This window comes from Bombus terrestris, chromosome 13 (assembly GCF_910591885.1).
Source record: "Bombus terrestris chromosome 13, iyBomTerr1.2, whole genome shotgun sequence".
NCBI lineage: Eukaryota > Metazoa > Arthropoda > Insecta > Hymenoptera > Apidae > Bombus > Bombus terrestris.
The window spans coordinates 3,574,834-3,646,922 of NC_063281.1; positions in this window are offsets into that span (position 1 = coordinate 3,574,834).

Genomic DNA, 72,089 nt, shown 5'->3' on the forward strand with positions numbered 1-72,089 from the left:
TACTATTCCGTACTATCGTATAACGTTATATACTATTACTATATAACGTATAACGATATATACTATTACGTATTAACGTATAACGTTACATAATATTACGTATTAACGTATAACGTTATATACTATTACTATATAACGTATAACGTTATATACTATTACTATATAACGTTTAACGATATATACTATTCCGTACTATCGTATAACGTTATATACTATTACTATATAACGTATAACGTTATATACTATTACTATATAACGTATAACGATATATACTATTCCGTACTATCGTATAACGTTATATACTATTACTGTATAACGCATAACGTTATATACTATTACTATATAACGTATAACGTTATATACTATTACTATATAACGCATAACGTTATATAATATTACTATATAACGTATAACGTTATATACTATTACTATATAACGCATAACGTTATATACTATTACTATATAACGTATAACGTTATATACTATTACTATATAACGTATAACGATATATACTATTACTATATAACGTATATCGTTATATACTATTACTATATAACGTATAACGTTATATACTATTACTATATAACGTATAACGTTATATACTATTACGTAATAACGTATAACGCTATATAGTATTACGTATTAACGTATAACGTTATATAGTATTACCATATCACGTACAACGTTGTACATTATTACGTACTAACGTATAACGTTATATAATATTACTATATAACGTATAACGTTATATACTATTACTATATAACGCATAACGTTATATACTATTACTATATAACGTATAACGATATATACTATTACGTATTAACGTATAACGTTATATACTATTACTATATAACGTATAACGATATATACTATTACGTATTAACGTATAACGTTACATAATATTACGTATTAACGTATAACGTTATATACTATTACTATATAACGTATAACGTTATATACTATTACTATATAACGTATAACGTTATATACTATTACTATATAACGCATAACGTTATATACTATTACTATACAACGTATAACGTTATATACTATTACTATATAACGCATAACGTTATATACTATTACTATATAAAGTATAACGTTCTATACTGTTACTACATAACGCATAACGTTATATAATATTACTATATAACGTATAACGTTATATACCATTACTATATAACGTATAACGTTATATACTATTACTATATAACGTATAACGTTATATACTATTACTATATAACGCATAACGTTATATAATATTACTATACAACGCATAACGTTATATAATATTACTATATAACGTATAACGTTATATACTATTACTATATAACGTATAACGTTATATACTATTACTATATAACGTATAACGTTATATACTATTACTATATAACGTATAACGTTATATAGTATTACCATATCACGTATAACGTTATATACTATTACTATATAACGTATAACGTTATATACTTATACTATATAACGTATGACGTTATATACTATTACTATATAACGTATAACGTTATATACTATTACTATAAAACGCATAACGTTATATACTATTACTATATAACGTATAACGTTATATACTATTACTATACAACGTATAACGTTATATACTATTACTCTATAACGTATAACGTTATATACTATTACTATATAACGTATAACGTTATATACTATTACTATATAACGTATAGCGTTATATACTATTACTATATAACGTATAACGTTCTATACTGTTACTATATAACGCATAACGTTATATAATATTACTACATAACGTATAACGTTATATACTTATACTATATTACGGATGACGTTATATACTATTACTATATAACGCATAACGTTATATACTATTACTACATAACGTATAACGTTATATACTTATACTATATAACGTATAACGTTATATACTATTACTATATAACGCATAACGTTATATAATATTACTATATAAAGCATAACGTTATATACTATTACTATATAAAGTATAACGTTCTATACTGTTACTATATAACGCATAACGTTATATAATATTACTATATAACGTATAACGTTATATACCATTACTATATAACGTATAACGTTATATACTATTACTATATAACGTATAACGTTATATACTATTACTATATAACGCATAACGTTATATAATATTACTATACAACGCATAACGTTATATAATATTACTATATAACGTATAACGTTATATACTATTACTATATAACGTATAACGTTATATACTATTACTATATAACGTATAACGTTATATACTATTACTATATAACGTATAACGTTATATAGTATTACCATATCACGTATAACGTTATATACTATTACTATATAACGTATAACGTTATATACTTATACTATATAACGTATGACGTTATATACTATTACTATATAACGTATAACGTTATATACTATTACTATATAACGCATAACGTTATATACTATTACTATATAACGTATAACGTTATATACTGTTACTATATAACGCATAACGTTATATAATATTACTATATAACGTATAACGTTATATACCATTACTATATAACGTATAACGTTATATACTATTACTATATAACGTATAACGTTATATACTATTACTATATAACGCATAACGTTATATAATATTACTATATAACGTATAACGTTATATACTATTACTATATAACGCATAACGTTATATACTATTACTATATAACGTATAACGATATATACTATTACGTATTAACGTATAGCGTTATATACTATTATTATATAACGTATAACGTTATATACTATTACTATATAACGTATAACGTTATATACTATTACTATATAACGTATAACGTTATATACTATTACTATATAACGTATAACGATATATACTATTCCGTACTATCGTATAACGTTATATACTATTACTGTATAACGCATAACGTTATATACTATTACTATATAACGTATAACGTTATATACTATTACTATATAACGCATAACGTTATATAATATTACTATATAACGTATAACGTTATATACTATTACTATATAACGCATAACGTTATATACTATTACTATATAACGTATAACGTTATATACTATTACTATATAACGTATAACGTTATATACTATTACTATATAACGTATATCGTTATATACTATTACTATATAACGTATAACGTTATATACTATTACTATATAACGTATAACGTTATATACTATTACGTAATAACGTATAACGCTATATAGTATTACGTATTAACGTATAACGTTATATAGTATTACCATATCACGTTCAACGTTGTACATTATTACGTACTAACGTATAACGTTATATAATATTACTATATAACGTATAACGTTATATACTATTACTATATAACGCATAACGTTATATACTATTACTATATAACGTATAACGATATATACTATTACGTATTAACGTATAACGTTATATACTATTACTATATAACGTATAACGATATATACTATTACGTATTAACGTATAACGTTACATAATATTACGTATTAACGTATAACGTTATATACTATTACTATATAACGTATAACGTTATATACTATTACTATATAACGTATAACGTTATATACTATTACTATATAACGCATAACGTTATATACTATTACTATACAACGTATAACGTTATATACTATTACTATATAACGCATAACGTTATATACTATTACTACATAACGTATAACGTTATATACTTATACTATATAACGTATAACGTTATATACTATTACTATATAACGCATAACGTTATATAATATTACTATATAAAGCATAACGTTATATACTATTACTATATAAAGTATAACGTTCTATACTGTTACTACATAACGCATAACGTTATATAATATTACTATATAACGTATAACGTTATATACCATTACTATATAACGTATAACGTTATATACTATTACTATATAACGTATAACGTTATATACTATTACTATATAACGTATAACGTTATATACTATTACTATATAACGCATAACGTTATATAATATTACTATACAACGCATAACGTTATATAATATTACTATATAACGTATAACGTTATATACTATTACTATATAACGTATAACGTTATATACTATTACTATATAACGTATAACGTTATATACTATTACTATATAACGTATAACGTTACATAGTATTACCATATCACGTATAACGTTATATACTATTACTATATAACGTATAACGTTATATACTTATACTATATAACGTATGACGTTATATACTATTACTATATAACGTATAACGTTATATACTATTACTATATAACGCATAACGTTATATACTATTACTATATAACGTATAACGTTATATACTATTACTATACAACGTATAACGTTATATACTATTACTCTATAACGTATAACGTTATATACTATTACTATATAACGTATAACGTTATATACTATTACTATATAACGTATAACGTTATATACTTATACTATATAACGTATAACGTTATATACTATTACTATATAACGTATAACGTTATATACTATTACTATATAACGTATAACGTTATATACTATTACTATATAACGTATAACGATATATATTATTACGAACTAACGTATAACGTTATATAGTAATAGTATATAACGTATAGCGTTATATAGTATTAGTATATAACGTATAACGTTCTATACTGTTACTATATAACGCATAACGTTATATAATATTACTATATAACGTATAACGTTATATACTATTACTATATAACGTATAACGTTATATACTATTACTATATAACGTATAACGTTATATACTATTACTATATAACGTATAACGTTATATACTATTACTATATAACGTATAACGATATATACTATTCCGTACTATCGTATAACGTTATATACTATTACTATATAACGCATAACGTTATATACTATTACTATATAACGTATAACGTTATATACTATTACTCTATAACGTATAACGTTATATACTATTACTATATAACGTATAACGTTATATACTATTACTATATAACGTATAACGTTATATACTATTACTATATAACGTATAACGATATATACTATTACGTATTAACGTATAACGTTATATACTATTACGTATTAACGTATAACGTCATATACTATTACTATATAACGTATAACGTTATATACTATTACTATATAACGTATAACGTTATATACTATTACTATATAACGTATAACGTTATATACTATTACTATATAACGTATAACGATATATACTATTCCGTACTATCGTATAACGTTATATACTATTACTATATAACGTATAACGATATATACTATTACGTATTAACGTATAACGTTACATAATATTACGTATTAACGTATAACGTTATATACTATTACTATATAACGTACAACGTTATATACTATTACTATATAACGTATAACGATATATACTATTCCGTACTATCGTATAACGTTATATACTATTACTGTATAACGCATAACGTTATATACTATTACTATATAACGTATAACGTTATATACTATTACTATATAACGCATAACGTTATATAATATTACTATATAACGTATAACGTTATATACTATTACTATATAACGCATAACGTTATATACTATTACTATATAACGTATAACGTTATATACTATTACTATATAACGTATAACGTTATATACTATTACTATATAACGTATATCGTTATATACTATTACTATAAAACGTATAACGTTATATACTATTACTATATAACGTATAACGTTATATACTATTACGTAATAACGTATAACGCTATATAGTATTACGTATTAACGTATAACGTTATATAGTATTACCATATCACGTTCAACGTTGTACATTATTACGTACTAACGTATAACGTTATATAATATTACTATATAACGTATAACGTTATATACTATTACTATATAACGCATAACGTTATATACTATTACTATATAACGTATAACGATATATACTATTACGTATTAACGTATAACGTTATATACTATTACTATATAACGTATAACGATATATACTATTACGTATTAACGTATAACGTTACATAATATTACGTATTAACGTATAACGTTATATACTATTACTATATAACGTATAACGTTATATACTATTACTATATAACGTATAACGTTATATACTATTACTATATAACGCATAACGTTATATACTATTACTATACAACGTATAACGTTATATACTATTACTATATAACGCATAACGTTATATACTATTACTACATAACGTATAACGTTATATACTTATACTATATAACGTATAACGTTATATACTATTACTATATAACGCATAACGTTATATAATATTACTATATAAAGCATAACGTTATATACTATTACTATATAAAGTATAACGTTCTATACTGTTACTACATAACGCATAACGTTATATAATATTACTATATAACGTATAACGTTATATACCATTACTATATAACGTATAACGTTATATACTATTACTATATAACGTATAACGTTATATACTATTACTATATAACGCATAACGTTATATAATATTACTATACAACGCATAACGTTATATAATATTACTATATAACGTATAACGTTATATACTATTACTATATAACGTATAACGTTATATACTATTACTATATAACGTATAACGTTATATACTATTACTATATAACGTATAACGTTATATAGTATTACCATATCACGTATAACGTTATATACTATTACTATATAACGTATAACGTTATATACTTATACTATATAACGTATGACGTTATATACTATTACTATATAACGTATAACGTTATATACTATTACTATATAACGCATAACGTTATATACTATTACTATATAACGTATAACGTTATATACTATTACTATACAACGTATAACGTTATATACTATTACTCTATAACGTATAACGTTATATACTATTACTATATAACGTATAACGTTATATACTATTACTATATAACGTATAACGTTATATACTTATACTATATAACGTATAACGTTATATACTATTACTATATAACGTATAGCGTTATATACTATTACTATATAACGTATAACGTTATATACTATTACTATATAACGTATAACGATATATATTATTACGAACTAACGTATAACGTTATATACTATTACTATATAACGTATAGCGTTATATACTATTACTATATAACGTATAACGTTCTATACTGTTACTATATAACGCATAACGTTATATAATATTACTATATAACGTATAACGTTATATACTATTACTATATAACGTATAACGTTATATACTATTACTATATAACGTATAACGTTATATACTATTACTATATAACGTATAACGTTATATACTATTACTATATAACGTATAACGATATATACTATTCCGTACTATCGTATAACGTTATATACTATTACTATATAACGCATAACGTTATATACTATTACTATATAACGTATAACGTTATATACTATTACTATATAACGTATAACGATATATACTATTACGTATTAACGTATAACGTTATATACTATTACGTATTAACGTATAACGTCATATACTATTACTATATAACGTATAACGTTATATACTATTACTATATAACGTATAACGTTATATACTATTACTATATAACGTATAACGTTATATACTATTACTATATAACGTATAACGATATATACTATTCCGTACTATCGTATAACGTTATATACTATTACTATATAACGTATAACGATATATACTATTACGTATTAACGTATAACGTTACATAATATTACGTATTAACGTATAACGTTATATACTATTACTATATAACGTACAACGTTATATACTATTACTATATAACGTATAACGATATATACTATTCCGTACTATCGTATAACGTTATATACTATTACTATATAAAGTATAACGTTCTATACTGTTACTATATAACGCATAACGTTATATAATATTACTATATAACGTATAACGTTATATACTATTACTATATAACGTATAACGTTATATACTATTACTATATAACGCATAACGTTATATAATATTACTATACAACGCATAACGTTATATAATATTACTATATAACGTATAACGTTATATACTATTACTATATAACGTATAACGTTATATACTATTACTATATTACGTATACCGTTATATACTATTACTATATAACGTATAACGTTATATAGTATTACCATATCACGTATAACGTTATATACTATTACTATATAACGTATAGCGTTATATACTATTACTATATAACGTATAACGTTCTATACTGTTACTATATAACGCATAACGTTATATAATATTACTACATAACGTATAACGTTATATACTTATACTATATTACGGATGACGTTATATACTATTACTATATAACGCATAACGTTATATACTATTACTACATAACGTATAACGTTATATACTTATACTATATAACGTATAACGTTATATACTATTACTATATAACGCATAACGTTATATAATATTACTATATAAAGCATAACGTTATATACTATTACTATATAAAGTATAACGTTCTATACTGTTACTATATAACGCATAACGTTATATAATATTACTATATAACGTATAACGTTATATACCATTACTATATAACGTATAACGTTATATACTATTACTATATAACGTATAACGTTATATACTATTACTATATAACGCATAACGTTATATAATATTACTATACAACGCATAACGTTATATAATATTACTATATAACGTATAACGTTATATACTATTACTATATAACGTATAACGTTATATACTATTACTATATAACGTATAACGTTATATACTATTACTATATAACGTATAACGTTATATAGTATTACCATATCACGTATAACGTTATATACTATTACTATATAACGTATAACGTTATATACTTATACTATATAACGTATGACGTTATATACTATTACTATATAACGTATAACGTTATATACTATTACTATATAACGCATAACGTTATATACTATTACTATATAACGTATAACGTTATATACTGTTACTATATAACGCATAACGTTATATAATATTACTATATAACGTATAACGTTATATACCATTACTATATAACGTATAACGTTATATACTATTACTATATAACGTATAACGTTATATACTATTACTATATAACGCATAACGTTATATAATATTACTATATAACGTATAACGTTATATACTATTACTATATAACGCATAACGTTATATACTATTACTATATAACGTATAACGATATATACTATTACGTATTAACGTATAGCGTTATATACTATTATTATATAACGTATAACGTTATATACTATTACTATATAACGTATAACGTTATATACTATTACTATATAACGTATAACGTTATATACTATTACTATATAACGTATAACGTTATATACTATTACTATATAACGTATAACGTTATATACTATTACTATATAACGCATAACGTTATATAATATTACTATACAACGCATAACGTTATATAATATTACTATATAACGTATAACGTTATATACTATTACTATATAACGTATAACGTTATATACTATTACTATATAACGTATAACGTTATATACTATTACTATATAACGTATAACGTTATATAGTATTACCATATCACGTATAACGTTATATACTATTACTATATAACGTATAACGTTATATACTTATACTATATAACGTATGACGTTATATACTATTACTATATAACGTATAACGTTATATACTATTACTATATAACGCATAACGTTATATACTATTACTATATAACGTATAACGTTATATACTATTACTATACAACGTATAACGTTATATACTATTACTCTATAACGTATAACGTTATATACTATTACTATATAACGTATAACGTTATATACTATTACTATATAACGTATAACGTTATATACTTATACTATATAACGTATAACGTTATATACTATTACTATATAACGTATAACGTTATATACTATTACTATATAACGTATAACGTTATATACTATTACTATATAACGTATAACGATATATATTATTACGAACTAACGTATAACGTTATATACTATTACTATATAACGTATAGCGTTATATACTATTACTATATAACGTATAACGTTCTATACTGTTACTATATAACGCATAACGTTATATAATATTACTATATAACGTATAACGTTATATACTATTACTATATAACGTATAACGTTATATACTATTACTATATAACGTATAACGTTATATACTATTACTATATAACGTATAACGTTATATACTATTACTATATAACGTATAACGATATATACTATTCCGTACTATCGTATAACGTTATATACTATTACTATATAACGCATAACGTTATATACTATTACTATATAACGTATAACGTTATATACTATTACTCTATAACGTATAACGTTATATACTATTACTATATAACGTATAACGTTATATACTATTACTATATAACGTATAACGTTATATACTATTACTATATAACGTATAACGATATATACTATTACGTATTAACGTATAACGTTATATACTATTACGTATTAACGTATAACGTCATATACTATTACTATATAACGTATAACGTTATATACTATTACTATATAACGTATAACGTTATATACTATTACTATATAACGTATAACGTTATATACTATTACTATATAACGTATAACGATATATACTATTCCGTACTATCGTATAACGTTATATACTATTACTATATAACGTATAACGATATATACTATTACGTATTAACGTATAACGTTACATAATATTACGTATTAACGTATAACGTTATATACTATTACTATATAACGTACAACGTTATATACTATTACTATATAACGTATAACGATATATACTATTCCGTACTATCGTATAACGTTATATACTATTACTGTATAACGCATAACGTTATATACTATTACTATATAACGTATAACGTTATATACTATTACTATATAACGCATAACGTTATATAATATTACTATATAACGTATAACGTTATATACTATTACTATATAACGCATAACGTTATATACTATTACTATATAACGTATAACGTTATATACTATTACTATATAACGTATAACGTTATATACTATTACTATATAACGTATATCGTTATATACTATTACTATATAACGTATAACGTTATATACTATTACTATATAACGTATAACGTTATATACTATTACGTAATAACGTATAACGCTATATAGTATTACGTATTAACGTATAACGTTATATAGTATTACCATATCACGTTCAACGTTGTACATTATTACGTACTAACGTATAACGTTATATAATATTACTATATAACGTATAACGTTATATACTATTACTATATAACGCATAACGTTATATACTATTACTATATAACGTATAACGATATATACTATTACGTATTAACGTATAACGTTATATACTATTACTATATAACGTATAACGACATATACTATTACGTATTAACGTATAACGTTACATAATATTACGTATTAACGTATAACGTTATATACTATTACTATATAACGTATAACGTTATATACTATTACTATATAACGTATAACGTTATATACTATTACTATATAACGCATAACGTTATATACTATTACTATACAACGTATAACGTTATATACTATTACTATATAACGCATAACGTTATATACTATTACTACATAACGTATAACGTTATATACTTATACTATATAACGTATAACGTTATATACTATTACTATATAACGCATAACGTTATATAATATTACTATATAAAGCATAACGTTATATACTATTACTATATAAAGTATAACGTTCTATACTGTTACTACATAACGCATAACGTTATATAATATTACTATATAACGTATAACGTTATATACCATTACTATATAACGTATAACGTTATATACTATTACTATATAACGTATAACGTTATATACTATTACTATATAACGCATAACGTTATATAATATTACTATACAACGCATAACGTTATATAATATTACTATATAACGTATAACGTTATATACTATTACTATATAACGTATAACGTTATATACTATTACTATATAACGTATAACGTTATATACTATTACTATATAACGTATAACGTTATATAGTATTACCATATCACGTATAACGTTATATACTATTACTATATAACGTATAACGTTATATACTTATACTATATAACGTATGACGTTATATACTATTACTATATAACGTATAACGTTATATACTATTACTATATAACGCATAACGTTATATACTATTACTATATAACGTATAACGTTATATACTATTACTATACAACGTATAACGTTATATACTATTACTCTATAACGTATAACGTTATATACTATTACTATATAACGTATAACGTTATATACTATTACTATATAACGTATAACGTTATATACTTATACTATATAACGTATAACGTTATATACTATTACTATATAACGTATAACGTTATATACTATTACTATATAACGTATAACGTTATATACTATTACTATATAACGTATAACGATATATATTATTACGAACTAACGTATAACGTTATATACTATTACTATATAACGTATAGCGTTATATACTATTACTATATAACGTATAACGTTCTATACTGTTACTATATAACGCATAACGTTATATAATATTACTATATAACGTATAACGTTATATACTATTACTATATAACGTATAACGTTATATACTATTACTATATAACGTATAACGTTATATACTATTACTATATAACGTATAACGTTATATACTATTACTATATAACGTATAACGATATATACTATTCCGTACTATCGTATAACGTTATATACTATTACTATATAACGCATAACGTTATATACTATTACTATATAACGTATAACGTTATATACTATTACTCTATAACGTATAACGTTATATACTATTACTATATAACGTATAACGTTATATACTATTACTACATAACGTATAACGTTATATACTATTACTATATAACGTATAACGATATATACTATTACGTATTAACGTATAACGTTATATACTATTACGTATTAACGTATAACGTCATATACTATTACTATATAACGTATAACGTTATATACTATTACTATATAACGTATAACGTTATATACTATTACTATATAACGTATAACGTTATATACTATTACTATATAACGTATAACGATATATACTATTCCGTACTATCGTATAACGTTATATACTATTACTATATAACGTATAACGATATATACTATTACGTATTAACGTATAACGTTACATAATATTACGTATTAACGTATAACGTTATATACTATTACTATATAACGTACAACGTTATATACTATTACTATATAACGTATAACGATATATACTATTCCGTACTATCGTATAACGTTATATACTATTACTATATAAAGTATAACGTTCTATACTGTTACTATATAACGCATAACGTTATATAATATTACTATATAACGTATAACGTTATATACTATTACTATATAACGTATAACGTTATATACTATTACTATATAACGCATAACGTTATATAATATTACTATACAACGCATAACGTTATATAATATTACTATATAACGTATAACGTTATATACTATTACTATATAACGTATAACGTTATATACTATTACTATATTACGTATAACGTTATATACTATTACTATATAACGTATAACGTTATATAGTATTACCATATCACGTATAACGTTATATACTATTACTATATAACGTATAACGTTATATACTTATACTATATAACGTATGACGTTATATACTATTACTATATAACGTATAACGTTATATACTATTACCATATAACGCATAACGTTATATACTATTACTATATAACGTATAACGTTATATACTATTACTATATAACGTATAACGTTATATACTATTACTATATAACGTTATACGTTATATAGTATTACCATATCACGTATAACGTCATATACTATTACTATATAACGTATAACGTTATATACTATTACTATATAACGTATAACGTTATATACTATTACTATATAACGTATAACGTTATATACTATTACTATATAACGTATAACGATATATACTATTCCGTACTATCGTATAACGTTATATACTATTACTATATAACGTATAACGATATATACTATTACGTATTAACGTATAACGTTATATACTATTACGTATTAACGTATAACGTCATATACTATTACTATATAACGTATAACGTTATATACTATTACTATATAACGTATAACGTTATATACTATTACTATATAACGCATAACGTTATATAATATTACTATACAACGCATAACGTTATATAATATTACTATATAACGTATAACGTTATATACTATTACTATATAACGTATAACGTTATATACTATTACTATATAACGTATAACGTTATATACTATTACTATATAACGTATAACGTTATATAGTATTACCATATCACGTATAACGTTATATACTATTACTATATAACGTATAACGTTATATACTATTACTATATAACGTATAACGTTATATACTATTACTATATAACGCATAACGTTATATAATATTACTATACAACGCATAACGTTATATAATATTACTATATAACGTATAACGTTATATACTATTACTATATAACGTATAACGTTATATACTATTACTATATAACGTATAACGTTATATACTATTACTATATAACGTATAACGTTATATAGTATTACCATATCACGTATAACGTTATATACTATTACTATATAACGTATAACGTTATATACTTATACTATATAACGTATGACGTTATATACTATTACTATATAACGTATAACGTTATATACTATTACTATATAACGCATAACGTTATATACTATTACTATATAACGTATAACGTTATATACTGTTACTATATAACGCATAACGTTATATAATATTACTATATAACGTATAACGTTATATACCATTACTATATAACGTATAACGTTATATACTATTACTATATAACGTATAACGTTATATACTATTACTATATAACGCATAACGTTATATAATATTACTATATAACGTATAACGTTATATACTATTACTATATAACGCATAACGTTATATACTATTACTATATAACGTATAACGATATATACTATTACGTATTAACGTATAGCGTTATATACTATTATTATATAACGTATAACGTTATATACTATTACTATATAACGTATAACGTTATATACTATTACTATATAACGTATAACGTTATATACTATTACTATATAACGTATAACGATATATACTATTCCGTACTATCGTATAACGTTATATACTATTACTGTATAACGCATAACGTTATATACTATTACTATATAACGTATAACGTTATATACTATTACTATATAACGCATAACGTTATATAATATTACTATATAACGTATAACGTTATATACTATTACTATATAACGCATAACGTTATATACTATTACTATATAACGTATAACGTTATATACTATTACTATATAACGTATAACGTTATATACTATTACTATATAACGTTATGCGTTATATAGTAATAGTATATAACGTATAACGTTATATACTATTACTATATAACGTATAACGTTATATACTATTACGTAATAACGTATAACGCTATATAGTATTACGTATTAACGTATAACGTTATATAGTATTACCATATCACGTACAACGTTGTACATTATTACGTAATAACGTATAACGTTATATAATATTACTATATAACGTATAACGTTATATACTATTACTATATAACGCATAACGTTATATACTATTACTATATAACGTATAACGATATATACTATTACGTATTAACGTATAACGTTATATACTATTACTATATAACGTATAACGATATATACTATTACGTATTAACGTATAACGTTACATAATATTACGTATTAACGTATAACGTTATATACTATTACTATATAACGTATAACGTTATATACTATTACTATATAACGTATAACGTTATATACTATTACTATATAACGCATAACGTTATATACTATTACTATACAACGTATAACGTTATATACTATTACTATATAACGCATAACGTTATATACTATTACTACATAACGTATAACGTTATATACTTATACTATATAACGTATAACGTTATATACTATTACTATATAACGCATAACGTTATATAATATTACTATATAAAGCATAACGTTATATACTATTACTATATAAAGTATAACGTTCTATACTGTTACTACATAACGCATAACGTTATATAATATTACTATATAACGTATAACGTTATATACCATTACTATATAACGTATAACGTTATATACTATTACTATATAACGTATAACGTTATATACTATTACTATATAACGCATAACGTTATATAATATTACTATACAACGCATAACGTTATATAATATTACTATATAACGTATAACGTTATATACTATTACTATATAACGTATAACGTTATATACTATTACTATATAACGTATAACGTTATATACTATTACTATATAACGTATAACGATATATACTATTCCGTACTATCGTATAACGTTATATACTATTACTATATAACGCATAACGTTATATACTATTACTATATAACGTATAACGTTATATACTATTACTCTATAACGTATAACGTTATATACTATTACTATATAACGTATAACGTTATATACTATTACTATATAACGTATAACGTTATATACTATTACTATATAACGTATAACGATATATACTATTACGTATTAACGTATAACGTTATATACTATTACGTATTAACGTATAACGTCATATACTATTACTATATAACGTATAACGTTATATACTATTACTATATAACGTATAACGTTATATACTATTACTATATAACGTATAACGTTATATACTATTACTATATAACGTATAACGATATATACTATTCCGTACTATCGTATAACGTTATATACTATTACTATATAACGTATAACGATATATACTATTACGTATTAACGTATAACGTTACATAATATTACGTATTAACGTATAGCGTTATATACTATTACTATATAACGTACAACGTTATATACTATTACTATATAACGTATAACGATATATACTATTCCGTACTATCGTATAACGTTATATACTATTACTGTATAACGCATAACGTTATATACTATTACTATATAACGTATAACGTTATATACTATTACTATATAACGCATAACGTTATATAATATTACTATATAACGTATAACGTTATATACTATTACTATATAACGCATAACGTTATATACTATTACTATATAACGTATAACGTTATATACTATTACTATATAACGTATAACGTTATATACTATTACTATATAACGTATATCGTTATATACTATTACTATATAACGTATAACGTTATATACTATTACTATATAACGTATAACGTTATATACTATTACGTAATAACGTATAACGCTATATAGTATTACGTATTAACGTATAACGTTATATAGTATTACCATATCACGTTCAACGTTGTACATTATTACGTACTAACGTATAACGTTATATAATATTACTATATAACGTATAACGTTATATACTATTACTATATAACGCATAACGTTATATACTATTACTATATAACGTATAACGATATATACTATTACGTATTAACGTATAACGTTATATACTATTACTATATAACGTATAACGATATATACTATTACGTATTAACGTATAACGTTACATAATATTACGTATTAACGTATAACGTTATATACTATTACTATATAACGTATAACGTTATATACTATTACTATATAACGTATAACGTTATATACTATTACTATATAACGCATAACGTTATATACTATTACTATACAACGTATAACGTTATATACTATTACTATATAACGCATAACGTTATATACTATTACTACATAACGTATAACGTTATATACTTATACTATATAACGTATAACGTTATATACTATTACTATATAACGCATAACGTTATATAATATTACTATATAAAGCATAACGTTATATACTATTACTATATAAAGTATAACGTTCTATACTGTTACTACATAACGCATAACGTTATATAATATTACTATATAACGTATAACGTTATATACCATTACTATATAACGTATAACGTTATATACTATTACTATATAACGTATAACGTTATATACTATTACTATATAACGCATAACGTTATATAATATTACTATACAACGCATAACGTTATATAATATTACTATATAACGTATAACGTTATATACTATTACTATATAACGTATAACGTTATATACTATTACTATATAACGTATAACGTTATATACTATTACTATATAACGTATAACGTTATATAGTATTACCATATCACGTATAACGTTATATACTATTACTATATAACGTATAACGTTATATACTTATACTATATAACGTATGACGTTATATACTATTACTATATAACGTATAACGTTATATACTATTACTATATAACGCATAACGTTATATACTATTACTATATAACGTATAACGTTATATACTATTACTATACAACGTATAACGTTATATACTATTACTCTATAACGTATAACGTTATATACTATTACTATATAACGTATAACGTTATATACTATTACTATATAACGTATAACGTTATATACTTATACTATATAACGTATAACGTTATATACTATTACTATATAACGTATAACGTTATATACTATTACTATATAACGTATAACGTTATATACTATTACTATATAACGTATAACGATATATATTATTACGAACTAACGTATAACGTTATATACTATTACTATATAACGTATAGCGTTATATACTATTACTATATAACGTATAACGTTCTATACTGTTACTATATAACGCATAACGTTATATAATATTACTATATAACGTATAACGTTATATACTATTACTATATAACGTATAACGTTATATACTATTACTATATAACGTATAACGTTATATACTATTACTATATAACGTATAACGTTATATACTATTACTATATAACGTATAACGATATATACTATTCCGTACTATCGTATAACGTTATATACTATTACTATATAACGCATAACGTTATATACTATTACTATATAACGTATAACGTTATATACTATTACTCTATAACGTATAACGTTATATACTATTACTATATAACGTATAACGTTATATACTATTACTATATAACGTATAACGTTATATACTATTACTATATAACGTATAACGATATATACTATTACGTATTAACGTATAACGTTATATACTATTACGTATTAACGTATAACGTCATATACTATTACTATATAACGTATAACGTTATATACTATTACTATATAACGTATAACGTTATATACTATTACTATATAACGTATAACGTTATATACTATTACTATATAACGTATAACGATATATACTATTCCGTACTATCGTATAACGTTATATACTATTACTATATAACGTATAACGATATATACTATTACGTATTAACGTATAACGTTACATAATATTACGTATTAACGTATAACGTTATATACTATTACTATATAACGTATAACGTTATATACTATTACTATATAACGTATAACGATATATACTATTCCGTACTATCGTATAACGTTATATACTATTACTATATAAAGTATAACGTTCTATACTGTTACTATATAACGCATAACGTTATATAATATTACTATATAACGTATAACGTTATATACTATTACTATATAACGTATAACGTTATATACTATTACTATATAACGCATAACGTTATATAATATTACTATACAACGCATAACGTTATATAATATTACTATATAACGTATAACGTTATATACTATTACTATATAACGTATAACGTTATATACTATTACTATATTACGTATAACGTTATATACTATTACTATATAACGTATAACGTTATATAGTATTACCATATCACGTATAACGTTATATACTATTACTATATAACGTATAACGTTATATACTTATACTATATAACGTATGACGTTATATACTATTACTATATAACGTATAACGTTATATACTATTACCATATAACGCATAACGTTATATACTATTACTATATAACGTATAACGTTATATACTATTACTATATAACGTATAACGTTATATACTATTACTATATAACGTATAACGTTATATAGTATTACCATATCACGTATAACGTCATATACTATTACTATATAACGTATAACGTTATATACTATTACTATATAACGTATAACGTTATATACTATTACTATATAACGTATAACGTTATATACTATTACTATATAACGTATAACGATATATACTATTCCGTACTATCGTATAACGTTATATACTATTACTATATAACGTATAACGATATATACTATTACGTATTAACGTATAACGTTATATACTATTACGTATTAACGTATAACGTCATATACTATTACTATATAACGTATAACGTTATATACTATTACTATATAACGTATAACGTTATATACTATTACTATATAACGCATAACGTTATATAATATTACTATACAACGCATAACGTTATATAATATTACTATATAACGTATAACGTTATATACTATTACTATATAACGTATAACGTTATATACTATTACTATATAACGTATAACGTTATATACTATTACTATATAACGTATAACGTTATATAGTATTACCATATCACGTATAACGTTATATACTATTACTATATAACGTATAACGTTATATACTATTACTATATAACGTATAACGTTATATACTATTACTATATAACGCATAACGTTATATAATATTACTATACAACGCATAACGTTATATAATATTACTATATAACGTATAACGTTATATACTATTACTATATAACGTATAACGTTATATACTATTACTATATAACGTATAACGTTATATACTATTACTATATAACGTATAACGTTATATAGTATTACCATATCACGTATAACGTTATATACTATTACTATATAACGTATAACGTTATATACTTATACTATATAACGTATGACGTTATATACTATTACTATATAACGTATAACGTTATATACTATTACTATATAACGCATAACGTTATATGCTATTACTATATAACGTATAACGTTATATACTGTTACTATATAACGCATAACGTTATATAATATTACTATATAACGTATAACGTTATATACCATTACTATATAACGTATAACGTTATATACTATTACTATATAACGTATAACGTTATATACTATTACTATATAACGCATAACGTTATATAATATTACTATATAACGTATAACGTTATATACTATTACTATATAACGCATAACGTTATATACTATTACTATATAACGTATAACGATATATACTATTACGTATTAACGTATAGCGTTATATACTATTATTATATAACGTATAACGTTATATACTATTACTATATAACGTATAACGTTATATACTATTACTATATAACGTATAACGTTATATACTATTACTATATAACGTATAACGATATATACTATTCCGTACTATCGTATAACGTTATATACTATTACTGTATAACGCATAACGTTATATACTATTACTATATAACGTATAACGTTATATACTATTACTATACAACGCATAACGTTATATAATATTACTATATAACGTATAACGTTATATACTATTACTATATAACGCATAACGTTATATACTATTACTATATAACGTATAACGTTATATACTATTACTATATAACGTATAACGTTATATACTATTACTATATAACGTATATCGTTATATACTATTACTATATAACGTATAACGTTATATACTATTACTATATAACGTATAACGTTATATACTATTACGTAATAACGTATAACGCTATATAGTATTACGTATTAACGTATAACGTTATATAGTATTACCATATCACGTACAACGTTGTACATTATTACGTACTAACGTATAACGTTATATAATATTACTATATAACGTATAACGTTATATACTATTACTATATAACGCATAACGTTATATACTATTACTATATAACGTATAACGATATATACTATTACGTATTAACGTATAACGTTATATACTATTACTATATAACGTATAACGATATATACTATTACGTATTAACGTATAACGTTACATACTATTACGTATTAACGTATAACGTTATATACTATTACTATATAACGTATAACGTTATATACTATTACTATATAACGTATAACGTTATATACTATTACTATATAACGCATAACGTTATATACTATTACTATACAACGTATAACGTTATATACTATTACTATATAACGCATAACGTTATATACTATTACTACATAACGTATAACGTTATATACTTATACTATATAACGTATAACGTTATATACTATTACTATATAACGCATAACGTTATATAATATTACTATATAAAGCATAACGTTATATACTATTACTATATAAAGTATAACGTTCTATACTGTTACTACATAACGCATAACGTTATATAATATTACTATATAACGTATAACGTTATATACCATTACTATATAACGTATAACGTTATATACTATTACTATATAACGTATAACGTTATATACTATTACTATATAACGCATAACGTTATATAATATTACTATACAACGCATAACGTTATATAATATTACTATATAACGTATAACGTTATATACTATTACTATATAACGTATAACGTTATATACTATTACTATATAACGTATAACGTTATATACTATTACTATATAACGTATAACGATATATACTATTACGTATTAACGTATAACGTTATATACTATTACGTATTAACGTATAACGTCATATACTATTACTATATAACGTATAACGTTATATACTATTACTATATAACGTATAACGTTATATACTATTACTATATAACGTATAACGTTATATACTATTACTATATAACGTATAACGATATATACTATTCCGTACTATCGTATAACGTTATATACTATTACTATATAACGTATAACGATATATACTATTACGTATTAATGTATAACGTTACATAATATTACGTATTAACGTATAACGTTATATACTATTACTATATAACGTATAACGTTATATACTATTACTATATAACGTATAACGATATATACTATTCCGTACTATCGTATAACGTTATATACTATTACTATATAAAGTATAACGTTCTATACTGTTACTATATAACGCATAACGTTATATAATATTACTATATAACGTATAACGTTATATACTATTACTATATAACGTATAACGTTATATACTATTACTATATAACGCATAACGTTATATAATATTACTATACAACGCATAACGTTATATAATATTACTATATAACGTATAACGTTATATACTATTACTATATAACGTATAACGTTATATACTATTACTATATTACGTATAACGTTATATACTATTACTATATAACGTATAACGTTATATAGTATTACCATATCACGTATAACGTTATATACTATTACTATATAACGTATAACGTTATATACTTATACTATATAACGTATGACGTTATATACTATTACTATATAACGTATAACGTTATATACTATTACCATATAACGCATAACGTTATATACTATTACTATATAACGTATAACGTTATATACTATTACTATATAACGTATAACGTTATATACTATTACTATATAACGTATAACGTTATATAGTATTACCATATCACGTATAACGTCATATACTATTACTATATAACGTATAACGTTATATACTATTACTATATAACGTATAACGTTATATACTATTACTATATAACGTATAACGTTATATACTATTACTATATAACGTATAACGATATATACTATTCCGTACTATCGTATAACGTTATATACTATTACTATATAACGTATAACGATATATACTATTACCTATTAACGTATAACGTTATATACTATTACGTATTAACGTATAACGTCATATACTATTACTATATAACGTATAACGTTATATACTATTACTATATAACGTATAACGTTATATACTATTACTATATAACGCATAACGTTATATAATATTACTATACAACGCATAACGTTATATAATATTACTATATAACGTATAACGTTATATACTATTACTATATAACGTATAACGTTATATACTATTACTATATAACGTATAACGTTATATAGTATTACCATATCACGTATAACGTTATATACTATTACTATATAACGTATAACGTTATATACTATTACTATATAACGTATAACGTTATATACTATTACTATATAACGCATAACGTTATATAATATTACTATACAACGCATAACGTTATATAATATTACTATATAACGTATAACGTTATATACTATTACTATATAACGTATAACGTTATATACTATTACTATATAACGTATAACGTTATATACTATTACTATATAACGTATAACGTTATATAGTATTACCATATCACGTATAACGTTATATACTATTACTATATAACGTATAACGTTATATACTTATACTATATAACGTATGACGTTATATACTATTACTATATAACGTATAACGTTATATACTATTACTATATAACGCATAACGTTATATACTATTACTATATAACGTATAACGTTATATACTGTTACTATATAACGCATAACGTTATATAATATTACTATATAACGTATAACGTTATATACCATTACTATATAACGTATAACGTTATATACTATTACTATATAACGTATAACGTTATATACTATTACTATATAACGCATAACGTTATATAATATTACTATATAACGTATAACGTTATATACTATTACTATATAACGCATAACGTTATATACTATTACTATATAACGTATAACGATATATACTATTACGTATTAACGTATAGCGTTATATACTATTATTATATAACGTATAACGTTATATACTATTACTATATAACGTATAACGTTATATACTATTACTATATAACGTATAACGTTATATACTATTACTATATAACGTATAACGATATATACTATTCCGTACTATCGTATAACGTTATATACTATTACTGTATAACGCATAACGTTATATACTATTACTATATAACGTATAACGTTATATACTATTACTATATAACGCATAACGTTATATAATATTACTATATAACGTATAACGTTATATACTATTACTATATAACGCATAACGTTATATACTATTACTATATAACGTATAACGTTATATACTATTACTATATAACGTATAACGTTATATACTATTACTATATAACGTATATCGTTATATACTATTACTATATAACGTATAACGTTATATACTATTACTATATAACGTATAACGTTATATACTATTACGTAATAACGTATAACGCTATATAGTATTACGTATTAACGTATAACGTTATATAGTATTACCATATCACGTACAACGTTGTACATTATTACGTACTAACGTATAACGTTATATAATATTACTATATAACGTATAACGTTATATACTATTACTATATAACGCATAACGTTATATACTATTACTATATAACGTATAACGATATATACTATTACGTATTAACGTATAACGTTATATACTATTACTATATAACGTATAACGATATATACTATTACGTATTAACGTATAACGTTACATAATATTACGTATTAACGTATAACGTTATATACTATTACTATATAACGTATAACGTTATATACTATTACTATATAACGTATAACGTTATATACTATTACTATATAACGCATAACGTTATATACTATTACTATACAACGTATAACGTTATATACTATTACTATATAACGCATAACGTTATATACTATTACTACATAACGTATAACGTTATATACTTATACTATATAACGTATAACGTTATATACTATTACTATATAACGCATAACGTTATATAATATTACTATATAAAGCATAACGTTATATACTATTACTATATAAAGTATAACGTTCTATACTGTTACTACATAACGCATAACGTTATATAATATTACTATATAACGTATAACGTTATATACCATTACTATATAACGTATAACGTTATATACTATTACTATATAACGTATAACGTTATATACTATTACTATATAACGCATAACGTTATATAATATTACTATACAACGCATAACGTTATATAATATTACTATATAACGTATAACGTTATATACTATTACTATATAACGTATAACGTTATATACTATTACTATATAACGTATAACGTTATATACTATTACTATATAACGTATAACGTTATATAGTATTACCATATCACGTATAACGTTATATACTATTACTATATAACGTATAACGTTATATACTTATACTATATAACGTATGACGTTATATACTATTAGTATATAACGTATAACGTTATATACTATTACTATATAACGCATAACGTTATATACTATTACTATATAACGTATAACGTTATATACTATTACTATACAACGTATAACGTTATATACTATTACTCTATAACGTATAACGTTATATACTATTACTATATAACGTATAACGTTATATACTATTACTATATAACGTATAACGTTATATACTTATACTATATAACGTATAACGTTATATACTATTACTATATAACGTATAACGTTATATACTATTACTATATAACGTATAACGTTATATACTATTACTATATAACGTATAACGATATATATTATTACGAACTAACGTATAACGTTATATACTATTACTATATAACGTATAGCGTTATATACTATTACTATATAACGTATAACGTTCTATACTGTTACTATATAACGCATAACGTTATATAATATTACTATATAACGTATAACGTTATATACTATTACTATATAACGTATAACGTTATATACTATTACTATATAACGTATAACGTTATATACTATTACTATATAACGTATAACGATATATACTATTCCGTACTATCGTATAACGTTATATACTATTACTATATAACGCATAACGTTATATACTATTACTATATAACGTATAACGTTATATACTATTACTATATAACGTATAACGTTATATACTATTACTATATAACGTATAACGTTATATACTATTACTATATAACGTATAACGATATATACTATTACGTATTAACGTATAACGTTATATACTATTACGTATTAACGTATAACGTTATATACTATTACGTATTAACGTATAACGTCATATACTATTACTATATAACGTATAACGTTATATACTATTACTATATAACGTATAACGTTATATACTATTACTATATAACGTATAACGTTATATACTATTACTATATAACGTATAACGATATATACTATTCCGTACTATCGTATAACGTTATATACTATTACTATATAACTTATAACGATATATACTATTACGTATTAACGTATAACGTTACATAATATTACGTATTAACGTATAACGTTATATACTATTACTATATAACGTATAACGTTATATACTATTACTATATAACGTATAACGATATATACTATTCCGTACTATCGTATAACGTTATATACTATTACTATATAAAGTATAACGTTCTATACTGTTACTATATAACGCATAACGTTATATAATATTACTATATAACGTATAACGTTATATACCATTACTATATAACGTATAACGTTATATACTATTACTATATAACGTATAACGTTATATACTATTACTATATAACGCATAACGTTATATAATATTACTATACAACGCATAACGTTATATAATATTACTATATAACGTATAACGTTATATACTATTACTATATAACGTATAACGTTATATACTATTACTATATTACGTATAACGTTATATACTATTACTATATAACGTATAACGTTATATAGTATTACCATATCACGTATAACGTTATATACTATTACTATATAACGTATAACGTTATATACTTATACTATATAACGTATGACGTTATATACTATTACTATATAACGTATAACGTTATATACTATTACTATATAACGCATAACGTTATATACTATTACTATATAACGTATAACGTTATATACCATTACTATATAACGTATAACGTTATATACTATTACTATATAACGTATAACGTTATATACTATTACTATATAACGCATAACGTTATATAATATTACTATATAACGTATAACGTTATATACTATTACTATATAACGCATAACGTTATATACTATTACTATATAACGTATAACGATATATACTATTACGTATTAACGTATAGCGTTATATACTATTATTATATAACGTATAACGTTATATACTATTACTATATAACGTATAACGTTATATACTATTACTATATAACGTATAACGTTATATACTATTACTATATAACGTATAACGATATATACTATTCCGTACTATCGTATAACGTTATATACTATTACTGTATAACGCATAACGTTATATACTATTACTATATAACGTATAACGTTATATACTATTACTATATAACGCATAACGTTATATAATATTACTATATAACGTATAACGTTATATACTATTACTATATAACGCATAACGTTATATACTATTACTATATAACGTATAACGTTATATACTATTACTATATAACGTATAACGTTATATACTATTACTATATAACGTATATCGTTATATACTATTACTATATAACGTATAACGTTATATACTATTACTATATAACGTATAACGTTATATACTATTACGTAATAACGTATAACGCTATATAGTATTACGTATTAACGTATAACGTTATATAGTATTACCATATCACGTACAACGTTGTACATTATTACGTACTAACGTATAACGTTATATAATATTACTATATAACGTATAACGTTATATACTATTACTATATAACGCATAACGTTATATACTATTACTATATAACGTATAACGATATATACTATTACGTATTAACGTATAACGTTATATACTATTACTATATAACGTATAACGATATATACTATTACGTATTAACGTATAACGTTACATAATATTACGTATTAACGTATAACGTTATATACTATTACTATATAACGTATAACGTTATATACTATTACTATATAACGTATAACGTTATATACTATTACTATATAACGCATAACGTTATATACTATTACTATACAACGTATAACGTTATATACTATTACTATATAACGCATAACGTTATATACTATTACTACATAACGTATAACGTTATATACTTATACTATATAACGTATAACGTTATATACTATTACTATATAACGCATAACGTTATATAATATTACTATATAAAGCATAACGTTATATACTATTACTATATAAAGTATAACGTTCTATACTGTTACTACATAACGCATAACGTTATATAATATTACTATATAACGTATAACGTTATATACCATTACTATATAACGTATAACGTTATATACTATTACTATATAACGTATAACGTTATATACTATTACTATATAACGCATAACGTTATATAATATTACTATACAACGCATAACGTTATATAATATTACTATATAACGTATAACGTTATATACTATTACTATATAACGTATAACGTTATATACTATTACTATATAACGTATAACGTTATATACTATTACTATATAACGTATAACGTTATATAGTATTACCATATCACGTATAACGTTATATACTATTACTATATAACGTATAACGTTATATACTTATACTATATAACGTATGACGTTATATACTATTACTATATAACGTATAACGTTATATACTATTACTATATAACGCATAACGTTATATACTATTACTATATAACGTATAACGTTATATACTATTACTATACAACGTATAACGTTATATACTATTACTATATAACGTATAACGATATATACTATTCCGTACTATCGTATAACGTTATATACTATTACTATATAACGCATAACGTTATATACTATTACTATATAACGTATAACGTTATATACTATTACTCTATAACGTATAACGTTATATACTATTACTATATAACGTATAACGTTATATACTATTACTATATAACGTATAACGTTATATACTATTACTATATAACGTATAACGATATATACTATTACGTATTAACGTATAACGTTATATACTATTACGTATTAACGTATAACGTTATATACTATTACGTATTAACGTATAACGTCATATACTATTACTATATAACGTATAACGTTATATACTATTACTATATAACGTATAACGTTATATACTATTACTATATAACGTATAACGTTATATACTATTACTATATAACGTATAACGATATATACTATTCCGTACTATCGTATAACGTTATATACTATTACTATATAACGTATAACGATATATACTATTACGTATTAACGTATAACGTTACATAATATTACGTATTAACGTATAACGTTATATACTATTACTATATAACGTATAACGTTATATACTATTACTATATAACGTATAACGATATATACTATTCCGTACTATCGTATAACGTTATATACTATTACTATATAAAGTATAACGTTCTATACTGTTACTATATAACGCATAACGTTATATAATATTACTATATAACGTATAACGTTATATACCATTACTATATAACGTATAACGTTATATACTATTACTATATAACGTATAACGTTATATACTATTACTATATAACGCATAACGTTATATAATATTACTATACAACGCATAAAGTTATATAATATTACTATATAACGTATAACGTTATATACTATTACTATATAACGTATAACGTTATATACTATTACTATATTACGTATAACGTTATATACTATTACTATATAACGTATAACGTTATATAGTATTACCATATCACGTATAACGTTATATACTATTACTATATAACGTATAACGTTATATACTTATACTATATAACGTATGACGTTATATACTATTACTATATAACGTATAACGTTATATACTATTACTATATAACGCATAACGTTATATACTATTACTATATAACGTATAACGTTATATACTATTACTATATAACGTATAACGTTATATACTATTACTATATAACGTATAACGTTATATACTATTACTATATAACGTATAACGATATATACTATTCCGTACTATCGTATAACGTTATATACTATTACTATATAACGTATAACGATATATACTATTACGTATTAACGTATAACGTTATATACTATTACGTATTAACGTATAACGTCATATACTATTACTATATAACGTATAACGTTATATACTATTACTATATAACGTATAACGATATATACTATTACTATATAACGCATAACGTTATATACTATTACTATATAACGTATAACGATATATACTATTACGTATTAACGTATAACGTTATATACTATTACTATATAACGTATAACGATATATACTATTACGTATTAACGTATAACGTTACATAATATTACGTATTAACGTATAACGTTATATACCATTACTATATAACGTATAACGTTATATACTATTACTATATAACGTATAACGTTATATACTATTACTATATAACGCATAACGTTATATACTATTACTATACAACGTATAACGTTATATACTATTACTATATAACGTATAACGTTATATACTATTACTATATAACGTATAACGATATATACTATTACGTATTAACGTATAACGTTATATAGTATTACCATATAACGTATAACGTTATATAATATTACTATATGACGTATATCGCTATATACTATTACTATATAACGTATAACGATATATACTATTACGTATTAACGTATAACGTTATATACTATTACTATATAACGCATAACGTTATATAATATTACTATATAACGTATAACGTTATATACTATTACTATATAACGTATAACGTTATATACTTATACTATATAAAGTATAACGTTATATACTATTACTATATAACGTATAACGTTATATACTATTACTATATAACGTATAACGTTATATACTATTACTATATAACGTATAACGTTATATAGTATTACCATATCACGTATAACGTTATATACTATTACTATATAACGTATAACGTTATATACTTATACTATATAACGTATGACGTTATATACTATTACTATATAACGTATAACGTTATATACTATTACTATATAACGCATAACGTTATACACTATTACTATATAACGTATAACGTTATATACTATTACTATATAACGCATAACGTTATATACTATTACTACATAACGTATAACGTTATATACTATTACTATATAACGTATAACGGTATATACTATTACGTATTAACGTATAACGTTATATAGTATTAACATATCACGTATAACGTTGTATATTATTACGTACTAACGTATAACGTTATATACTATTACTATATAACGTATAACGTTATATACTATTACTATGTAACGTATAACGATATATACTATTACGTCTTAACGTATAACGTTATATAGTATTACCATATCACGTATAACGTTGTACATTATTACGTACTAACGTATAACGTTATATACTATTACTATATAACGTATAACGTTATATACTATTACTATATAACGCATAACGTTATATACTATTACTATATAACGCATAACGTTATATACTATTACTATATAACGCATAACGTTATATAATATTACTATATAACGTATAACGTTATATACTATTACTATATAACGTATAACGTTATATACTATTACTATATAACGTATAACGTTATATACTATTACTATATAACGTATAACGTTATATACTATTACTATATAACGTATAACGATATATACTATTACGTATTAACGTATAACGTTATATAGTATTACCATATAACGTATAACGTTATATACTATTACTATATGACGTATATCGCTATATACTATTACTATATAACGTATAACGATATATACTATTACTACATAACGTATAACGTTATATACTATTACTATAGAACGTATAACGATATATACTATTACGTATTAACGTATAACGTTATATAGTATTAACATATCACGTATAACGTTGTATATTATTACGTACTAACGTATAACGTTATATACTATTACTATATAACGTATAACGTTATATACTATTACTATGTAACGTATAACGCTATATAGTATTACGTATTAACGTATAACGTTATATAGTATTACCATATCACGTACAACGTTGTACATTATTACGTACTAACGTATAACGTTATATAATATTACTATATAACGTATAACGTTATATACTATTACTATATAACGCATAACGTTATATACTATTACTATATAACGTATAACGATATATACTATTACGTATTAACGTATAACGTTATATACTATTACTATATAACGTATAACGTTATATACTATTACTATATAACGTATAACGTTATATACTATTACTATATAACGCATAACGTTATATACTATTACTACACAACGTATAACGTTATATACTATTACTATATAACGCATGACGTTATATACTATTACTACATAACGTATAACGTTATATACTTATACTATATAACGTATAACGTTATATACTATTACTATATAACGCATAACGTTATATAATATTACTATATAACGCATAACGTTATATACCATTACTATATAACGTATAACGTTATATACTATTACTATATAACGTATAACGTTATATACTATTACTATATAACGCATAACGTTATATACTATTACTATATAACGCATAACGTTATATACTATTACTATATAACGTATAACGATATATACTATTCCGTACTATCGTATAACGTTATATACTATTACTGTATAACGCATAACGTTATATACTATTACTATATAACGTATAACGTTATATACTATTACTATATAACGCATAACGTTATATAATATTACTATATAACGCATAACGTTATATACTATTACTATATAACGCATAACGTTATATACTATTACTATATAACGTATAACGTTATATACTATTACTATATAACGTATAACGATATATACTATTACGTATTAACGTATAACGTTATATACTATTACTATATAACGTATAACGTTATATACTATTACTATATAACGTATAACGTTATATGCTATTACTATATAACGCATAACGTTATATAATATTACTATATAACGTATAACGTTATATACTATTACTATATAACGTATAACGTTATATACTTATAGTATATAACGTATAACGTTATATACTATTACTATATAACGCATAACGTTATATACTATTACTATATAACGCATAACGTTATATACTATTACTATATAACGTATAACGATATATACTATTACGTATTAACGTATAGCGTTATATACTATTATTATATAACGTATAACGTTATATACTATTACTATATAACGCATAACGTTATACACTATTACTATATAACGTATAACGTTATATACTATTACTATATAACGCATAACGTTATATACTATTACTACATAACGTATAACGTTATATACTATTACTATATAACGTATAACGGTATATACTATTACGTATTAACGTATAACGTTATATAGTATTAACATATCACGTATAACGTTGTATATTATTACGTACTAACGTATAACGTTATATACTATTACTATATAACGTATAACGTTATATACTATTACTATGTAACGTATAACGATATATACTATTACGTATTAACGTATAACGTTATATAGTATTACCATATCACGTATAACGTTGTACATTATTACGTACTAACGTATAACGTTATATACTATTACTATATAACGTATAACGTTATATACTATTACTATATAACGCATAACGTTATATACTATTACTATATAACGCATAACGTTATATACTATTACTATATAACGCATAACGTTATATAATATTACTATATAACGTATAACGTTATATACTATTACTATATAACGTATAACGTTATATACTATTACTACATAACGTATAACGTTATATACAATTACTATATAACGTATAACGTTATATACTATTACTATATAACGTATAACGATATATACTATTACGTATTAACGTATAACGTTATATAGTATTACCATATAACGTATAACGTTATATACTATTACTATATGACGTATATCGCTATATACTATTACTATATAATGTATAACGATATATACTATTACTACATAACGTATAACGTTATATACTATTACTATATAACGTATAACGATATATACTATTACGTATTAACGTATAACGTTATATAGTATTAACATATCACGTATAACGTTGTATATTATTACGTACTAACGTATAACGTTATATACTATTACTATATAACGTATAACGTTATATACTATTACTATGTAACGTATAACGCTATATAGTATTACGTATTAACGTATAACGTTATATAGTATTACCATATCACGTACAACGTTGTACATTATTACGTACTAACGTATAACGTTATATAATATTACTATATAACGTATAACGTTATATACTATTACTATATAACGCATAACGTTATATACTATTACTATATAACGTATAACGATATATACTATTACGTATTAACGTATAACGTTATATACTATTACTATATAACGTATAACGTTATATACTATTACTATATAACGTATAACGTTATATACTATTACTATATAACGCATAACGTTATATACTATTACTATACAACGTATAACGTTATATACTATTACTATATAACGCATGACGTTATATACTATTACTACATAACGTATAACGTTATATACTTATACTATATAACGTATAACGTTATATACTATTACTATATAACGCATAACGTTATATAATATTACTATATAACGCATAACGTTATATACCATTACTATATAACGTATAACGTTATATACTATTACTATATAACGTATAACGTTATATAATATTACTATATAACGTATAACGTTATATACTATTACTATATAACGTATAACGTTATATACTATTACTATATAACGTATAACGTTATATAATATTACTATATAACGTATAACGTTATATACTATTACTATATAACGTTATACGTTATATAGTAATAGTATATAACGTATAACGTTATATACTATTACTATATAACGCATAACGTTATATACTATTACTATATAACGCATAACGTTATATACTATTACTATATAACGTATAACGATATATACTATTCCGTACTATCGTATAACGTTATATACTATTACTGTATAACGCATAACGTTATATACTATTACTATATAACGTATAACGTTATATACTATTACTATATAACGCATAACGTTATATAATATTACTATATAACGCATAACGTTATATACTATTACTATATAACGCATAACGTTATATACTATTACTATATAACGTATAACGTTATATACTATTACTATATAACGTATAACGATATATACTATTACGTATTAACGTATAACGTTATATACTATTACTATATAACGTATAACGTTATATACTATTACTATATAACGTATAACGTTATATGCTATTACTATATAACGCATAACGTTATATAATATTACTATATAACGTATAACGTTATATACTATTACTATATAACGTATAACGTTATATACTTATAGTATATAACGTATAACGTTATATACTATTACTATATAACGCATAACGTTATATACTATTACTATATAACGCATAACGTTATATACTATTACTATATAACGTATAACGATATATACTATTACGTATTAACGTATAGCGTTATATACTATTATTATATAACGTATAACGTTATATACTATTACTATATAACGTATAACGTTATATACTATTACTATATAACGTATAACGTTATATACTATTACTATATAACGTATAACGATATATACTATTACGTATTAACGTATAACGTTATATACTATTACGTATTAACGTATAACGTCATATACTATTACTATATAACGTATAACGTTATATACTATTACTATATAACGTATAACGTTATATACTATTACTATATAACGTATAACGTTATATACTATTACTATATAACGTATAACGTTATATACTATTACTATATAACGTATAACGATATATACTATTCCGTACTATCGTATAACGTTATATACTATTACTATATAACGTATAACGATATATACTATTACGTATTAACGTATAACGTTACATAATATTACGTATTAACGTATAACGTTATATACTATTACTATATAACGTATAACGTTATATACTATTACTATATAACGTATAACGTTATATACTATTACTATATAACGTATAACGTTATATACTATTACTATATAACGCATAACGTTATATACTATTACTATATAACGTATAACGATATATACTATTACGTATTAACGTATAACGTTATATACTATTACTATATAACGTATAACGTTATATACCATTACTATATAACGTATAACGTTGTATACTATTACTATATAACGTATAACGTTATATACTATTACCATATAACGTATAACGTTATATACTATTACTATATAACGCATAACGTCATATACTATTACCATATAACGTATAACGTTATATACTATTACTATATAACGTATAACGTTATGTACTATTACTATATAACGCATAACGTTATATAATATTACTATATAACGCATAACGTTATATAATATTACTATATAACGTATAACGTTATATACTATTACTATATAACGTATAACGTTATATACTATTACTATATAACGTATAACGTTATATACTATTACTATATAACGTATAACGTTATATACTATTACTATATAACGCATAACGTTATATACTATTACTATATAACGTATAACGATATATACTATTCCGTACTATCGTATAACGTTATATACTATTACTATATAACGCATAACGTTATATACTATTACCATATAACGCATAACGTTATATAATATTATATAACGTTATATAATATATAATATTACTATATAACGTATAACGTTATATACTATTACTATATAACGTATAACGTTATATACTATTACTATATAACGCATAACGTTATATACTATTACTATATAACGTATAACGATATATACTATTACGTATTAACGTATAACGTTATATACTATTACTATATAACGTATAACGTTATATACTATTACTATATAACGTATAACGTTATATACTATTACTATATAACGCATAACGTTATATACTATTACTATATAACGCATAACGTTATATACTATTACTATATAACGTATAACGATATATACTATTCCGTACTATCGTATAACGTTATATACTATTACTATATAACGTATAACGTTATATACTATGACTATATAACGCATAACGTTATATAATATTATATAACGTTATATAATATATAATATTACTATATAACGTATAACGTTATATACTATTACTATATAACGTATAACGTTATATACTATTACTTCATAACGTATAACGTTATATACTATTACTATATAACGTATAACGTTATATACTATTACTATATAACGTATAACGATATATACTATTCCGTACTATCGTATAACGTTATATACTATTACTATATAACGCATAACGTTATATACTATTACTATATAACGCATAACGTTATATACTATTACTATATAACGTATAACGTTATATACTATTACTATATAACGCATAACGTTATATACTATTACTATATAACGCATAACGTTATATACTATTACTATATAACGTATAACGTTATATACTATTACTATATAACGTATAACGATATATACTATTACGTATTAACGTATAACGTTATATAGTATTACCATATAACGTATAACGTTATATACTATTACTATATGACGTATATCGCTATATACTATTACTATATAATGTATAACGATATATACTATTACTACATAACGTATAACGTTATATACTATTACTATATAACGTATAACGATATATACTATTACGTATTAACGTATAACGTTATATAGTATTAACATATCACGTATAACGTTGTATATTATTACGTACTAACGTATAACGTTATATACTATTACTATATAACGTATAACGTTATATACTATTACTATGTAACGTATAACGCTATATAGTATTACGTATTAACGTATAACGTTATATAGTATTACCATATCACGTACAACGTTGTACATTATTACGTACTAACGTATAACGTTATATAATATTACTATATAACGTATAACGTTATATACTATTACTATATAACGCATAACGTTATATACTATTACTATATAACGTATAACGATATATACTATTACGTATTAACGTATAACGTTATATACTATTACTATATAACGTATAACGTTATATACTATTACTATATAACGTATAACGTTATATACTATTACTATATAACGCATAACGTTATATACTATTACTATACAACGTATAACGTTATATACTATTACTATATAACGCATAACGTTATATACTATTACTACATAACGTATAACGTTATATACTTATACTATATAACGTATAACGTTATATACTATTACTATATAACGCATAACGTTATATAATATTACTATATAACGCATAACGTTATATACCATTACTATATAACGTATAACGTTATATACTATTACTATATAACGTATAACGTTATATAATATTACTATATAACGTATAACGTTATATACTATTACTATATAACGTATAACGTTATATACTATTACTATATAACGTATAACGTTATATAATATTACTATATAACGTATAACGTTATATACTATTACTATATAACGTTATACGTTATATAGTAATAGTATATAACGTATAACGTTATATACTATTACTATATAACGCATAACGTTATATACTATTACTATATAACGCATAACGTTATATACTATTACTATATAACGTATAACGATATATACTATTCCGTACTATCGTATAACGTTATATACTATTACTGTATAACGCATAACGTTATATACTATTACTATATAACGTATAACGTTATATACTATTACTATATAACGCATAACGTTATATAATATTACTATATAACGCATAACGTTATATACTATTACTATATAACGCATAACGTTATATACTATTACTATATAACGTATAACGTTATATACTATTACTATATAACGTATAACGATATATACTATTACGTATTAACGTATAACGTTATATACTATTACTATATAACGTATAACGTTATATACTATTACTATATAACGTATAACGTTATATGCTATTACTATATAACGCATAACGTTATATAATATTACTATATAACGTATAACGTTATATACTATTACTATATAACGTATAACGTTATATACTTATAGTATATAACGTATAACGTTATATACTATTACTATATAACGCATAACGTTATATACTATTACTATATAACGCATAACGTTATATACTATTACTATATAACGTATAACGATATATACTATTACGTATTAACGTATAGCGTTATATACTATTATTATATAACGTATAACGTTATATACTATTACTATATAACGTATAACGTTATATACTATTACTATATAACGTATAACGTTATATACTATTACTATATAACGTATAACGATATATACTATTACGTATTAACGTATAACGTTATATACTATTACGTATTAACGTATAACGTCATATACTATTACTATATAACGTATAACGTTATATACTATTACTATATAACGTATAACGTTATATACTATTACTATATAACGTATAACGTTATATACTATTACTATATAACGTATAACGTTATATACTATTACTATATAACGTATAACGATATATACTATTCCGTACTATCGTATAACGTTATATACTATTACTATATAACGTATAACGATATATACTATTACGTATTAACGTATAACGTTACATAATATTACGTATTAACGTATAACGTTATATACTATTACTATATAACGTATAACGTTATATACTATTACTATATAACGTATAACGTTATATACTATTACTATATAACGTATAACGTTATATACTATTACTATATAACGCATAACGTTATATACTATTACTATATAACGTATAACGATATATACTATTACGTATTAACGTATAACGTTATATACTATTACTATATAACGTATAACGTTATATACCATTACTATATAACGTATAACGTTGTATACTATTACTATATAACGTATAACGTTATATACTATTACCATATAACGTATAACGTTATATACTATTACTATATAACGCATAACGTCATATACTATTACCATATAACGTATAACGTTATATACTATTACTATATAACGTATAACGTTATGTACTATTACTATATAATGCATAACGTTATATAATATTACTATATAACGCATAACGTTATATAATATTACTATATAACGTATAACGTTATATACTATTACTATATAACGTATAACGTTATATACTATTACTATATAACGTATAACGTTATATACTATTACTATATAACGTATAACGTTATATACTATTACTATATAACGCATAACGTTATATACTATTACTATATAACGTATAACGATATATACTATTCCGTACTATCGTATAACGTTATATACTATTACTATATAACGCATAACGTTATATACTATTACTATATAACGTATAACGTTATATACTATTACTATATAACGCATAACGTTATATAATATTACTATATAACGTATAACGTTATATACTATTACCATATAACGCATAACGTTATATACTATTACTATATAACGTATAACGTTATATACTATTACTATATAACGTATAACGTGTTATAATATTACTATATAACGTATAACGTTATATACTATTACTATATAACGTATAACGTTATATACTATTACTATAGAACGCATAAGGTTATATAATATTACTATATAACGTATAACGTTATATACTATTACTTCATAACGTATAACGTTATATACTATTACTATATAACGTATAACGTTATATACTATTACTATATAACGTATAACGATATATACTATTCCGTACTATCGTATAACGTTATATACTATTACTATATAACGTATAACGTTATATACTATGACTATATAACGCATAACGTTATATAATATTATATAACGTTATATAATATATAATATTACTATATAACGTATAACGTTATATACTATTACTATATAACGTATAACGTTATATACTATTACTTCATAACGTATAACGTTATATACTATTACTATATAACGTATAACGTTATATACTATTACTATATAACGTATAACGATATATACTATTCCGTACTATCGTATAACGTTATATACTATTACTATATAACGCATAACGTTATATACTATTACTATATAACGCATAACGTTATATACTATTACTATATAACGTATAACGTTATATACTATTACTATATAACGCATAACGTTATATAATATTACTATATAACGTATAACGTTATATACTATTACTATATAACGTATAAGGTTATATGCTATTACTATATAACGCATAACGTTATATAATATTACTATATAACGTATAACGTTATATACTATTACTATATAACGTATAACGTTATATACTTATAGTATATAACGTATAACGTTATATACTATTACTATATAACGCATAACGTTATATACTATTACTATATAACGCATAACGTTATATACTATTACTATATAACGTATAACGATATATACTATTACGTATTAACGTATAGCGTTATATACTATTATTATATAACGTATAACGTTATATACTATTACTATATAAAGTATAACGTTATATACTATTACTATATAACGTATAACGATATATACTATTCCGTACTATCGTATAACGTTATATACTATTACTGTATAACGCATAACGTTATATACTATTACTATATAACGTATAACGTTATATACTATTACTATATAACGTATAACGTTATATACTATTACTATATAACGTATAACGTTATATACTATTACTATATAACGTATAACGTTATATACTATTACTATATAACGTATAACGTTATATACTATTACGTAATAACGTATAACGCTATATAGTATTACGTATTAACGTATAACGTTATATAGTATTACCATATCACGTACAACGTTGTACATTATTACGTACTAACGTATAACGTTATATAATATTACTATATAACGTATAACGTTATATACTATTACTATATAACGCATAACGTTATATACTATTACTATATAACGTATAACGATATATACTATTACGTATTAACGTATAACGTTATATACTATTACTATATAACGTATAACGACATATACTATTACGTATTAACGTATAACGTTACATAATATTACGTATTAACGTATAACGTTATATACTATTACTATATAACGTATAACGTTATATACTATTACCATATAACGTATAACGTTATATACTATTACTATATAACGCATAACGTTATATACTATTACTATACAACGTATAACGTTATATACTATTACTATATAACGCATAACGTTATATACTATTACTACATAACGTATAACGTTATATACTTATACTATATTACGGATGACGTTATATACTATTACTATATAACGCATAACGTTATATACTATTACTACATAACGTATAACGTTATATACTTATACTATATAACGTATAACGTTATATACTATTACTATATAACGCATAACGTTATATAATATTACTATATAAAGCATAACGTTATATACTCTTACTATATAAAGTATAACGTTCTATACTGTTACTATATAACGCATAACGTTATATAATATTACTATATAACGTATAACGTTATATACTATTACTATATAACGTATAACGTTATATACTATTACTATATAACGTATAACGATATATACTATTACGTATTAACGTATAACGTTATATACTATTACGTATTAACGTATAACGTCATATACTATTACTATATAACGAATAACGTTATATACTATTACTATATAACGTATAACGCTATATACTATTACTATATAACGTATAACGTTATATACTATTACTATATAACGTATAACGATATATACTATTCCGTACTATCGTATAACGTTATATACTATTACTATATAACGTATAACGATATATACTATTACGTATTAACGTATAACGTTACATAATATTACGTATTAACGTATAACGATATATACTATTACGTATTAACGTATAACGTTATATACTATTACTATATAACGTATAACGTTATATACCATTACTATATAACGTATAACGTTGTATACTATTACTATATAACGTATAACGTTATATACTATTACCATATAACGTATAACGTTATATACTATTACTATATAACGCATAACGTCATATACTATTACCATATAACGTATAACGTTATATACTATTACTATATAACGTATAACGTTATGTACTATTACTATATAACGCATAACGTTATATAATATTACTATATAACGGATAACGTTATATAATATTACTATATAACGTATAACGTTATATACTATTACTATATAACGTATAACGTTATATACTATTACTATATAACGTATAACGTTATATACTATTACTATATAACGTATAACGTTATATACTATTACTATATAACGCATAACGTTATATACTATTACTATATAACGTATAACGATATATACTATTACGTATTAACTTATAACGTTATATACTATTACTATATAACGTATATCGTTATATACCATTACTATATAACGTATAACGTTGTATACTATTACTATATAACGTATAACGTTATATACTATTACTATATAACGTATAACGTTATATACTATTACTATATAACTTATAACGATATATACTATTCCGTACTATCGTATAACGTTATATACTATTACTATATAACGCATAACGTTATATACTATTACTATATAACGTATAACGTTATATACTATTACTATATAACGCATAACGTTATATACTATTACTATATAACGTATAACGATATATACTATTCCGTACTATCGTATAACGTTATATACTATTACTATATAACGCATAACGTTATATACTATTACTATATAACGCATAACGTTATATACTATTACTATGTAACGTATAACGATATATACTATTACGTATTAACGTATAACGTTATATAGTATTAACATATCACGTATAACGTTGTATATTATTACGTACTAACGTATAACGTTATATACTATTACTTCATAACGTATAACGTTATATACTATTACTATATAACGTATAACGTTATATACTATTACTATAGAACGCATAACGTTATATAATATTACTATATAACGTATAACGTTATATACTATTACTTCATAACGTATAACGTTATATACTATTACTATATAACGTATAACGTTATATACTATTACTATATAACGTATAACGATATATACTATTCCGTACTATCGTATAACGTTATATACTATTACTATATAACGTATAACGTTATATACTATGACTATATAACGCATAACGTTATATAATATTATATAACGTTATATAATATATAATATTACTATATAACGTATAACGTTATATACTATTACTATATAACGTATAACGTTATATACTATTACTTCATAACGTATAACGTTATATACTATTACTATATAACGTATAACGTTATATACTATTACTATATAACGCATAACGTTATATACTATTACTATATAACGTATAACGATATATACTATTACGTATTAACGTATAACGTTATATACTATTACTATATAACGTATAACGTTATATACCATTACTATATAACGTATAACGTTGTATACTATTACTATATAACGTATAACGTTATATACTATTACCATATAACGTATAACGTTATATACTATTACTATATAACGCATAACGTCATATACTATTACCATATAACGTATAACGTTATATACTATTACTATATAACGTATAACGTTATGTACTATTACTATATAACGCATAACGTTATATAATATTACTATATAACGCATAACGTTATATAATATTACTATATAACGTATAACGTTATATACTATTACTATATAACGTATAACGTTATATACTATTACTATATAACGTATAACGTTATATACTATTACTATATAACGTATAACGTTATATACTATTACTATATAACGCATAACGTTATATACTATTACTATATAACGTATAACGATATATACTATTACGTATTAACTTATAACGTTATATACTATTACTATATAACGTATATCGTTATATACCATTACTATATAACGTATAACGTTGTATACTATTACTATATAACGTATAACGTTATATACTATTACTATATAACGTATAACGTTATATACTATTACTATATAACTTATAACGATATATACTATTCCGTACTATCGTATAACGTTATATACTATTACTATATAACGCATAACGTTATATACTATTACTATATAACGTATAACGTTATATACTATTACTATATAACGCATAACGTTATATACTATTACTATATAACGTATAACGATATATACTATACCGTACTATCGTATAACGTTATATACTATTACTATATAACGCATAACGTTATATACTATTACTATATAACGCATAACGTTATATACTATTACTATGTAACGTATAACGATATATACTATTACGTATTAACGTATAACGTTATATAGTATTAACATATCACGTATAACGTTGTATATTATTACGTACTAACGTATAACGTTATATACTATTACTTCATAACGTATAACGTTATATACTATTACTATATAACGTATAACGTTATATACTATTACTATAGAACGCATAACGTTATATAATATTACTATATAACGTATAACGTTATATACTATTACTTCATAACGTATAACGTTATATACTATTACTATATAACGTATAACGTTATATACTATTACTATATAACGTATAACGATATATACTATTCCGTACTATCGTATAACGTTATATACTATTACTATATAACGTATAACGTTATATACTATGACTATATAACGCATAACGTTATATAATATTATATAACGTTATATAATATATAATATTACTATATAACGTATAACGTTATATACTATTACTATATAACGTATAACGTTATATACTATTACTTCATAACGTATAACGTTATATACTATTACTATATAACGTATAACGTTATATACTATTACTATATAACGTATAACGATATATACTATTCCGTACTATCGTATAACGTTATATACTATTACTATATAACGCATAACGTTATATAATATTGCTATATAACGTATAACGTTATATACTATTACTATATAACGTATAACGTTATATACTTATACTATATAACGTATAACGTTATATACTATTACTATATAACGTATAACGTTATATACTATTACTATATAACGTATAACGTTATATACTATTACTATATAACGTATAACGTTATATACTATTACTATATAACGTATAACGATATATACTATTCCGTACTATCGTATAACGTTATATACTATTACTATATAACGCATAACGTTATATACTATTACTATATAACGCATAACGTTATATACTATTACTATGTAACGTATAACGATATATACTATTACGTATTAACGTATAACGTTATATAGTATTAACATATCACGTATAACGTTGTATATTATTACGTACTAACGTATAACGTTATATACTATTACTATATAACGTATAACGTTATATACTTATACTATATAACGTATAACGTTATATACTATTACTATATAACGTATAACGTTATATACTATTACTATATAACGTATAACGTTATATACTATTACTATATAACGTATAACGATATATACTATTCCGTACTATCGTATAACGTTATATACTATTACTATATAACGCATAACGTTATATACTATTACTATATAACGCATAACGTTATATACTATTACTATGTAACGTATAACGATATATACTATTACGTATTAACGTATAACGTTATATACTATTACTATATAACGCATAACGTTATATAATATTGCTATATAACGTATAACGTTATATACTATTACTATGTAACGTATAACGCTATATAGTATTACGTATTAACGTATAACGTTATATAGTATTACCATATCACGTACAACGTTGTACATTATTACGTACTAACGTATAACGTTATATAATATTACTATATAACGTATAACGTTATATACTATTACTATATAACGCATAACGTTATATACTATTACTATATAACGTATAACGATATATACTATTATGTATTAACGTATAACGTTATATACTATTACTATATAACGTATAACGATATATACTATTACGTATTAACGTATAACGTTACATAATATTACGTATTAACGTATAACGTTATATACTATTACTATATAACGCATAACGTTATATACTATTACTATACAACGTATAACGTTATATACTATTACTATATAACGCATAACGTTATATACTATTACTACATAACGTATAACGTTATATACTTATACTATATTACGGATGACGTTATATACTATTACTATATAACGCATAACGTTATATACTATTACTACATAACGTATAACGTTATATACTTATACTATATAACGTATAACGTTATATACTATTACTATATAACGCATAACGTTATATAATATTACTATATAAAGCATAACGTTATATACTATTACTATATAAAGTATAACGTTCTATACTGTTACTATATAACGCATAACGTTATATAATATTACTATATAACGTATAACGTTATATACCATTACTATATAACGTATAACGTTATATACTATTACTATATAACGTATAACGTTATATACTATTACTATATAACGCATAACGTTATATAATATTACTATACAACGCATAACGTTATATAATATTACTATACAACGCATAACGTTATATACTATTACTATATAACGTATAACGTTATATACTATTACTATATAACGTATAACGTTATATACTATTACTATATAACGTATAACGTTATATAGTATTACCATATCACGTATAACGTTATATACTATTACTATATAACGTATAACGTTATATACTTATACTATATAACGTATAACGTTATATACTTATAGTATATAACGTATAACGTTATATACTATTACTATATAACGCATAACGTTATATACTATTACTATATAACGCATAACGTTATATACTATTACTATATAACGTATAACGATATATACTATTACGTATTAACGTATAGCGTTATATACTATTATTATATAACGTATAACGTTATATACTATTACTATATAACGTATAACGTTATATACTATTACTATATAACGTATAACGTTATATACTATTACTATATAACGTATAACGATATATACTATTCCGTACTATCGTATAACGTTATATACTATTACTGTATAACGCATAACGTTATATACTATTACTATATAACGTATAACGTTATATACTATTACTATATAACGCATAACGTTATATAATATTACTATATAACGTATAACGTTATATACTATTACTATATAACGCATAACGTTATATACTATTACTATATAACGTATAACGTTATATACTATTACTATATAACGCATAACGTTATATACTATTACTATATAACGCATAACGTTATATAATATTACTATATAACGTATAACGTTATATACTATTACTATATAACGTATAACGTTATATACTTATAGTATATAACGTATAACGTTATATACTATTACTATATAACGCATAACGTTATATACTATTACTATATAACGCATAACGTTATATACTATTACTATATAACGTATAACGATATATACTATTACGTATTAACGTATAGCGTTATATACTATTATTATATAACGTATAACGTTATATACTATTACTATATAACGTATAACGTTATATACTATTACTATATAACGTATAACGATATATACTATTCCGTACTATCGTATAACGTTATATACTATTACTGTATAACGCATAACGTTATATACTATTACTATATAACGTATAACGTTATATACTATTACTATATAACGTATAACGTTATATACTATTACTATATAACGTATAACGTTATATAATATTACTATATAACGTATAACGTTATATACTATTACTATATAACGCATAACGTTATATACTATTACTATATAACGTATAACGATATATACTATTACGTATTAACGTATAACGTTATATACTATTACTATATAACGTATAACGATATATACTATTACGTATTAACGTATAACGTTACATAATATTACGTATTAACGTATAACGTTATATACTATTACTATATAACGTATAACGTTATATACTATTACTATATAACGTATAACGTTATATACTATTACTATATAACGCATAACGTTATATACTATTACTATACAACGTATAACGTTATATACTATTACTATATAACGCATAACGTTATATACTATTACTACATAACGTATAACGTTATATACTTATACTATATTACGGATGACGTTATATAATATTACTATACAACGCATAACGTTATATAATATTACTATACAACGCATAACGTTATATACTATTACTATATAACGTATAACGTTATATACTATTACTATATAACGTATAACGTTATATACTATTACTATATAACGTATAACGTTATATAGTATTGCCATATCACGTATAACGTTATATACTATTACTATATAACGTATAACGTTATATACTTATACTATATAACGTATAACGTTATATACTATTACTATATAACGTATAACGTTATATACTATTACTATATAACGCATAACGTTATATACTATTACCATATCACGTATAACGTTATATACTATTACTATATAACGTATAACGTTATATACTATTACTATATAACGCATAACGTTATATAATATTACTATATAACGTATAACGTTATATACTATTACTATATAACGCATAACGTTATATACTATTACTATATAACGTATAACGATATATACTATTACGTATTAACGTATAGCGTTATATACTATTATTATATAACGTATAACGTTATATACTATTACTATATAACGTATAACGTTATATACTATTACCATATCACGTATAACGTTATATACTATTACTATATAACGCATAACGTTATATACTATTACTATATAACGTATAACGATATATACTATTACGTATTAACGTATAACGTTATATACTATTACTATATAACGTATAACGATATATACTATTACGTATTAACGTATAACGTTACATAATATTACGTATTAACGTATAACGATATATACTATTACTATATAACGTATAACGTTATATACTATTACTATATAACGTATAACGATATATACTATTACGTATTAACGTATAACGTTATATACTATTACGTATTAACGTATAACGTCATATACTATTACTATATAACGTATAACGTTATATACTATTACTATATAACGTATAACGTTATATACTATTACTATATAACGTATAACGTTATATACTATTACTATATAACGTATAACGATATATACTATTACTATATAACGTATAACGTTATATACTATTACTATATAACGTATAACGTTATATACTATTACTATATAACGTATAACGTTATATAGTATTACCATATCACGTATAACGTTATATACTATTACTATATAACGTATAACGTTATATACTTATACTATATAACGTATGACGTTATATACTATTACTATATAACGTATAACGTTATATACTATTACTATATAACGCATAACGTTATATACTATTACTATATAACGTATAACGTTATATACTATTACTATACAACGTATAACGTTATATACTATTACACTATAACGTATAACGTTATATACTATTACTATATAACGTATAACGTTATATACTATTACTATATAACGTATAACGTTATATACTTATACTATATAACGTATAACGTTATATACTATTACTATATAACGTATAGCGTTATATACTATTACTATATAACGTATAACGTTCTATACTGTTACTATATAACGCATAACGTTATATAATATTACTATATAACGTATAACGTTATATACTATTACTATATAACGTATAACGTTATATACTATTACTATATAACGTATAACGTTATATACTATTACTATATAACGTATAACGATATATACTATTACGTATTAACGTATAACGTTATATACTATTACGTATTAACGTATAACGTCATATACTATTACTATATAACGTATAACGTTATATACTATTACTATATAACGTATAACGTTATATACTATTACTATATAACGCATAACGTTATATACTATTACTATATAACGTATAACGATATATACTATTACGTATTAACGTATAACGTTATATACTATTACTATATAACGTATAACGATATATACTATTACGTATTAACGTATAACGTTACATAATATTACGTATTAACGTATAACGTTATATACTATTACTATATAACGTATAACGTTATATACTATTACTATATAACGTATAACGTTATATACTATTACTATATAACGCATAACGTTATATACTATTACTATACAACGTATAACGTTATATACTATTACTATATAACGTATAACGTTATATACTATTACTATATAACGTATAACGATATATACTATTACGTATTAACGTATAACGTTATATAGTATTACCATATAACGTATAACGTTATATACTATTACTATATGACGTATATCGCTATATACTATTACTATATAACGTATAACGATATATACTATTACGTATTAACGTATAACGTTATATACTATTACTATATAACGCATAACGTTATATAATATTACTATATAACGTATAACGTTATATACTATTACTATATAACGTATAACGTTATATACTTATACTATATAACGTATAACGTTATATACTATTACTATATAACGTATAACGTTATATACTATTACTATATAACGTATAACGTTATATACTATTACTATATAACGTATAACGATATATACTATTCCGTACTATCGTATAACGTTATATACTATTACTATATAACGCATAACGTTATATACTATTACTATATAACGCATAACGTTATATACTATTACTATATAACGTATAACGTTATATACTATTACTATATAACGCATAACGTTATATAATATTACTATATAACGTATAACGTTATATACTATTACTATATAACGTATAACGTTATATACTATTACTATATAACGTATAACGTTATATACTATTACTATATAACGTATAACGGTATATACTATTACGTATTAACGTATAACGTTATATAGTATTAACATATCACGTATAACGTTGTATATTATTACGTACTAACGTATAACGTTATATACTATTACTATATAACGTATAACGTTATATACTATTACTATATAACGCATAACGTTATATACTATTACTATATAACGCATAACGTTATATACTATTACTATATAACGCATAACGTTATATAATATTACTATATAACGTATAACGTTATATACTATTACTATATAACGTATAACGTTATATACAATTACTATATAACGTATAACGTTATATACTATTACTATATAACGTATAACGTTATATACTATTACTATATAACGTATAACGATATATACTATTACGTATTAACGTATAACGTTATATAGTATTACCATATAACGTATAACGTTATATACTATTACTATATAACGCATAACGTTATATACTATTACTATATAACGCATAACGTTATATACTATTACTATATAACGCATAACGTTATATAATATTACTATATAACGTATAACGTTATATACTATTACTATATAACGTATAACGTTATATACAATTACTATATAACGCATAACGTTATATACTATTACTATATAACGTATAACGTTATATACTATTACTATATAACGCATAACGTTATATAATATTACTATATAACGTATAACGTTATATACTATTACTACATAACGTATAACGTTATATACTATTACTATATAACGTATAACGATATATACTATTACGTATTAACGTATAACGTTATATAGTATTAACATATCACGTATAACGTTGTATATTATTACGTACTAACGTATAACGTTATATACTATTACTATATAACGTATAACGTTATATACTATTACTATGTAACGTATAACGCTATATAGTATTACGTATTAACGTATAACGTTATATAGTATTACCATATCACGTACAACGTTGTACATTATTACGTACTAACGTATAACGTTATATAATATTACTATATAACGTATAACGTTATATACTATTACTATATAACGCATAACGTTATATACTATTACTATATAACGTATAACGATATATACTATTACGTATTAACGTATAACGTTATATACTATTACTATATAACGTATAACGATATATACTATTACGTATTAACGTATAACGTTACATAATATTACGTATTAACGTATAACGTTATATACTATTACTATATAACGTATAACGTTATATACTATTACTATATAACGTATAACGTTATATACTATTACTATATAACGCATAACGTTATATACTTATAGTATATAACGTATAACGTTATATACTATTACTATATAACGCATAACGTTATATACTATTACTATATAACGCATAACGTTATATACTATTACTATATAACGTATAACGATATATACTATTACGTATTAACGTATAGCGTTATATACTATTATTATATAACGTATAACGTTATATACTATTACTATATAACGTATAACGTTATATACTATTACTATATGACGTATAACGTTATATACTATTACTATATAACGTATAACGATATATACTATTCCGTACTATCGTATAACGTTATATACTATTACTGTATAACGCATAACGTTATATACTATTACTATATAACGTATAACGTTATATACTATTACTATATAACGCATAACGTTATATAATATTACTATATAACGTATAACGTTATATACTATTACTATATAACGCATAACGTTATATACTATTACTATATAACGTATAACGTTATATACTATTACTATATAACGTATAACGATATATACTATTACGTATTAACGTATAACGTTATATACTATTACAATATAACGTATAACGTTATATACTATTACTATATAACGTATAACGTTATATGCTATTACTATATAACGCATAACGTTATATACTATTACTATATAACGTATAACGATATATACTATTACTATATAACGTATGACGTTATATACTATTACTATATGACGTATATCGCTATATACTATTACTATATAACGTATAACGATATATACTATTACGTATTAACGTATAACGTTATATACTATTACTATATAACGCATAACGTTATATAATATTACTATATAACGTATAACGTTATATACTATTACTATATAACGTATAACGTTATATACTTATACTATATAACGTATAACGTTATATACTATTACTATATAACGTATAACGTTATATACTATTACTATATAACGTATAACGTTATATACTATTACTATATAACGTATAACGATATATACTATTCCGTACTATCGTATAACGTTATATACTATTACTATATAACGCATAACGTTATATACTATTACTATATAACGCATAACGTTATATACTATTACTATATAACGTATAACGTTATATACTATTACTATATAACGCATAACGTTATATAATATTACTATATAACGTATAACGTTATATACTATTACTATATAACGTATAACGTTATATACTATTACTATATAACGTATAACGTTATATACTATTACTATATAACGTATAACGTTATATAGTATTACCATATCACGTATAACGTTATATACTATTACTATATAACGTATAACGTTATATACTATTACTATATAACGTATAACGATATATACTATTCCGTACTATCGTATAACGTTATATACTATTACTGTATAACGCATAACGTTATATACTATTACTATATAACGTATAACGTTATATACTATTACTATATAACGCATAACGTTATATAATATTACTATATAACGTATAACGTTATATACTATTACTATATAACGCATAACGTTATATACTATTACTATATAACGTATAACGTTATATACTATTACTATATAACGTATAACGATATATACTATTACGTATTAACGTATAACGTTATATACTATTACAATATAACGTATAACGTTATATACTATTACTATATAACGTATAACGTTATATGCTATTACTATATAACGCATAACGTTATATACTATTACTATATAACGTATAACGATATATACTATTACTATATAACGTATGACGTTATATACTATTACTATATGACGTATATCGCTATATACTATTACTATATAACGTATAACGATATATACTATTACGTATTAACGTATAACGTTATATACTATTACTATATAACGCATAACGTTATATAATATTACTATATAACGTATAACGTTATATACTATTACTATATAACGTATAACGTTATATACTTATACTATATAACGTATAACGTTATATACTATTACTATATAACGTATAACGTTATATACTATTACTATATAACGTATAACGTTATATACTATTACTATATAACGTATAACGATATATACTATTCCGTACTATCGTATAACGTTATATACTATTACTATATAACGCATAACGTTATATACTATTACTATATAACGCATAACGTTATATACTATTACTATATAACGTATAACGTTATATACTATTACTATATAACGCATAACGTTATATAATATTACTATATAACGTATAACGTTATATACTATTACTATATAACGTATAACGTTATATACTATTACTATATAACGTATAACGTTATATACTATTACTATATAACGTATAACGTTATATAGTATTACCATATCACGTATAACGTTATATACTATTACTATATAACGTATAACGTTATATACTTATACTATATAACGTATGACGTTATATACTATTACTATATAACGTATAACGTTATATACTATTACTATATAACGTATAACGTTATATACTATTACTATATAACGTATAACGATATATACTATTCCGTACTATCGTATAACGTTATATACTATTACTATATAACGCATAACGTTATATACTATTACTATATAACGCATAACGTTATATACTATTACTATATAACGTATAACGATATATACTATTACTATATAACGTATGACGTTATATACTATTACTATATAACGTATAACGTTATATACTATTACTATATAACGCATAACGTTATATAATATTACTATATAACGTATAACGTTATATACTATTACTATATAACGTATAACGTTATATACTTATAGTATATAACGTATAACGTTATATACTATTACTATATAACGCATAACGTTATATACTATTACTATATAACGCATAACGTTATATACTATTACTATATAACGTATAACGATATATACTATTACGTATTAACGTATAGCGTTATATACTATTATTATATAACGTATAACGTTATATACTATTACTATATAACGTATAACGTTATATACTATTACTATATGACGTATAACGTTATATACTATTACTATATAACGTATAACGATATATACTATTCCGTACTATCGTATAACGTTATATACTATTACTGTATAACGCATAACGTTATATACTATTACTATATAACGTATAACGTTATATACTATTACTATATAACGCATAACGTTATATAATATTACTATATAACGTATAACGTTATATACTATTACTATATAACGCATAACGTTATATACTATTACTATATAACGTATAACGTTATATACTATTACTATATAACGTATAACGATATATACTATTACGTATTAACGTATAACGTTATATACTATTACAATATAACGTATAACGTTATATACTATTACTATATAACGTATAACGTTATATGCTATTACTATATAACGCATAACGTTGTATACTATTACTATATAACGTATAACGATATATACTATTACGTATTAACGTATAGCGTTATATACTATTATTATATAACGTATAACGTTATATACTATTACTATATAACGCATAACGTTATATACTATTACTATATAACGCATAACGTTATATACTATTACTATATAACGTATAACGATATATACTATTACGTATTAACGTATAGCGTTATATACTATTATTATATAACGTATAACGTTATATACTATTACTATATAACGTATAACGTTATATACTATTACTATATAACGTATAACGATATATACTATTCCGTACTATCGTATAACGTTATATACTATTACTATATAACGCATAACGTTATATACTATTACTACATAACGTATAACGTTATATACTTATACTATATAACGTATAACGTTATATACTATTACTATATAACGCATAACGTTATATAATATTACTATATAACGCATAACGTTATATACTATTACTATATAAAGTATAACGTTCTATACTGTTACTATATAACGCATAACGTTATATAATATTACTATATAACGTATAACGTTATATACCATTACTATATAACGTATAACGTTATATACTATTACTATATAACGTATAACGTTATATGCTATTACTATATAACGCATAACGTTATATAATATTACTATATAACGTATAACGTTATATACTATTACTATATAACGTATAACGTTATATACTTATAGTATATAACGTATAACGTTATATACTATTACTATATAACGCATAACGTTATATACTATTACTATATAACGCATAACGTTATATACTATTACTATATAACGTATAACGATATATACTATTACGTATTAACGTATAGCGTTATATACTATTATTATATAACGTATAACGTTATATACTATTACTATATAATGTATAACGTTATATACTATTACTATATAACGTATAACGTTATATACTATTACTATATAACGTATAACGATATATACTATTACGTATTAACGTATAACGTTATATACTATTACGTATTAACGTATAACGTCATATACTATTACTATATAACGTATAACGTTATATACTATTACTATATAACGTATAACGTTATATACTATTACTATATAACGTATAACGTTATATACTATTACTATATAACGTATAACGTTATATACTATTACTATATAACGTATAACGATATATACTATTCGGTACTATCGTATAGCGTTATATACTATTACTATATAACGTATAACGATATATACTATTACGTATTAACGTATAACGTTACATAATATTACGTATTAACGCATAACGTTATATACTATTACTATATAACGTATAACGTTATATAGTATTACCATATAACGTATAACGATATATACTATTACGTATTAACGTATAACGTTATATACTATTACTATATAACGTATAACGTTATATAATATTACCATATAACGTATAACGTTATATACTATTACTATATAACGTATAACGTTATATACTATTACTATAGAACGCATAACGTTATATAATATTACTATATAACGTATAACGTTATATACTATTACTTCATAACGTATAACGTTATATACTATTACTATATAACGTATAACGTTATATACTATTACTATATAACGTATAACGATATATACTATTCCGTACTATCGTATAACGTTATATACTATTACTATATAACGTATAACGTTATATACTATGACTATATAACGCATAACGTTATATAATATTATATAACGTTATATAATATATAATATTACTATATAACGTATAACGTTATATACTATTACTATATAACGTATAACGTTATATACTATTACTTCATAACGTATAACGTTATATACTATTACTATATAACGTATAACGTTATATACTATTACTATATAACGTATAACGATATATACTATTCCGTACTATCGTATAACGTTATATACTATTACTATATAACGCATAACGTTATATACTATTACTATATAACGCATAACGTTATATACTATTACTATATAACGTATAACGTTATATACTATTACTATATAACGCATAACGTTATATAATATTACTATATAACGTATAACGTTATATACTATTACTATATAACGTATAACGTTATATGCTATTACTATATAACGCATAACGTTATATAATATTACTATATAACGTATAACGTTATATACTATTACTATATAACGTATAACGTTATATACTATTACTATATAACGCATAACGTTATATAGTAATAGTATATAACGTATAACGTTATATACTATTACTATATAACGCATAACGTTATATACTATTACTATATAACGCATAACGTTATATACTATTACTATATAACGTATAACGATATATACTATTACGTATTAACGTATAGCGTTATATACTATTATTATATAACGTATAACGTTATATACTATTACTATATAACGTATAACGTTATATACTATTACTATATGACGTATAACGTTATATACTATTACTATATAACGTATAACGATATATACTATTCCGTACTATCGTATAACGTTATATACTATTACTGTATAACGCATAACGTTATATACTATTACTATATAACGTATAACGTTATATACTATTACTATATAACGCATAACGTTATATAATATTACTATATAACGTATAACGTTATATACTATTACTATATAACGCATAACGTTATATACTATTACTATATAACGTATAACGTTATATACTATTACTATATAACGTATAACGATATATACTATTACGTATTAACGTATAACGTTATATACTATTACAATATAACGTATAACGTTATATACTATTACTATATAACGTATAACGTTATATGCTATTACTATATAACGCATAACGTTATATACTATTACTATATAACGTATAACGATATATACTATTACTATATAACGTATGACGTTATATACTATTACTATATAACGTATAACGTTATATACTATTACTATATAACGCATAACGTTATATACTATTACTATATAACGCATAACGTTATATACTATTACTATATAACGTATAACGATATATACTATTACGTATTAACGTATAGCGTTATATACTATTATTATATAACGTATAACGTTATATACTATTACTATATAACGTATAACGTTATATACTATTACTATATGACGTATAACGTTATATACTATTACTATATAACGTATAACGATATATACTATTCCGTACTATCGTATAACGTTATATACTATTACTGTATAACGCATAACGTTATATACTATTACTATATAACGTATAACGTTATATACTATTACTATATAACGCATAACGTTATATAATATTACTATATAACGTATAACGTTATATACTATTACTATATAACGCATAACGTTATATACTATTACTATATAACGTATAACGTTATATACTATTACTATATAACGTATAACGATATATACTATTACGTATTAACGTATAACGTTATATACTATTACAATATAACGTATAACGTTATATACTATTACTATATAACGTATAACGTTATATGCTATTACTATATAACGCATAACGTTATATACTATTACTATATAACGTATAACGATATATACTATTACGTATTAACGTATAGCGTTATATACTATTATTATATAACGTATAACGTTATATACTATTACTATATAACGCATAACGTTATATACTATTACTATATAACGCATAACGTTATATACTATTACTATATAACGTATAACGATATATACTATTACGTATTAACGTATAACGTTATATAGTATTACCATATAACGTATAACGTTATATACTATTACTATATAACGCATAACGTTATATACTATTACTATATAACGCATAACGTTATATACTATTACTATATAACGCATAACGTTATATAATATTACTATATAACGTATAACGTTATATACTATTACTATATAACGTATAACGTTATATACAATTACTATATAACGCATAACGTTATATACTATTACTATATAACGTATAACGTTATATACTATTACTATATAACGTATAACGATATATACTATTACGTATTAACGTATAACGTTATATACTATTACAATATAACGTATAACGTTATATACTATTACTATATAACGTATAACGTTATATGCTATTACTATATAACGCATAACGTTATATACTATTACTATATAACGTATAACGATATATACTATTACTATATAACGTATGACGTTATATACTATTACTATATAACGTATAACGTTATATACTATTACTATATAACGCATAACGTTATATAATATTACTATATAACGTATAACGTTATATACTATTACTATATAACGTATAACGTTATATAGTAATAGTATATAACGTATAACGTTATATACTATTACTATATAACGCATAACGTTATATACTATTACTATATAACGCATAACGTTATATACTATTACTATATAACGTATAACGATATATACTATTACGTATTAACGTATAGCGTTATATACTATTATTATATAACGTATAACGTTATATACTATTACTATATAACGTATAACGTTATATACTATTACTATATGACGTATAACGTTATATACTATTACTATATAACGTATAACGATATATACTATTCCGTACTATCGTATAACGTTATATACTATTACTGTATAACGCATAACGTTATATACTATTACTATATAACGTATAACGTTATATACTATTACTATATAACGCATAACGTTATATAATATTACTATATAACGTATAACGTTATATACTATTACTATATAACGCATAACGTTATATACTATTACTATATAACGTATAACGTTATATACTATTACTATATAACGTATAACGATATATACTATTACGTATTAACGTATAACGTTATATACTATTACAATATAACGTATAACGTTATATACTATTACTATATAACGTATAACGTTATATGCTATTACTATATAACGCATAACGTTATATACTATTACTATATAACGTATAACGATATATACTATTACGTATTAACGTATAGCGTTATATACTATTATTATATAACGTATAACGTTATATACTATTACTATATAACGCATAACGTTATATACTATTACTATATAACGCATAACGTTATATACTATTACTATATAACGTATAACGATATATACTATTACGTATTAACGTATAGCGTTATATACTATTATTATATAACGTATAACGTTATATACTATTACTATATAACGTATAACGTTATATACTATTACTATATAACGTATAACGATATATACTATTCCGTACTATCGTATAACGTTATATACTATTACTATATAACGCATAACGTTATATACTATTACTACATAACGTATAACGTTATATACTTATACTATATAACGTATAACGTTATATACTATTACTATATAACGCATAACGTTATATACTATTACTATATAACGCATAACGTTATATACTATTACTATATAACGTATAACGATATATACTATTACGTATTAACGTATAGCGTTATATACTATTATTATATAACGCATAACGTTATATAATATTACTATATAACGCATAACGTTATATACTATTACTATATAAAGTATAACGTTCTATACTGTTACTATATAACGCATAACGTTATATAATATTACTATATAACGTATAACGTTATATACCATTACTATATAACGTATAACGTTATATACTATTACTATATAACGTATAACGTTATATGCTATTACTATATAACGCATAACGTTATATAATATTACTATATAACGTATAACGTTATATACTATTACTATATAACGTATAACGTTATATACTTATAGTATATAACGTATAACGTTATATACTATTACTATATAACGCATAACGTTATATACTATTACTATATAACGCATAACGTTATATACTATTACTATATAACGTATAACGATATATACTATTACGTATTAACGTATAGCGTTATATACTATTATTATATAACGTATAACGTTATATACTATTACTATATAATGTATAACGTTATATACTATTACTATATAACGTATAACGTTATATACTATTACTATATAACGTATAACGATATATACTATTACGTATTAACGTATAACGTTATATACTATTACGTATTAACGTATAACGTCATATACTATTACTATATAACGTATAACGTTATATACTATTACTATATAACGTATAACGTTATATACTATTACTATATAACGTATAACGTTATATACTATTACTATATAACGTATAACGTTATATACTATTACTATATAACGTATAACGATATATACTATTCGGTACTATCGTATAGCGTTATATACTATTACTATATAACGTATAACGATATATACTATTACGTATTAACGTATAACGTTACATAATATTACGTATTAACGCATAACGTTATATACTATTACTATATAACGTATAACGTTATATACTATTAGTATATAACGTATAACGATATATACTATTACGTATTAACGTATAACGTTATATACTATTACTATATAACGTATAACGTTATATAATATTACTATATAACGTATAACGTTATATACTATTACTATATAACGTATAACGTTATATACTATTACTATAGAACGCATAACGTTATATAATATTACTATATAACGTATAACGTTATATACTATTACTTCATAACGTATAACGTTATATACTATTACTATATAACGTATAACGTTATATACTATTACTATATAACGTATAACGATATATACTATTCCGTACTATCGTATAACGTTATATACTATTACTATATAACGTATAACGTTATATACTATGACTATATAACGCATAACGTTATATAATATTATATAACGTTATATAATATATAATATTACTATATAACGTATAACGTTATATACTATTACTATATAACGTATAACGTTATATACTATTACTTCATAACGTATAACGTTATATACTATTACTATATAACGTATAACGTTATATACTATTACTATATAACGTATAACGATATATACTATTCCGTACTATCGTATAACGTTATATACTATTACTATATAACGCATAACGTTATATACTATTACTATATAACGCATAACGTTATATACTATTACTATATAACGTATAACGTTATATACTATTACTATATAACGCATAACGTTATATAATATTACTATATAACGTATAACGTTATATACTATTACTATATAACGTATAACGTTATATGCTATTACTATATAACGCATAACGTTATATAATATTACTATATAACGTATAACGTTATATACTATTACTATATAACGTATAACGTTATATACTATTACTATATAACGCATAACGTTATATAGTAATAGTATATAACGTATAACGTTATATACTATTACTATATAACGCATAACGTTATATACTATTACTATATAACGCATAACGTTATATACTATTACTATATAACGTATAACGATATATACTATTACGTATTAACGTATAGCGTTATATACTATTATTATATAACGTATAACGTTATATACTATTACTATATAACGTATAACGTTATATACTATTACTATATGACGTATAACGTTATATACTATTACTATATAACGTATAACGATATATACTATTCCGTACTATCGTATAACGTTATATACTATTACTGTATAACGCATAACGTTATATACTATTACTATATAACGTATAACGTTATATACTATTACTATATAACGCATAACGTTATATAATATTACTATATAACGTATAACGTTATATACTATTACTATATAACGCATAACGTTATATACTATTACTATATAACGTATAACGTTATATACTATTACTATATAACGTATAACGATATATACTATTACGTATTAACGTATAACGTTATATACTATTACAATATAGCGTATAACGTTATATACTATTACTATATAACGTATAACGTTATATGCTATTACTATATAACGCATAACGTTATATACTATTACTATATAACGTATAACGATATATACTATTACTATATAACGTATGACGTTATATACTATTACTATATAACGTATAACGTTATATACTATTACTATATAACGCATAACGTTATATACTATTACTATATAACGCATAACGTTATATACTATTACTATATAACGTATAACGATATATACTATTACGTATTAACGTATAGCGTTATATACTATTATTATATAACGTATAACGTTATATACTATTACTATATAACGTATAACGTTATATACTATTACTATATGACGTATAACGTTATATACTATTACTATATAACGTATAACGATATATACTATTCCGTACTATCGTATAACGTTATATACTATTACTGTATAACGCATAACGTTATATACTATTACTATATAACGTATAACGTTATATACTATTACTATATAACGCATAACGTTATATAATATTACTATATAACGTATAACGTTATATACTATTACTATATAACGCATAACGTTATATACTATTACTATATAACGTATAACGTTATATACTATTACTATATAACGTATAACGATATATACTATTACGTATTAACGTATAACGTTATATACTATTACAATATAACGTATAACGTTATATACTATTACTATATAACGTATAACGTTATATGCTATTACTATATAACGCATAACGTTATATACTATTACTATATAACGTATAACGATATATACTATTACGTATTAACGTATAGCGTTATATACTATTATTATATAACGTATAACGTTATATACTATTACTATATAACGCATAACGTTATATACTATTACTATATAACGCATAACGTTATATACTATTACTATATAACGTATAACGATATATACTATTACGTATTAACGTATAGCGTTATATACTATTATTATATAACGTATAACGTTATATACTATTACTATATAACGTATAACGTTATATACTATTACTATATAACGTATAACGATATATACTATTCCGTACTATTGTATAACGTTATATACTATTACTATATAACGCATAACGTTATATACTATTACTACATAACGTATAACGTTATATACTTATACTATATAACGTATAACGTTATATACTATTACTATATAACGCATAACGTTATATAATATTACTATATAACGCATAACGTTATATACTATTACTATATAAAGTATAACGTTCTATACTGTTACTATATAACGCATAACGTTATATAATATTACTATATAACGTATAACGTTATATACCATTACTATATAACGTATAACGTTATATACTATTACTATATAACGTATAACGTTATATGCTATTACTATATAACGCATAACGTTATATAATATTACTATATAACGTATAACGTTATATACTATTACTATATAACGTATAACGTTATATACTTATAGTATATAACGTATAACGTTATATACTATTACTATATAACGCATAACGTTATATACTATTACTATATAACGCATAACGTTATATACTATTACTATATAACGTATAACGATATATACTATTACGTATTAACGTATAGCGTTATATACTATTATTATATAACGTATATCGTTATATACTATTACTATATAATGTATAACGTTATATACTATTACTATATAACGTATAACGTTATATACTATTACTATATAACGTATAACGATATATACTATTACGTATTAACGTATAACGTTATATACTATTACGTATTAACGTATAACGTCATATACTATTACTATATAACGTATAACGTTATATACTATTACTATATAACGTATAACGTTATATACTATTACTATATAACGTATAACGTTATATACTATTACTATATAACGTATAACGATATATACTATTCGGTACTATCGTATAGCGTTATATACTATTACTATATAACGTATAACGATATATACTATTACGTATTAACGTATAACGTTACATAATATTACGTATTAACGCATAACGTTATATACTATTACTATATAACGTATAACGTTATATACTATTACTATATAACGTATAACGATATATACTATTACGTATTAACGTATAACGTTATATACTATTACTATATAACGTATAACGTTATATAATATTACTATATAACGTATAACGTTATATACTATTACTATATAACGTATAACGTTATATACTATTACTATAGAACGCATAACGTTATATAATATTACTATATAACGTATAACGTTATATACTATTACTTCATAACGTATAACGTTATATACTATTACTATATAACGTATAACGATATATACTATTACGTATTAACGTATAACGTTATATAGTATTACCATATAACGTATAACGTTATATACTATTACTATATGACGTATATCGCTATATACTATTACTATATAACGTATAACGATATATACTATTACTACATAACGTATAACGTTATATACTATTACTATATAACGTATAACGATATATACTATTACGTATTAACGTATAACGTTATATAGTATTAACATATCACGTATAACGTTGTATATTATTACGTACTAACGTATAACGTTATATACTATTACTATATAACGTATAACGTTATATACTATTACTATGTAACGTATAACGCTATATAGTATTACGTATTAACGTATAACGTTATATAGTATTACCATATCACGTACAACGTTGTACATTATTACGTACTAACGTATAACGTTATATAATATTACTATATAACGTATAACGTTATATAGTATTACTATATAACGCATAACGTTATATACTATTACTATATAACGTATAACGATATATACTATTACGTATTAACGTATAACGTTATATACTATTACTATATAACGTATAACGATATATACTATTACGTATTAACGTATAACGTTACATAATATTACGTATTAACGTATAACGTTATATACTATTACTATATAACGTATAACGTTATATACTATTACTATATAACGTATAACGTTATATACTATTACTATATAACGCATAACGTTATATACTTATAGTATATAACGTATAACGTTATATACTATTACTATATAACGCATAACGTTATATACTATTACTATATAACGCATAACGTTATATACTATTACTATATAACGTATAACGATATATACTATTACGTATTAACGTATAGCGTTATATACTATTATTATATAACGTATAACGTTATATACTATTACTATATAACGTATAACGTTATATACTATTACTATATGACGTATAACGTTATATACTATTACTATATAACGTATAACGATATATACTATTCCGTACTATCGTATAACGTTATATACTATTACTGTATAACGCATAACGTTATATACTATTACTATATAACGTATAACGTTATATACTATTACTATATAACGCATAACGTTATATAATATTACTATATAACGTATAACGTTATATACTATTACTATATAACGCATAACGTTATATACTATTACTATATAACGTATAACGATATATACTATTACGTATTAACGTATAACGTTATATACTATTACAATATAACGTATAACGTTATATACTATTACTATATAACGTATAACGTTATATGCTATTACTATATAACGCATAACGTTATATACTATTACTATATAACGTATAACGATATATACTATTACTATATAACGTATGACGTTATATACTATTACTATATAACGTATAACGTTATATACTATTACTATATAACGCATAACGTTATATAATATTACTATATAACGTATAACGTTATATACTATTACTATATAACGTATAACGTTATATACTTATAGTATATAACGTATAACGTTATATACTATTACTATATAACGCATAACGTTATATACTATTACTATATAACGCATAACGTTATATACTATTACTATATAACGTATAACGATATATACTATTACGTATTAACGTATAGCGTTATATACTATTATTATATAACGTATAACGTTATATACTATTACTATATAACGTATAACATTATATACTATTACTATATGACGTATAACGTTATATACTATTACTATATAACGTATAACGATATATACTATTCCGTACTATCGTATAACGTTATATACTATTACTGTATAACGCATAACGTTATATACTATTACTATATAACGTATAACGTTATATACTATTACTATATAACGCATAACGTTATATAATATTACTATATAACGTATAACGTTATATACTATTACTATATAACGCATAACGTTATATACTATTACTATATAACGTATAACGTTATATACTATTACGTATTAACGTATAACGTTATATACTATTACAATATAACGTATAACGTTATATACTATTACTATATAACGTATAACGTTATATGCTATTACTATATAACGCATAACGTTATATACTATTACTATATAACGTATAACGATATATACTATTACGTATTAACGTATAGCGTTATATACTATTATTATATAACGTATAACGTTATATACTATTACTATATAACGCATAACGTTATATACTATTACTATATAACGCATAACGTTATATACTATTACTATATAACGTATAACGATATATACTATTACGTATTAACGTATAGCGTTATATACTATTATTATATAACGTATAACGTTATATACTATTACTATATAACGTATAACGTTATATACTATTACTATATAACGTATAACGATATATACTATTCCGTACTATCGTATAACGTTATATACTATTACTATATAACGCATAACGTTATATACTATTACTACATAACGTATAACGTTATATACTTATACTATATAACGTATAACGTTATATACTATTACTATATAACGCATAACGTTATATAATATTACTATATAACGCATAACGTTATATACTATTACTATATAAAGTATAACGTTCTATACTGTTACTATATAACGCATAACGTTATATAATATTACTATATAACGTATAACGTTATATACCATTACTATATAACGTATAACGTTATATACTATTACTATATAACGTATAACGTTATATGCTATTACTATATAACGCATAACGGTATATAATATTACTATATAACGTATAACGTTATATACTATTACTATATAACGTATAACGTTATATACTTATAGTATATAACGTATAACGTTATATACTATTACTATATAACGCATAACGTTATATACTATTACTATATAACGCATAACGTTATATACTATTACTATATAACGTATAACGATATATACTATTACGTATTAACGTATAGCGTTATATACTATTATTATATAACGTATAACGTTATATACTATTACTATATAATGTATAACGTTATATACTATTACTATATAACGTATAACGTTATATACTATTACTATATAACGTATAACGATATATACTATTACGTATTAACGTATAACGTTATATACTATTACGTATTAACGTATAACGTCATATACTATTACTATATAACGTATAACGTTATATACTATTACTATATAACGTATAACGTTATATACTATTACTATATAACGTATAACGTTATATACTATTACTATATAACGTATAACGTTATATACTATTACTATATAACGTATAACGATATATACTATTCGGTACTATCGTATAGCGTTATATACTATTACTATATAACGTATAACGATATATACTATTACGTATTAACGTATAACGTTACATAATATTACGTATTAACGCATAACGTTATATACTATTACTATATAACGTATAACGTTATATACTATTACTATATAACGTATAACGATATATACTATTACGTATTAACGTATAACGTTATATAATATTACTATATAACGTATAACGTTATATAATATTACTATATAACGTATAACGTTATATACTATTACTATATAACGTATAACGTTATATACTATTACTATAGAACGCATAACGTTATATAATATTACTATATAACGTATAACGTTATATACTATTACTTCATAACGTATAACGTTATATACTATTACTATATAACGTATAACGTTATATACTATTACTATATAACGTATAACGATATATACTATTCCGTACTATCGTATAACGTTATATACTATTACTATATAACGTATAACGTTATATACTATGACTATATAACGCA